Source organism: Cupressus sempervirens, chromosome 1 (genome assembly GCF_028749045.1).
Source record: "Cupressus sempervirens isolate cs-2001-9-10 chromosome 1, ASM2874904v1, whole genome shotgun sequence".
NCBI classification, from domain to species: domain Eukaryota; kingdom Viridiplantae; phylum Streptophyta; class Pinopsida; order Cupressales; family Cupressaceae; genus Cupressus; species Cupressus sempervirens.
This window is the reverse complement of record NC_143118.1, coordinates 314,462,748-314,529,669: the sequence shown is the minus strand read 5'-3', so window position 1 is coordinate 314,529,669 and position 66,922 is coordinate 314,462,748. Positions and strand designations below refer to the sequence as shown.

Genomic DNA, 66,922 nt, shown 5'->3' with positions numbered 1-66,922 from the left:
CCTAATTATATATCCCAAATTAACAGTAAAAACCTTGAATTTAACCTTAAAAATCCTTTCCCCAACCATTAACCAAATTGAACCATTACCCTAGAAGATTGAACCAAGTTAAATGTTGACCTTAAGACTAAACCAAATCACCCTAAACTAGAACTTAATAATATATTGAACACTTTAAAACAAAATTCAAACCTAACTTTTTTGAATTAATGTTGGTTTTTAATCTAAAAGCTCTAACTATAATTCTATATCTAAAACCAAATTTAGCACTTTAAAACTTAATTCAATTTATTAACTCTTGTCCTAATTGAAACATAAGCATGTAAACCTAATCAAACAATACAAACCAAATTGAACCCTAATCCTAAAACTAATTAAAAATTGATATCAAGGTCTCAAAATGATACATCATAAAAAATTAGAAGAGACTTGAATGAATCAGGCATCTAATTAAGTAACCCTCCCTGACCATCAAGAGGTGGAGGTGTCCACATCAGTGCAAGTAGGAGCCCAAACTAGACCCTTGGATGGGTAGCCTAAATGTTTATTACCTTTGCAGAATGGAAGGCCACACAACAAAATATTGCCTTATTCTATAAAAAGAAATATCCACCCCCTAGTGATATATATAGTAAGATCTTTTTCCTAATTTTACTATCAATTTTTTTGTTTAGAAGACGATGATAGTTCAAAATGATTTAGAAGATAGGAATAAAATGAGAACCATCATTCCTAGAATGAAGATGCATTATTCCAAGTGATAAACCCATTTCTATCATAAATCAACTCCTCCATCCAAAAAATTAGTAATGAGAAATCCCTACGTCAAGTAATCAATGGAGGGGTCATAAAATTGATCAAGTGATCAACAGAGGGTTCACAAAATCCCTAGGTCAAGTAATCAATTGATCCTCAAGGGGAGATAAGAATCTCATTAAAAATTAGAGACAGGACACTCCTAAATGCGTATCATACAAAATAATTATTGCCAAGGTCTTAGCCTCTAGACTAGAAGATATCCTACCCAAGATCATTAACCCTACACAAAAGTGTTTTGTTAAGGATATTTATGCATATTGGAGAACTTGATAACCTATTCGAAGACTTTGGATTGAGAAACATTTCTAGGATAGAGTGTAGGCATGCTCAAGTAATTGATTATGAAATTGTCTACAAAAGGGTGGAATGGAGTTTCACTATGATGATGTTGTAAGCCCTCCATCCAATATTAAATGTCAAATGGTGTCCTCTCTTATGATTGGTGTCAAGGTTTTAGTAAAGAAATTAATGGGGTTAGATCATAATTTTTAGGACTCTCTAGATCAATTATGAAAGGGTGTCCTCTTGCATCCTCTTTATTTTTTATTGTTGAACATTGACTCATTACATCATCTAATTAGAGATAACCAGTTTTCTCTAAAAGTTAGAGGATCTACTCTCCAAATAATTAATAAGTATCTAATGTACATAGTTTGTTGATAATATATTTGTATTCTTTTTAAGCTAGAAGAGTGCAACACAAGTCATTTAATGATCAAATTGGACCTCTTTTCTTTGTATCGGGTAGTAAGATTTATGTCTCTACATCTATCTTATTGGGGCTAAATATTGAGTCCCCTACCTTGTGTAGTAAATATGGTATTGGATGGAGATTTCATAATTAAGTGGTTAGGTACCTAGGGATTCCATCTGTAGTAAACCCTAACATATAAATGAAATGTGTCTTTATATCAACAAGAAAATCTTTGAAAAACTCAACAACTGGAACTCTAATTATCTCACTTTGGTTGGTAGAATTCAAGTATGTTAAAAGATTCTCTCCTTGAATATTGGGTGTAAGTTTGTCTTCTTCCTGCTCATTTTATTTAAATCAATTTGGTCTTCTATATAAATCTATTAGGACCATTTTGTGGATAGCCAAGGGATTACTTTGGCAATAAAATGAATAGCCAAAGCTTCATAAGGTAATGAATTATGGATTATGATTAGAATTAGGATTATTATATGGTTAGGGATAGGGTTCACATGTAAATTAGTTCATTACCTAACATGATCTACACTTATAGTTTGTGAGAAGGTTTTCAACTTGGTGCCATACTATATTTTTGAGATCTTCTAAAATTGCTTTTGTAAGAGATGTTTATCTCAATACCTGTATATGTACATAATATGATGGTGCTTCCCTATACATATATACTCAATATACTTTACACATTATATGCAACTTATTATATTTTCACCTTTATATCTTTTCCCCCTTTCTAATGTAAATGCCAAAGGTGAATTTTACATGGTTATTCCAAAATGTGACAAGAAGTCAGAACATACCTTTAGAATTAGTGCCATTGTCTTGTCCCAGTTTTCTTGTAACATCTTGTTTGTGTGCAATGTAATCTAAACTTCTGCTAATAATTCTATCACCTGATCAACAATGGAGAAATTGTTAGCATGTGCTCTATGACATGAGTATTTTCGACACCTTTCTAGAGAATTTTTTTTATTAGCTAACTGCCTTTTGTAGAACTTCATATGACTAGGTTTACAACAATAATGCATGAGTTAAGTTTTAGATTTTGATTCTTTGAAGAATCATGAAGTTTTTCATATCCTTTCTATATAGTAGAGTTGTCCCCTCATTCCCAAAAGCCCCAAAATTCCCCTCATCCCTAGGTGACTTAGTTAATGGGGATGCCTATTTTAAGTGTTGAGATTTGTACTTGTGTCACACAAGGTTTTTCTCTTTGTTCTTCTCCCTATTCTATTATGTTTGTAATATGGTCATATGATTGCATAGAAGGTTGACTCCTTTGAATGCTCTATGACAAGAGCATTTTTGACACCTTTCCAAGAACAATTTTTGATCAGCCAACTGCTTTTTGTAGAATTTCATATGACCTACTTTACAACAATAATGTCATGTGATAGATTTTAAATTCTTTGAAGAATTGTGAAGTTTGTTCTATCCTTTCTATATAGCATAATTGTCTTTGCCTTTGTCCTTGGTATTTAATTTTTTTTCATGTTGGATGTGTCATTGTTGATAGAAAACTACTTATGTTAAAAGTGGATAATAGTTAGGATTCAAACTACAATCATAAATATTTTTTAATCAAATCATAATTCTAGCTCTAAGCTTTCATTAGATAATTGTAACCTTAACTCTCATCTGAGGACCATAATAAATATCTGATACAGGTAAATATAATTTTAACTAAAACCATAATCCTAGGTAAGTTCCCTAACATTAAAGGATCACAATGATTATAATAATCTTAAGCTTAGCCATCATGAAAACTGTTAACATAACAAAATTGTAAACCATAACCTTGTCATAATCTTAACTTTGTTTCATCTTGAGACATGAACATGTATAATCCATAATGAGTTCATACTTAAAAATTTAGTATTTAATGTTTAATTTGACTTAAGTGCTTAACTTTATTTATTTAATTGATATGATTTTAATAAAGATGTGCACATTTATATAGATGTAGTTGATAAATTTTAGATTTAAATTTTATTAAATAGTAATTTTGTAATACATGTATTATGTTGTGATGTATTTTTGATGTGTTTTATGTTTTGTGTTGTTTAACTATATATGCAGATTATATTTGATGGACCCACCACCACCCCCTCCCCCTCCCATACCTGCACCTCTGCCACCTCCATCTCCACCTCCACCTCCACCTCCACCTCCACCTCCACCTCCACCCCCACCCACACCTCCACCACCCACTGCAGATGAGCTCCACAAGACCATGAGGCATGACCTCAACGACCTCATGAGTGATATAGAGGCTATCCAACGTGAGAGGCACCCCCCCTCACCTACTACATCTTGCAGATAGCATGCAAGGCGTGGTTGACTCCATTCATCATTTTGATTTAGACATTGATTCATTTAGATCACGGAGGGAAAGCATGCGTGCCTTCTACTCTGATGGCTTATCATACAGAGAGTTTTATAACCTGCATATAGGTAAAGGAAATTTTCAACATTATTTTGTAAACCCTAAGATGAGTGAACCAATTAGTGAGAAGAAGCCTCACATTTCCATTAGGTGGTGTACACATCCGCGCATAGCAACACATTTTTGGGAGTGGTGGTGGATGGTATTTGACCATCCACCACGCACTAATCATGAGGTGCCCATGTACTTCCTTAGGAATTTATGGGTTGAGTTTGAGTTGGGTTTGAAACCCAACTATTTTGATATGAAATCATTTCAGGGGGTTGGTAAAGGGATGCCTCAGGATAGGCCTAGGGCAAAGCTGAGTGACAGAATGAGAAATCACAGGCAAGCTAAGCCCCTTGTACCTCTTCCTGCACCTGTTGTGCCTGCTCGTCACCATCATCATGCAATTTCATCTACTTTTACCCATTTGAGTGCCCTTTCGGGCAATTTAGTACAGCAGTGGACGCAGGCGGTACATGCTCCTCCACTTGGACATGTTTGTACTAGCTATGGAGGCATATGCACAGGCCCCCAGAGCGATCCTGGTGCAACACATGATGGCCATTATGCTGAGGGTGTAGATTTTGATGATGATGTATACGCTGCCCGTGGTGATGGTAGTGACGAGATAGACATGTCATCATTTGTTGACCTCATGCAGCAGGGAGAGCCTGGAGAGAGTCAAGAGTAGAAAGTAAAATTTTAATTTCAATATAAATATAAAGTGCACATAATTATTTACTTTCTACATATATGTGTAATTGTATTAACTATATTAATTTATATTTTTCAAATAACAGAGGATGGACATGACACTGTTCCTCCTAGGACGTAGTATAGTCTTTTTTTGAGACCTACAGATGTAGGCATCCCTTATACGGTATGCAATTTGAATTACACTATAAAAATGTACATTCAAATTCGAATTTAATAACATGTTCTCATATGTTCTTTTTATTTGGTTTTGTAGGGATTGTCTGCATCTACACATACTGATTTTAGTACAAGTCCTACTCCAGTTACCACTGAGGCAAAGCCTCAAATACATGCGGTATGAACTTTTGACTGAAGACAAATAATTTGTATTATTTTTATGTATGTACATTATTATTAACTTATAATCTGAACAATTTTGACTCACATGTAAATATATTTTATGTTTTTTGATTTTACGAACAGGAGCATGGATATCATACTCATCCACATAGGCCTCGGTATAGTCTATTTTTGACTCCATCTTATGATTATCGTGCTAGCATACCTGTAGACACATCTGTGACATTGGCTACCACTCAAGTATGATATATACATTATATATACATGTTTAATTTATAGTGTATAAAAAATATAGTGTACAAAATATTTACTTTGTAATTATATTCATGTATATTTAAATAATTTTGTCTAAACATTTATGTATCCATAATTTTAGGACTACGTCACCATGAGTGTTGCTAGGAGCACAAGACTTAGCTAGATGGAGGTACCTACATTGTCATTTGAGGTCAGTATTGTGATTTATGTACATAATGTATAGTTCATTATGCTCTAAAATCAAACTAAAAAAATGTATGTATTGTAAATTACAGGACCTCACCACTGTTGCATTTGGTAGTTTTGACAGTGCACCTCCTCCCGTTACTGAGGGACACCCATCTCATGTGGTATAATTTATTTTATTATGTAGTGAATATTTAATTTATTTGCAAGCTATATTTTGAGACCCATTTCAATTAAGCAAGTACATGATGAGACATGCCTCCTGTTACACAGGGTGATACATCTACCTCACAAGGTGTCTGACATGACGAGACGACTCATATTACACATGATGATCCATTTGAGTCCTCTTCGCGTGGAGCAAAGAGGAAATTTGATCAGATAGATTAGGTCTTGTTGGCACCTATAGATTGTGTTTTTATGATGTATGTACACTTTGTGTTAGGATAGTTAAAACTGTATGTTAGACCATGTATTTTTTCACTTCATAGATCATGTTATGATGTATGTTAGACCATGTACTATTTTTTATGATTTCTTATCATGATTGTGTATGTAGTACATATATTACTATGTTTCACCATGTTTTAAGTATATTCAAACCATTTTCTTTATTCTGACATATTTTATTCATGAACATATGACACATTTTGTAAGTATTTATGCAAGATGACCAATAATTTTAACTATCTATAGAGCATTATTAGATAAATATCATATCAAATTTATGCATTGAGATAATTCATACAAATAAAATTGACCTACTCAATTAAAAAATGTATTGATAACGTACCTAACAATGTACCATAAGTGATCTTAATGTGTTGTTTGGTAATGTAAGACTCATTATCACCTAATAAGACCTATCATGTGGTAGTAAACATATGAATACCTATCATAACGTATAACAGACATAATGACTTATTAGGACTACCATATCCCCTTAAGACACACATGTATGGATAACATACCTAACAATGTACATCATAATTGATCTTAATGTGTTGTTTGGTAATGAAAGATATAATCAATACAATGAATACAATGAGTAATGATCTAACATATAATCAATACAATGAGTAATGATCTTTAAATTATCATGTGCAAGTGACTTGTTTTTAATATTACAATCAATAGTAATTTGAAACTTCAAACAAACATTAATTTAAACATGCTTGAATGTAAAAGTAATAGAACAAAATAGGAGGTCATTACTTAAATTGACAATTAATTTATAATAATTTATCAAGTGCACATACCTTTAACTTTCAAATAGAAGTAAACTCTCATTTTTGAAGTAGTTTGTACAACATATTTCACAATATATGTAAGACAATGTCAATGATATATTTATAGTTCACTGAACTCATTTGAAACATAAAATTGGTTAAACGCATCTCTTCAAATGAGGTCCTGTAAAATAAAAATGTAAAACAAAAACACACATGTTAATAAACACATAAATTAATATTCAAGGTATTTGAACTATGTAAATATATATGTGTAATTTGTATGTACTTACTATGTGAAATTGCACAAGATGTTGATGTTCGATCCACTTTAACATTTAAATTTGCATAAATTGTAATTGAGACCTGAATAAGAGGTATATAAGTTCTCTAAATTGGTATTGACAACACAAACATACATGTAATTAAATTATATAAGTACATATATATATAAATAATACAATAATGAAAAACGTACATGTGTTTGATTTAAATGTAGTCATCCCACTATACCATCTGCATCCTCTCTCTTTTGCAATGCATCTATGATTGTCTTGTGCTCATCCATTGAAATTGTCCATAATACCTTATTGGTGGGTCTCCCTTTGTATCTTTCTAATTTGATATTTGTTGCCACAACCAAATGAGAATAGTGTAAAATCTTCTTTTCAGTTTGGTAGTCTTCAAATGCTAGCAAACCATTTCTTCTTGTTAGGTATCTATGTAGCTAGGTGCCAACTACAACAACAAACCTGATTCAATACTCAAAACCATCATCGTCTACTTGATGACATGTCATCTTTTTCTTAGGTTCCACACATCTAGCTAGCCAATACTCAGTCTGTTCATCATTATCACTAGGTGCAATAACATCATAAACATGTCCTACAAGATAAGATAAAGTATAGAAACACTTTAATCACTCGTGTACATATGAAAATTATATAAATTGAAGCATGAGATCACAAAAAAATCTAATTAAATTGTGCATACTAGGTTCTATGAGGTTTGAAATACGATCATAGTCTTCTGATGCAAAATTAACATTCTAGCCTTCATTTACTATATCATCTTCAAAATGCATGTCAGTAAGTGTTAATGATCTGTGTTGCCAATCTTCAATGCATTATATATTCTCACATTCTTCCCATTCACCTACAAGACAAAATTGACAAAAACAAGCAAGCTCCCTAATCCATATAGTCCAAGTGTTAGAATCTGAACTCCTAAATGAATGCCATTTAGCTGAACCACTAATTGTATCACAATCATATCATGAAGGGATATTATTTTCTTCAACTAGGTAGAAGAAACGTTTGATTGTAGAGTTTTGACTTGATCCCGTGTATAAATATTTGTTACACCATTCGACAATCTCATGTGCATTTTTGAATTTAGCTCTTTCCTCAAATTTTAATTGCTCTTTACTAAGGGCTCTCTTTACACATGCACCAACACCATGTCCAGCCTCAAAAAAATTCCACACATGTTGGATGCTAGTTTGCTTATGTGTCCTACTCAACCAATAGAACATTCTAGCATTCTTGAATTGTCCTGTACAATTATCTGACCATATCCAATGTTGTGTCATTTGAATTTGTCTCTCTTTTAAATTATCATAAAAGACCTTGAAACAATATTGGACGAACTCAAATGAATTGATTTTATTATCACTTAAATAAAAATGGTACTCTCTCAATATTTTTTGATCCTCCTCTCTATGATCAGGTGCATGCCTATAAACTATATGAACATAAATTGTTACTTGCACTGAATTGTAATGTTGTGGTTGTACCTCTTCTTGCGGTGCAAGCGTGTAAATCTCTACAAAGTTAACAACTGAAAGTATAGTACCAATTGGAAATGTATTCTTACATATGTGAAATTGTCCATCAAGCCATCTAGAATATTGAGAGTGTTTAACATATTTTGGTATGATCACACTCTTAAACTCATTCATAAATGCATGACAACTAATTTTATCTGTAACTAGATCACACCTTCTTCCAAACTTCCCATCCTTCAATGGATATTCAATAGTTTTGAATCTTCTTACCTCAACTAATTGTTGTCCAAAAGTAGTCAAAGCATTTTCATGCAAGCATTCATCTAACAAAGAAAGATTTCCGCACATATCACATGTACTAGAAAGACATGCATTGAAAAGAAAGTATTGATCATTAGGTGGCTTACAAAACAAACCTGATATGAAATCTTTTATAGTTTGAGGTGGTATTTTTATACCACATTCTTGCAACATTTCTTTACTATGTGTGGTACCACGTATAGATTAAAATACAACATGATGTGATTCTTTCCTTGTTAATCCTTACATACCATGGTTTACACTTTTCAAAAGATCTTTGACTAATGGTAATATTTAATAACTTACCATCTACAAATTTTTTAAACAATTCAGTTTGAGTCATGTCCAAAAGGTGTTTAGGATGTGGATCACATATTTTTGACCCAATTCTCAATTTAAGAACATCTTTTGAATTAGGTGATACTCTTGTATTATCATGCCAAAAATTTTCAATCAAACTTTTGATTTTACTAGTAAGTTTCATATCACATCTCGGGAGTCTACCACTAGAAGTCCATAAAATATTTACTAGATCACATTCAAAGTTAACCCTTCTCTTTACAGATCTTTCTAAAGTCTTACGATTCACATTAAGATATCCACTTATGTTGGTAACCAATCTTTTGTCAGATGTTGATTTGTTAACTAAAGCTGTTGTTATTGATCGTCATGCTGCATTCTTATCTTTAGACCGACTTCTCTTTCTGATAACATCAAAGGCACTAGCAACCGTGGATACAACTTGTTTTAAAGACTCATTTTTATTCTTGGCTTTTGCATACATTCCCAACCTTCTCATTACTTTTTGTATTTTAGACATTTTAATTAGTTGCAACATTAGCTGACATTGAAACCCAAATTTCTTATTATAAAAAAAATGCCTATACAATCTATTAGCATGTGTCCTAATTTGTCTCCATGAAACCAATCCCTCAAGATTATCTAACACATCATTAAGAATATGAAAATTATATTACTTTACTATCATCCTGACATGTTTGTTTAGTAGTTGGTGTTTCTATGTCTACATTCATGCAATTTTTATTTTCAGACACTTTACTATTTTCACTGTTATTTGGGATTTGAATATCATTTTCAAATTTTCTTGGCATTTCTTTTGGGGCAAGCATTTCAATTCGAGTGTTTTGTGCATGATCATTTGACAATTGCTTCTCATGAAGAAAATCTAAATCGTTTAAATCATAACCTGCTTCTAAAAAATCACCAATTTTATCATGAGAGAAAATTTGAAGGTTTGGAGACACACCTGTATTGAACGCATAATTAGAATGTGCACCTGAATTTTCTTGTATTGGGTTCTCTTCTTTGACTTCTTCATCCATCATGGTATATTCAATGTCTTTCCTTTGAAACATTGTTCAAGTCTCCAATTCTCTATCTTCTCTCTCGTTGACATTGTGCTTCATTCTCTTTATTTGCTGCAATTTCCTCATCTGTCAGAACTCTTGCTTTCTTCTTTCTTCGTTGTTTTGATCCCATGTTTGCACCAGTTTTGAATTGGAATAAGTAGCATGCAAATTGTATAAGAGGACAAAAAAATAGAATAAGCGTGACAAAATTTGGTGTTGTAGGTCGAAATTGTTGTTCAATCATTTCAATCATTGAAATTGGGTTGGTGGGGCAGCTTTTGGGACCCAACAGGTACATTAGAAATGGGTACCCAATTTTTTAAAAATCGGGTACCCAATTTTTAAAACAATCGGGTGCTCGATTTTTAAAAAGTTGGTATAACAGTTCAAAGAAATCGAGCACCTGATTCGTGAACTAGAAATCGAGTGCCCGATTTGTGAGACATGAGCGGGAATTTGGCATGGGTCCCGAATTTTGCATGGAGTTTTGCCTTGGGGAAAGGCATGGCATAGGCTTGGTCCCACCAAGCCATGTCTTTTTGCTCCTTTTTTTTCTAAGGCATTTAATCGACAATTTTTGGTATTGTTGTAATTTTTTTATAGTCATTCCTATTGAATTTTTTGACGAGACAAAAACCCATTATAGGTCTTGTTGTTCTGATTTCAAAAATGTAAATTTTATAGTGTTATTAGTTTATTTTCTATTTTTCCATTATTTATTAATCAAAACTATCTCCTAAACATTAAAAAGTGACATTCACTAAAACTTTAATAACTTTTTTATTTTATAATTTTTCTTAAATTAATCTATATGTCATCAATCTACATACAATTCTTTTGATGTTAAAAAAAAAAAAATTGAAAAAAGTAAGATTTTGATCAAATTATGTGGTCCGTACATGAGAGGTTTTAAAATTTACCTTTATAGCCAATTAATAATTAATAATAAAAAAATTATTCAATAAAAAATTAAGAAAAAATATTGTCATCAATCTTAGGTGTATTAGGTAACTTCATTTAAAAGGATTTGCAAAAATTCATTAATTTGTGTCAAATTATGGTGTCTGTACACGAGCATGGTATGGTCCTGAAACAGGCATTTTGAAAAAGTGGTTTTTAAAGATCCATACCAAAAAAATAATCTATCATATGGGTGCACAAATAAATTACATATTCATAAACTAGATTTTGAACACTAAAAATTTTATTTCTGGAGTTTTTTAATATTCAATCTCTAAATACCTCAAAGTTTGACATCAATTGACAAAAAATTTCAAAAACAAGAAAAACACTTCCACTTTTTGGCCAAAAGTGAGACCCAACTTCTTGCACTGACCCAAAGCTAGAGTTCTTGCATTAGGAAGAAGGGTTGGGGATAATGAAAATGGTAATATAAATAGCAATAAAGATGGTTCTAGTTCAATATATTTGTATGCTATAAGGATCAGATAACATTTGTATGATCATTCTAATTTGTATTCTAGTTTTTGTCATTGTAGTGATAACAAAATCTCTATATTAAAACTTATCATATAATTATTAAATATATTTAGATTTTAATGAACATTCAAAATTTTATTTCTTTCAACTCATAAAATTTATTTTAAGTTTTCAATTGATTATTTGAATACATATAAATATAATTGAAAATTTAAAGCTTAAAAATAACACTAAATTATTACTATTTTAAAAACCAAAATATTACTTTGTTTATCCATTTATTCAAAAAATAAATATATCAACTTACTAATTGATTTATTAAGTCCTTTAAAAAAAAAAAAAACTAGTGTATGTGTAACGCCCCACCATGTGACCCAAAAGAAGTTAACCTAAAGTTTTACTAAGTTTTCCAAACATTTTTTTGTAATAACTTAACAACAACAATTATAAAACAACAGAAGCAATAGCATACATTCATACATAAACAACACATAAACAGGTTACAACTCTTAAGGGTCCCATGATGATGAATCACATTTAATTTTAATTAACATTAAATCCAATATATAATAAATCCACATCAAATAATAATATACAATTTTGAATCCATTTAAACAATATACAATCATCTCGAATGCCACTTGGCAACAATCATAATGCATAATCATCCGTTGTAGAAGTCACAGGGTATGAGAGGCTAAAATAATATACATCATGAAATATATTACAACATCTCTTAAGATATATGAAATCAAATACAATACACTTAGAATATAACCATCCAACATAAATATAAGATCAGATAAAGAAATATCTGTAGAGACACGTCCAATGGTTAGATCTCAATGGTATAAGAAAAAGAACCACCACCCGACCTCATGGAGCCCAAAAAGGTCCACTCCCACCATGCTAAGGAGATAAACTCAAGTTCCAAATGGATAACAAACTCAAAAGTCAAAACCAACATCTAGGTTCAAGGAATCACTTGAAAGCAAACTATCTCAAAGGGTACCAAGACACAAGTATCAACTAATCCCAAAGGCAACATAACATGGAGGAAATCTACTATATAAGTGGGCAAGTGTCATCGCATGAGCCAACTCTAAGGTTACCCTGACAGTCCCTCTAGACTTCGGCCCCCTAGTGTCTCTATTCAGCATCAGTGTCCTTTTGTATAGACAAAGCATACTAATGAGTCAGCTCTAAGATTACCTAGCTACTCTTTTAATCCTCCAACCCCTTAGTGACTTTCTGTAGTACCAATATCTTATTAATTCATTTTAAACCCATTTAATAAAATGTTATCACTTATTAAAATAACCTACAATGGGTTACCCGGGAAGCCTCTTTAGGGCTCTAGCCTCCATTGCAAGTCACTTCCCAACATGACATATAGATAACCTACCTTAAGCTCAATAAAGCAAAAAGATCTCAAAAGACCACATACTATACATCAGTTCTTAAATAAGCAATTAACAAGTACTAAAAATCACTAATCAAAATCATAGATTTCACCAATATAATCATCCTAACAGGACTGATCCAAAATCAAGTACACATAAACCAAATCCATGTCATTACATGACATCACCAAAAAAAATCATGCAAACACCTCAATCCTATACAAGTGAGTGAAAGGCAATCCAAATACAATTGATCGAAGACTCAAAGGTTATATTAGATAGGTCACACCATTCACCTTAGTATTCACACAAGAAAACTAGAAAGCAATAACAATCAATAGATCAAAATACCTCATAGAGCATACGAGACACATTACCATGGTTGAGTATAAGATATTGTGATCAAAACATCATCACGAAATCACAGAACAAAACTCCAAAGCCTTTGGTAAACATCCCAACTGGCCAAAGCTAAGTCAAACTCGAAAACCCCAACACATGTAAATCACACATCACATAAAGTGTATACAAAAGAGAATTTCATAATTCATTAGGTTTTAAAAATCCTAAAGTTCAATATTTACTAAATGTTTTCAGATTCTCATTTTCATTTTCAAACACAAGATTCGATGTTCAAAACTAGGGTTCCAGTTTTCATTTCCAAGTATTACTATTTCTAGAATTTTCAATCTCAAATAGGGTTCACATTTCCATTTCCAAATATTACAGATTCGCTAAAGTTTTCAAATCCACACAAGTGGCAACACTTCAACAAAACATAACATGTTGTTTAAACATAGTTTTCATAGTTCAATTCGTTATCGAAACATAAGAGTTAAGTGATCATACACATCATAGTTTTCATCTTTTTAATGTATGTTCATTACTAAGGTTTTCAAATAAGAAAATTTCCCTAGCAATATAAATCATTTTCATATAAAATCGAATCATCAAGCATAACCCAAGTTTATTAAAGATAACCATTAATTCTCCCAATTAATTTCTTTGAATTTCAATTTACTTTATAATTATATTTCAATAATAAAGTAATAAATCAAAATTTCAAATTATCAAATTCAAATTTTTAACAATACTTATTAAAAATTATTAATAATAATAGTTATCAATTATTAGTATAATAATTTTAAATTTATTAAACTTTGGAAAAACTTTCCCAAAAAGGAAACCTGCTAAAAACATAAACTTCCGAAAATAGAAATGCGCTAAAAATATAAACTTTCCAAAAATGGAAACCTACTAAAAACATAAACTTTCCAAAATAGAAACTTGCTAAAAATAGAAAGTTCCAACAATAGAAACTTGCTAAAAATAGAAACTTTCCAAAAATGGAAACTTGCTACAAACATAAACTTTTCAAAAATAGAAATTTGCTAAAAGTATAAACTTTCCAAAAATGGAAACTTACTAAAAACAAAAACTTCACAAAAATAGAAACCTGCTAAGATAGAAAGTTTCCAAAAAAAAAAGAAACTTACTAAAAAGGGAAACTTTCAAAAAATGGGAACTTACTAAAAATGAAAACTCACTAAAAATGTAAACTTCCTAAAAATGAAAACTTACTAAAAGTGAAAACTTTCCAAAAATGGAAACTTTCCAAAAATAGAAACTTACTAAAAATGGAAACTTTTCAAACCCTCATCCCATTTTCTAATCAATCAGACAAAGATTTCAAAGCTATAATCATTCACAAATGTTTCCAAAACAAAGAACAATAAATCTATTACAAGGTTTTAGATTAAATCATAAACAATTCTATAACAAAAATTCAATTTTCTCAAATAAGGGTTTCAATTAGATTACTTCGCTCAAAGACATATTAAGAACAAGGCAGAGAAGATTTCAACACAAGGGTTTTTTAAGCACATTTAAAATTAGGGAAAACAAATTTATCTAGACACGAAGAGGATAGGAATTCAAAGAACGAAAATTCACTGTACAATGAAACCACAAGATCCTACCTAGATCTGATGCTAAAACGGTAATCACACGAAGCATGCAAAACAATCTCCTTTCTCTATAAACTTACTTCTTCGAAAATTGCTCCTCCAAAACCTATGTAATTGCAAAATGAGCTCTAGATCTCTAATAAAGAGTTCTCCTTTAATTTGGGGCTCTGATTGTGCAATCATGCGAGAGAACTCGCTAATCAATTTCTTTTATTTATCTTGCTATGTTTTACATCTTCATGCACACCTTTAGCAATTTAAAATATCTTTATTAAATTAATTTGTTTTCTCACTTTATTTAATTTTTGAAGCATTTTTAATAATATATTTATTAATTTAATTAATAACATTATTTAGTGTTTATTATTAAAATAAAACTCTTAAATAATTATCATTAAATTAAATAAATATAACTACACCACAATTAGAATTATAACTTTATCTTTAAATTTCATTCTTTTATTTAATTAATTCACAAGACATTTTTAATATAATATTTATTAATTTAACTAATAATGTTAGAGAGAGATTATTATAAAAACAAAACTCCTAAATAATTATCATTAAATTAAATAAATATAGATACGTCAAAAATATGATAAAGAGAGATACGTCAAAAATTATTAAATAATATAATTTAATAATTATCATTAAATTAAATTATGATATAATGTTTAAGAGAGAGATTATTATAAAAAAAAAACTTCTAAATAATTATCGTTAAATTAAATAAATATAGATACGTCAAAAATAGAACTTTAATAAAATCTTTAAATTTAATTATTTATTTAATTAATTTCAAATTAATTAAATATAATTAAATATCAATTTTTTTTATAAAAATTTCTATTAAATTAAATCATTAAATTATCTTATAATTTGATTTAATTATAATAGAAAATCATCACAGACCCACAAAACCAAAATTGACAACTTAACTAAAGATAAAGAACATAATCAAATTCAAAAGTTAAAATCATGAATTCACGTCACTTGATGAATTTGGAAAGGTGAAACTAACTTAGATACTTGTCCTATTTTCTAGGACAATTGGCTTAGGTTTTATGATTTGGACTCAAGAGTTGTCTCCCCACTTATACCATTGAAATACTGCAATAGGGTACACTCATCTTGGCAATTCAGGGAAGTCGATACTCGATACTTACAATCTGCATAAAATTTATGCATGTACAAACACAATATTCTAAACTAAACAAGCAATGGGAAAAAGTGGTGCACCATGTAGATCCCGACTAGCAAGTGATAATGACTCCCTTCCTTAACCACATTAGAAATGTCATACATTAAAAAAACATACATGCACACCATAGACATGCAAGTATGGGGTAAGTATCCATAGAAATCACATAAAAAACATTCATCTAACTAACATCATTCAATAACGAAAAGTCACTAAATGCACATATATATCATCATTGAAACAATCATGAAATAACTGAAATAACTAGTACTAAAGTAACTCAACACATATTACTAACTATGAAATACAATTAATCAATTATGGTAATCCACCATCGCTAATCATAAAACATAATAATAGAACAAGCCTAAAAGAATCTGGTCAAAACAAATTAGAAATGTCAACTAGGGGTAGGCATTATAGTATGCCATAAAATAATTTGTAATTTTTGATTTTAGAGTATTTATTTTTCAACTATTCTGAATTAAAAAACCATTTGATCTTTTTCAAAAAAATATCTCACACTATGATTTGGGTCATAATCCAGAAAACCCCACAAGGCTATAGATAAGGAAAATTGTCATACTAATGTTTATATTTTCAAGCATTTGGACAACTTGCAAATAGTATTTATAAACCCTAGTAGTTTCTAGAGAATACTTTAGAAAAAATTTTATCTACAGAGTGCACAGTTATAAAATATAGATTATATAATTTGAAAATTGGCATGAGTAGATAAAAAATAATTTTTCAAAAGAGGGCTTTGCTAATGGTTTTTGGCAAATCTCAAAAAGATGATGGAGTTGATTTAGTTGCATAAATGGAAGGGAAAGAGAGAAAACAAGCAACCCATATCTCTGAAGAAAATAAAAACATAGTTCACAAACACCACATAAAATAGCAATTGTAACCATGAAAATGAATTTCAAATATCCACAACTATCAAAATTTTCAATCACAATCATCTAGTTTTAGTTTCAAAGAAGGTATCTATAAATAGAAGGAAAACACGCCTCAATAATCTTACAGAGACTTGGCAGGGGCTAGACTTAAAAATCTTGCTTAAAAAGAAAGAATCTCATCGACAAAATCTTGAAATCCTAATCGAAGCTTTGCAGTGAAATCTCTAATTGCTAACCTAATGTAACATTTTCTTGCAGTGGAATTAGCTCAGTGATCTCTATCAAATGGTGTGAAGTGCAGTTTGAGTGAAGAAATTGTAGAAGATTGTGCCCTTGTGAAGCTTATCGAAAAAATACATCACCTTTTAATTTTCTTATTTTCTATTTGGGAAAATATGGATAAATATCCAACCAATGAGAAAATCAGAATTATATACTATAATTGATTTTTAAAATTGAACCTTAAGAACTTTGAAATAAGTCATTAGTTTTTTGCATAAATAAATTAATAGGGGGGTCTAATGGGAACATTAGTTCTTTGGCTTGTATAAGGTTGGGACTAACGACTAAAATAAACATATGTGAAACTAGTGATCTCAAGGAAAACATCTTTAATTTTAACTTTATAAATAACTTTAGCACACCATTAAATCTATATTTGACATGGCATTTTCTTCTTCACACCCACTATTCATTGATGTACAAACTTTCGTCTAATATAGTTTGCAATCAGTTTTTTGAATTTTATAATTAATAGCTTATTGACTTCAACAAATCTTGATAACCATTTTTCAAACAAGGACTCACTTACAAAAACTTACTTTTACACTTCTTTTCGATAAAATAATTCTCTATCAATAATTTCTCAAACATTTACAAAATATATCGTTCAAATAAATATATCCTCTTTGGTGCCACTTGTGAGTAGAGATACATGCTAAAACTAAAACATAGGAATGAGTATGATGAGATACTACACAATAAACTTCTTTTTTATTTTCTTGGTAAAAAAAATTCACATGTGGCCCATTTACAAAGGAATATGGATATTTCTAGAATTAAGCAATTTAAATTGACATAAATTGGAGATGATTATTTAGAAACACATACACATGTCTAGAATAAAATTAAAATTAAAATGAACATGACAAAACTAAAAGAAATTGAAAGAATATTCTAGTATTGATTCGATTGAACTTGTTCATGAAAGGAAACTTTATGTTTGAAAAGATCTCTTAGCCTTGTTCTTTACATTTATCTTGCTTACAATCAATATTCTTTTTCTCTAATCTATATTATATAATATACTTAGAGACCTCCATTGTAGTAACCAACTTTTGAACACCACAATTCCATGCTAATTATTTTAATCTATTTCTATATTTCCTTAAGGTCAATAGAGGTCATCTCCAAAATATATTGTCCTCCTCAAAGATTAAATTAGCCTAAATGAAATTCACCTCTTGTTCTACTATAGCCCATTTGCCACACATCTCTACTAAAAGCTCTTTATAGAAGCCCAAACTGTCTCATCAACTACCTTTGAAGGTCAAAGTGCAATCTTGATCTTAAATTGTTTCCTATTCTATTGATCAATTCTTTAATCATTTTCATCTAAATAATAAATTAATAAATATAAATATTAAAAGTAAAAATATAATTAAATATAATATAAAAATAGCCTTTATAATCAAATATTATATAAATATAACATTTCAATAATTAAATAACTCCTTTTTAATTATCTATTGAACTTTCACAAAACTCATATATATATATATATATATATATATATATATATATATATATATATATATATATATATATATATATATATATATATATATAAACTCATCTAGTAGACCAATAGCCACCAATGGTAATACCCACTAGATCAAAAAAGCTGAGACTTTAATGATACTAATATGAATGATATATGTATATATCTATTGAATCAATAAGATAAATATTGTAATAATCAAAAAATAATAATAATTTAACAAATAAGAAATATGTATGAAATACCAAGCTGAAATTGTCATTTCTTACTACTTTTGACTAATCAAATTAATAACTATAAGCATTGAAATCACACAAAAAGACAACAAAAAAAAAAAAAGCTTGTTAAAATATATAGAAATTTAGAATACATAAACTATAAAGCTACTTTACCCTTCATCTAATGAGCCTGATTAAAGCAATTAGATACCTCGTTTGTAGGAGGAATAACGCTTTAGTTTTATACTACACTACATGATAGTCAATTATTACATTGTACAAAAGTTTAACATTGCACGGTCTTGAGAAGCGGAGAGACAGAGGTTGTAGAGTGATAGCTAAACATGGTTACAGCAGCAGGAGGGCCAAGAGTGGGACTTGTGAGTCCTACCATCATCAGATTTGAACTTGCAAAGCCCAGAGAGCAAATCATGGGAGACATCATCACCTGAACGCACGAGGTTTAGGAGCCTACAACGCTCTGCTACACACCACACCTTCTCAACAATATCATCCACAAAACAAGACACACCGCACAGCCGGTGGAATCTCGCCCTCGTAACAACAAAATGTAACGACTGACGTATAAATGCGAGGATGCCACACGAAGTAATTGCAATGAGACTTCCAAGAACAACCCAAGAGAAGGTCTTTAACCTTACGTGCCAGCATGGCGTAGACTGCGGCCATAAACCCATAAGAGGTGAAGCCAAAGCTACAACAAACAACCAAACTATTGACAGTCATGAACAACATCTTGTGCCCTGTGGTGAGCTCTGAGCTCATCTCCCACATGATACAAACAAAGAGGGCGAGAAAGAAGGCTACGCAGTAAAAAATGATGAAGAGCTTAAAAGAAACGAGGGGTATAAGAAGAGGAGTCCCTTGATCATCGTGTAGATGACTAGGGTTAGGAGCAGGGCTCCCTTCATTCTCTGTTGCGGGACTCTCCGAATTGAAACTGCCAGGGACAGTGAAGGCAGCGGCACATGTCATGGCAGCTAATAGCGCCGCCACGACTAGTTCTGCATTGCGCCTGTCTTCGTAGGCTTTGTTTACCATCTGCCTTGCTTTCATGTACTTTTTATGGCTCACCTTTGGTGCACAGTACATGAATCGTTTGGACTTACCTCTAAAATCTCCAAGCCTTCTTATTGTCCTGAAAGATTCATGGTACTCCGTGACCTCTTTTGCTATTTCAAACGGTGTCTTGCCCTCGCTGTTGCGAACAAGCTTGTTCACCCCGCGAACCTTCAGCAGCAAGATTGCCATCTACACAGCAAAAAGAAAAAGAAAGAGGGACAATTAGTTGTCTGATTATTTCTTATTTTTGATGTATTAGATAGCAGAGACTGACCCTGTAGTACAGAAGAAGGTAGTTACTTCGATTATCTAACCAATACATACCAATACATTTTCTATACATAAAAACAAATTAGGGTTACTTGTAAATACTTCATACAATTACGACTTATAAAATAAAATAAAGAGGGTGGTAAGAAATCATCAAGATTAAGTGTTCTAAACATCTTACATGCTCGAATTTGTTCCTTGCTGCAATGTGCAAAGGCGTGTCTCCTTGTCGTACAATTGGCTGGTCATCTTGGGTATCTGCTGTGTCATTCGAATTTTTTTCTTCAGCCCTCTTTTTGTTCCTCAAAGGACTTTGTAAAGGCTTGACTCCTCCATCGCCAGATGTATTTTGGGGACTTTTCTCCTCTTGAAGGTGCTGATCTTCTCCATCAATTGGAGTAGAATTTGTGGATAGCTGGTACGGTTCATTGATGAGTTTTGACAAGTGTACCTCTCTTTTAAATAGATATTCAACAAGTTCGACATGGTTAAGCTCCACCATGCAGTGCAGGGCGTTTGGAGTGCGAGTTACTAAAAGCCCTACGGCTTCTCGAACACTCAAACTCACTGCCAATTTTAGTGGAGTTTCTCCCTCGTTATTGCCAATATCACACAAACTGGGATACAATTCAACCAAAATTTCCACCATCTTTTGGCAATCTTCCCTTACAGCTAAATGTAAAGCCGTCTCTCCTTTTTCATCAATATTTCTTGAAGGAGGTGGATAGAGTGGATCAAAGACAAACACAAAGACATCAAGTTGTGCTACAACACTTCATACTCATTAACATATCTGAAATCTATTACAAATTCATAGAATGCTACAACATTTCATCCACTCATGATCCACAATGAGAAACTCAAAATGGGCTCTATTGATCCACCATGATCAGATAAACATCTGATACTCAAATCTTTACAAAATGCCTCTATTTATAGAGGTCTGAGAACTCTCTAGAGTATCAAACACATGTATTGCATGACATATAATATTAATATATATCAATTAATATATGCAACTACTGGTAGTTGAAGATTGATTCTGAAATGACCTTGGGTGGCTGTATGTGGCTGTTTGTCTGTGGCTGTGGATGGCTCTGCGGCTGTGGATGGTGGGAGAAATTAATACTGCCAGCACTCCCCCTTAATTTCTTCCACTAATGCTACTGCATTTATATTGTTTTCCCTCATTATAATTACTTTGGGTTTTACGGCTTACCCCTAACCAATGCAATTCTGAAGTGGTTCCAAGCTCACCACAAACTCCACAAATATCACACAGATGGTTTCAAGATCACCATAAACTTTGCACTCCAATGGTTTACAAACCAAGCATTCATTGGTTTTACTGACCATGAATCATCACTACAAGGAAACTATCATCACTCTGGGCCTTTCTCTTTTGTATCTGCATCAAACTAATTATTGAGTCCATATAAAAAGAAATCCATCTACCGAGATACATGGGTGCCCAGCCGCTGTACTCGCCAATTCTATAGGAATCCTTTTCAGATACATGGTTCATCAATACATTCAGTCAAACTCTAGGGTGTTGGGTACAACCGATAATGCACCCCTTACAATAGATTATTAACAAGCAATTCTCATTCAATCTTCATCACTTGATTGGGGGATATCAATTCAGCAATCTACTATTACATGACCACATTTGATATGACAAAGCCTTAAACATTTTCTCATTCAGATTCCAACACTTAAACTCCAAATCAGCACATACAGAGACCTTTGCACTATGAAAACAAGCTTTAGCACACCATCTCACCTTTTATTACGCCTAAGATAACTAAATTAACTTTAACAACTAATGCATAACAGTTGACACACATATTTCAAACACAAACATAATAAAAATTTCCATGATCAATATCTTCCATGTCATGTATATGCATTCTTTGGCACTCCTGCTTGCACAAAGATGCTCCACATGCTTCTAATCTATGAATGAGAGCGTCACACAACACTAACTCAAACACACTTCAACTTTGGCTTTCTTCTTTTCATAACTTCTTTGTTTCTCATAGCAATCTCTTGACTTGTTCTTCTCTTTATTCTTGCAGAAGATAACTTCAAATGCCATTGTTTGTTGGGCTACGTTGCCACAACACTCTTCATCGATTTTAAACTTCTTGAGCTCTCCACGATCTCTAGGATCATATTCCATTAGCTCTAATACCACTTGAAGGAGGTGGATAGAGTGGATCAAAGAAAAACACAAAGACATCAAGTTGTGCTACAACACTTCATACTCATTAACATATCTGAAATCTATTACAAATTCATAGAATGCTACAACATTTCATCCACTCATGATCCACAATGAGAAACTCAAAATGGGCTCTACTGATCCACCATGATCAGATAAACATCTGATACTCAAATCAATTAATATATTAATTAATATATCAATATATATCAATTAATATATGCAACTACTGGTAGTTGAAGATTGATTCTGAAATGACCTTGGGCGGTTATATGCGGTTGTTTGTCTGTGGCTGTGGATGGCTCTGCGGCTGTGGATGGTGGGAGAAATTAATACTGCCAACATTTCTTATTTTGCTGATGAAACCTACAAGCCAAACCACATTGTTAAGCAAGACAAACAAAGTAAACATGCTTGTTAATTTAAATAAAAAAGTGTAAGAAGAGATTGACCTGACTGTTCTAGCTTTGGTATTATCTCTTTAAATGAAGGATCAGTCTGTCTGAGCTGGTTTTATTGAAAATTAAAACTATAAAGAAACATGGTGACAACAGATAACAAAATTATTTCATTAATCTGACTGCACACAATGTGTTACAATTTCTCTCTATTTATAGAGACTTCCAACACCTATAGGTTTGTAGAGCTTCCCTGAATTCATGTTGAAAATAAACTAACTTCCTCATACATTGTAGAGGATCTGGTATTATTTTGACAACACTAACAGTCAATGGCTGAAAGTACGACAGACTGGTAATTTTTTTGTAACTAACCAGCCACATGGGTTTGACTACTTCTAACATCCTCCCTTAATTTCTACCACTAAAGACTCTTTCAGTGGGAGAAATTACAATAAGAAATTTAAACATGATAGGTCCCGGCATTAAGCCTTTTGAGGTACCCATTTACAACATAGAAAATTCATTTTTCTTGTTAAGTGGTTTTAGCTTACCACAAACTCTTCGGAAAAAAATGCTTTAGGATCTTTCACCCAAAAAAGTGGTTTTTGTTTACCACAAACCCTTGAGGACTTTTAGGTTTTTCACCTAAATAAGTGGTTTTGGCTTACCACAAACCGTTCAATAGATTTACTTAAACAAGTGGTTTTGGATTACCACAAACCCTTCAAACTTCACAAAACCATCGGTCCAATGATAGGTAAACCAACTCTAAACTTTTCTCTAGCATACTAATATTGAGTCCATATGAAAAATAATCCATCTACCGAGTCACATGGGTACCCAGCCACTATGCTCGCTAGTTCTCTAGGAATATTTTTCAAATACATGGTTCATCAATATAGTAAAAACTTTTGAAGTGTTGGGTACAACCAATAGTACACCTCTTGCTACAACCATCACTATTGTGATCTTCATATTGCAAACATTGACTTCAATGATTAGCCTTTCTTTTCATTTGACAACAACATATCTTCTCTAGCTTGCTCCAACTTGCATTTCCATAACTCCTTTTCTCTATCAGTTTGTTGAGGTTCCCCAATTTCTTTATTTACTAACCTCCATAAAGCCTTCTCTCTTAGAGCATTCTTGACTGCAATCTTCCAATCTGCAAAACCACTTCCATCAAAGATAGGCAAAACTTCATTTGAAGAACCCATGTTAGCAAAAAATTTAGCCTTCAAACAAATCTAGCAATATTCCAGTAGCATAACAGCCATGCAACCAAATATCACTCCAAAAACAAATCAGCCCTACAAACAAACCATTTCCAGCAATATATTTTCCTTCAACAAAACCCTCTAGCAATATTTCTAGCTGAACTTCTAAATGAATCTCTAGCTGAACCTGGCTAAACTAGGCTCTGATACCATATTGAAAAATAGAAAAGAGAAAGAAATTGGTGACAGCAGATAACAAAAATTATTTTATTAATCTGGCTGCACACAATGTGTTACAATTTCTCTCTATTTATAGAGACTTCCAACACCTATAGGTTTGTAGAGCTTCCCTGAATTCATGTTGAAAATAAACTAACTTCCTCATACATTGTAGAGGATCTGGTATTATTTTGACAACACTAACAGTCAATCCTGGAAGTACGACAGACTGGCAATTTTTTTGTAACTAACCAGCCACATGGGTTTGACTACTTCTAACAGGTTTATGGCACCGACTAAATCACCCTTTCCACAGGCTTCTAAGAAAGCTGATTTGCATTCCGATTTGCTCTCCATTTAAAAAAGACAAGTTTCATCACATTGCAGCTTAAGGCTGCTCAATAATTTCAAGGCGGAGAATGGCTTAGATCTTTATTGGCAATTTACTTACTAGCGATCTTGGCTTTTGCTTAGCAAGTGTGAATTCACCTTAGATGAGTAGGGGTTATTTATTTTCCAGAACCGAACAAGGAAGTTCGATTTGGTAGATGCTATCGTATTCTTGTTTCATCATTCTCTACGTCTGTAGCGTTTCATCACCTTAAATTCGTCCAGTCACATCACTGTCATTCACGACTATCACGCACCACATGATGGCACTGACTATGTTATTAGCCGATAGGCTATTATAGCTGGGCATTTCAGTCCAAACCTGTCCGGCTCAAAACAATTAGTTGTTTTTGAAGTGGGTTGTAGTATGGGGTAGATTGCGTATCTTTTAATAAATGCTGTGAATTCACCTTAGATGAGTAGGGGTTATTTATTTTCCAAGACCCAACAAGGAAGTTCGATTTGGCAAATGCTATTATAGGGGAGAGGACCCAGTATTTGAGCGCGTATCAATAGTTGTGACAGTAGTTGTTAACTTAATACTCACACTTGTTGATTGAACATCCAACATTTTTGACAAGATTGTACCAATATATGTGACTTTAAAGTTGTTCTTGTTAATGATAATTACCCATAAGTGAATGAAAAGTGTGATGCCACATCCGCTGCACAACTATGGGGATCTCCAATGCACTATGATTGATCTCACTTTTTTTTGGGCTTGTTTTGGACACTTTGACAAAAAGCATGCTGATGTGGCATCATATTTGATGATATGGCTCTGAAACCTTAGTTATAAGCAAGGGAATTGCCAAGTAAGCTACTACCAAAAAATGAGAGTGATTTGAAATTTTCACATAAGATTTTGAGAAGCGTGAAGTTAGGGTGCACAACTACTAGGTCCTCTCCCTTATTCTTGTTTCATCATTCTCTGCGTTTGTAGCATTTCATCACCTTAAATTTGTCTAGTCACATCACTGTCATTCACAACTATCATGCACCACATGATGGCACTGACTATGTTATTAGTCGATAGGCTATTATAGGTGGACATTTCAGCCCAACCCTGTCCAGCTCAAAATAATTAATTGTTTTTGAAGTGGTTTGTAGTACGAGGTAGATTGTGTATCTTTTAATAAATGCTATAGCATAAAAATCAGATGGACATATCTTTTAATAAATGCTACGAGTGCTCCATCTAATTGCAATCTTTTGATATCTGTCATCAGATCACAATTTAATTTACCAAGATTTGGTTCATCGCCTAGCTTGTGCACAGTGAAAGCATAAAATGAAAAGCGTTCTGAGGTGGAATGCACAAGCACTTCTAATTGGAGAACCAACTTTTTTTTTTCTGACAATGTCCATGGCAGCCCTTCTGCACATCCACTCAACACGTCCAGAAGACAAAACATCCTCTCGAAGGTGCTTTTTTTAGAGCAGGAAGCAATTCAATCAAGGTAGAGACTACCCTACCTCAGTGGCTTTCATTTTATTGCGCCGCCTGTTGGAGGTCCTGCATGGAATAATAGAAACTTGTACGGATTGTCTCTCACAAATTCTTCTTCCTTTAGGGTCCGTTTGGTTCCTGAAATTTTAAAAATCAGGATTTCTACAAACTTTGGTTTAACCAAATCAAAGTTTTGCAAATCTTCATTCTGATTTTTGGGATTTTATTTGAACCATTTGTTTCACTCAGATGCATGTAAAGACACATTTTTATGCGTAAGTTTGAAGGCAAATTTCAAAAAGTAGTCCAATCTATTGTTTTTACACTTTTTAGTAAACATAACCAAAATTTGATTTTCAATTCTTACTTGCTAGTAGGAAGTTGGAAAACTTAGTTTTGAGGCAAAATTGGAAGTCCGGTATGCTAGTAATTCCATTTTGCCAATTTTGAAACAAATGCAAAAAATTTCAAATCCAGATTTTCAAAAAGCCAATTCCTATCGTCTACCAGAACCATCTCTTCGGCTTGAACTGCAAACAATAACCACCCCAAATATTCTCCATCCTTCCCATCGCATAACTACTACAACTCAGACGCGTGCCCTTCTCAACAAAAGTCCTGTATGGTAAAACATCATCTTCGGAGGCAAGTTTAGGGTCAATCAGCGCGGGAGGGTAGAGTCTCATTGACTCATAGAGAGCAGCATGCAGATATTTCATATCCTTCAATTCCTCAAAGCTGAAACTAATTCGTTTTACATCAACTGCTGTGGGTTGCGATCTCTTACCTAAGATGTGTAGGAGTTCGGTGCAAATGGTTTCCTCTACACTCTAATGAGAAGAGAGCAGCCAGAAAAACCATGTGAGAGCAGCAAACGTGGTATCCCTGCCGGCCAACGCAAAGCTCACCACCATCTCATTCAAAAACTTATCCATCGCACCACTAGATTGCTGCCCACTTTCCGACTAATCATCCAGCCCTAATTCATGCAGTGACTTGTTTGAAAGAGTCGTCATGAATCAAGGGAGGCCAGACACGCACTTGTGGCGATGGAATCAAGCGTCTCGGCTAGGAAAGGAAGAGTGAAGAATCTCCAAGGCTTCCTCGCAAGCTACTGTAGAATCATAGCAGCAACCCTCTTATTCATCTCTTTTTGTGGAATGACTTACAATGATAGAGATTGTTCGATGAACGTCGGCGTTATAGACTCCCCGTCTTCAATGATTGCGCTTCCTGATAATGCTGCAATGGATCTTCGGAAGAAAATTACGATTGCTTAAACAAAGGTAACAATCTCCCACCTACGGCTCTATGAGAATGGGTTAATGGCCTTGTTGTACCCTACTCTCATCTTTGATGGGCTTTGCTCTTTTTCTTCCAGGGGAGCACAGCGATTTTTGATGCATAATAGTTGTAAGTGATACCGTCAATATTGATAGTACATCATATATTGTTATATTACATTAATAATATGTTCAATGATACCAGAATGAATAGATTTCATATCCCATGTATAGTTTTTATGTTCAAGGGTTGTAAGTTGTCATTCTTAAAACTCTAAGTCGTGTTTGCAACACATGATGCTTATCTTTTGTTTACATTTTGCCTCCTAATAGTCTAAAATAACAATCATCTTTAACATTTGAATTCGAAGGCAAAGCGCTAGGTGGCATTGAACATTCCCATCCATCGATTTTTACAGTAGGTGAAGACAATGTACTTCATAAAATAGGTGTTACAACATGTTTTTGAATTAAAAGCAGTCAAAACTAGGGTTTGGCCCTTAAACAATCAAATTGGTCAACAACCAGCCCATAACCATCAACCAAAACTACCCCTACTACTTAATAAAACAAAAACAAGGTGTTTTGGAACAACTTGTTAAACCCATCCAACAAAGCATAATATAATGTGATGTTTGCAAAATATGCACAAAAAGTATTTCGTGAAAAGAATTAAAAACATAAAAAAAAATACAATTCGTATTATCTTCCCAACCCATGCGAAGAAGGGAGCCTAAGGTTAGTGTATGGAGAGACACCATTGGATGCTGGGAAGGGTTTTTGTCAGTTGTTGTAGTGGTTGGTAGATTTGTATGCAAAATATGTAAGCTTTGACAAACTACTTTAACTATTAACTATTTGACAAATATCCTCATGGAATGCTTTGATTACTAGCTTAGAATGCCTTCCAAAAAACATTTTTTAAGAAACTCAAATATTTATAAAATTTATTTGATATCGTGAATCTTGGATAGAATGTGTGACTCTCACAAATCCAATTTGAATGCAATCTTGCATATAACCTTGTTATTATTAGACAGTCAGAATTGGAATCATACGATTTTCAAGAAATAAAAGAAGCAACTTGTTTTATTCAAATTTTCGTAATGTGTAACCCCATACTATTTTCTTTTGTATTTAATTCATTTGCTTATGAATTACTTGTGCTCTTTCCCAAAACTAATTGGTAGTCTCTCACATTAATATAGTTGGTATTTTATTTAGATAGATAGATAATATATGTTCCAATCTATTTGTAACACTTCCAATATCATAGATAAAAAAAAATGGGATTATGTTGTTGTGTTCCAATCTATTTTTAAAAACTTACAATATCATACACCCAAAAATTACAAGATTAAAAAATAATGTTACTTAGTTCCAATCTATTTATTTTATATACCAAAAACAAACGTAGACTTAAAAAATGATTCTACTTCATTCCAATCTACTTTAAAAAAAACTTAAAATAACATATACCAAAAATTTAAGCTACTTTACTCTTCGTAATCTTAGCTCCTCTAGAGTGGTTTTTGAACTCCAAAAGCCGAACTCCAAAAGCAACAACAGAAGAAGGATTTTTAATATGAATCTCTAAAAGAAAATAGAAGACAATGCATAGTATACAATAAAATATTTAATATAAAGCTATTCTATTGTATATACAATACTAGCAGATTTTAAAATGTACATAGTATAATGTATACTAGCACATATATGTTAATAATAATTTATATAGTGTAGTTTTGAGGCATACCAATTAGGGATATCTTTATGCTACAAAGCACAAAAGACCAGATAACATTTGATCAATGTGAACCCAAAAGCTCTATAAGATGTAGTAGTATGTACTATGTGTACCAATTCAAGAGTTAAAAGATGAAGTTATACTAGTTCAAGAGCTAAAAGATGTAAGTTACAAGAAAAATGTACTAATGTACACAATATTATGAACTTCAAATAACATGCGTGTTATAAGAACAAAATATTAACATAAATGACATTGAAAATTTCTACTAACACGTGAGAAATAAGAAAAACTTAATAATATATTTTAATATAAATCTTTAATAGCATGAAAGTTATATCCCTCTTTCTATCACTATTTCTCCATCGTGCTTGGTATTAAAGTCTAAGTACCTTTCTATTCATAAATTTTTATTTAATTTTACCCAAAAATTTCTTGTACTTACATGAAAAATGCCCTAAATGGATTGTGTACAATGCACAATATGTAGCATGTTTGCAGTATGCAAAGGTAATATTATATAGATGCACATCTTGAAAAACTAATCTATTCTTTTAATATTATTTCAAGATGTCTTCATAACTACAATGATAATGAAATCTTGGCATGGATACAAAAGTATGGAGGAAAGGGTAATAATATTCTTTAAATAGATCCAGTCTAGTAGTTTTGAAAATTAGCTTGGGACAATGGTATTCTCTAGTAGGGCTAGGGAATTCAGGTGAGCCCATTGTTGTTTTGATTTCCTTATTTTGTCTTAAATAGAGTAATGCAATTGTTGTGCAGATGAAGCTCGACAGTGAGGGGCCCCCATCTTGATCCCTGATGATCACACAATTATGGAAATATTACCATTTCTAGAGACATTGAGCTTGCAAACTTAAGCCTCTTCATCAATAGGAACTCCACTATACAATGGATGGAATTCCCTTTGTACAACCTAATACAACATAGAAGCTTGCAGATTACTACAACATAGGTGAATAGTTCTTTTTAAGTAACTTCCCTAATAATCTAGATGGAAGATCTCCTTGTCAATGCACTATTGTGATCTCCAAAGCATAGTAGGTGCTTAGTAAGATTGTATTCCAAAACTATAAAAACACCAATTAGACATGGAATTTGGATTGGTACTCTTTGTCTATTACAGGTTAAGTTACAAATTTTGAACTTGAAAATATTTTTTCTACTCTCCTCTTCATTATATTGTTCTAAAGACCCATGTGTTGTGAATTAACAAAATATATAACAAATTTAACATCAAGTATAAGCTCAAATATATGTCATGAAGAGATATGTAGTAAAATAATTAATTAATTTTTTCATGCCTATTTACCTTATTGTGGCATTTTATTGCTATAGTTACCTAATCTTCTAAAACAACAAAAACTAACTTACAATATTGCTTCCTCATCTTTAAGCAAGAGCACCTAAAATGGCCATCATTCTTCAATTACTATCTCTCATTTGGTCATAATCTTTTTAATTGTACTAGGCAAAAAATGTGCATGAATAATCATCATCTTTTGTCACTATTGGCATACCCCTTGCTCCTTCGAGTGCATGTGCTAGTTATTAGTCCCAAGGAACTAATGTTTCTAGTGGTCCCTTTTCAATTAATGATATTTAGAAAAGACAAGACAAGGACAATGATAAAGTTGCATTCATTGCACATTGATTGCCAGGAGATAAAGATGAATTAATCATGGGACAAAGTTAGTTGTAAAAGTTGTAGAGGATAGGGAAAGGGTTTTTAGAGAGCCGAAAAATAAACTAAACGTCCTAACTTTTTTCTATCTCTAACTTTTTCAAAAGGGAAGAGCAGGAGGATATCAGCGACACTATGTACTATTATGTGTGAAAATTTGGTGTCATTTGGTTTCAAATAGGTATGTGAGGATGGAATTATCGATTGGTAGGGTTATGTGATAGTAATGTTTCATGTCTTTTACTTTGTTCGAAACATACAATTTCAGGAATATCTTATTTAAAATGCAATATAAATTTAGAAGTATGATACCCAAGTATATACCCATTTTCGTTCATTTGATTTTCGTTTTAGAGATGTTTAATTCAATAGATTGTTCTGCTATAATAGTGCGTAAGGAGTGTGTCAAATTATTAGTCCTTGTTTGTACGATTGAAAACCTATTACAAAACTAGGTGCTCTGCTAAGGCTTTGAAGAAGAGAATTTAGATTCCTTTCTATACCCATTTTGCTCAAGAAATGAAAATTGGTTTCAGTAAGCAAATTTATTTGCATCAACGGTCTATAAGGAGTGGTTTGAAATAATTTATGTTTGCGTCTGGCCACAAAGTTTTAAAGCCTATTATTGGTTTGTCCATGTTAGTGTAGTTAAACATTTGATGAAGCGCATGCCTAAGCTTACTCATTACTTCTCATGAACGATTATAAACATGTTTTTTCCTATAGACTACAAAATGTCACTTTTTTTTCCTTTCTATCAATGGTGATGATATCTTCAATGTTTTCACTTTTAGAGAGCTTTTTGAACTCAATTTGTATTTACTCAGCAAAGAAAGCACCTCAATGTTTGTGACGCCAGGTTCTACAGAGAGTCAAATGAATATATAGTTTGGGACATTTTTAGACCGAAGGTATTATGCTGAAATGAAACTCCTAGAGCCGATGATTCAACTGACAATTTTTCCACAAGTTATCCAATTCATTGATATGTAATAGTTAAATTTTTTATTATATAATTCATAATTTTGTTTACCTAGTTCTGCATTCGTCTGTCTTCATAGGCTTTGTTTACCATCTGCCTTGCTTTCATGTACTTTTTATGGGCCACCTTTGGTGCACAGTACATGAATGGCTTGGTCTTCCCTCTAAAATTTCCAAGCCTTCTTATTGTCCTGAAATATTTTCCTTTGGTGCACAGTACATCAATTTCACAAGCCTAAATAATGCTCCGCAAAAACTATTGCTGAGTGCCAGTTTTTCTCAACACCTTAAGTTTTCGAGTGGCAGGAGAGTGCCGAGTGAGCTCGACAAATGAAGAACAACTCAACACCAATGGATGTCGAGTGAGCTCTATAGTGTGGATGCCAAGTGAACTCGGTAGCTACTGGAGGGTGAAGCTCGGTAGAAGAAGGTACCGAGTAAACCCAGTAGCCACTGCAGAGTGGAGCTCGATAGAAGAAGGTACCGAGTGAACTCGGTAGCCACTGCAGAGATGAAAACTTCAACAAGACTTGACCGAACTAAGATTTATAACGTGAATATTTTCACCATTAAAAACCAGAGAGCTAAATTATGAAGCTTCTAAATAAACTTTTCAAATGCAATGAATAGAAGTAGAAAAACGGATTCAAGTATGCCTGCTTCCTTTCTATTCAACTTTGATTAAATCATTACAAAATATGGGAGCATTCGGCTTCAACCAGTAAACTCTAAAATAACCCAAAAACTTTAAACAACTTCAATACTTAAAAAACTTTAAACTTGTAGCTCTAATGGCTACATACAATAATGCCTAGAGCAATCACTGCTTTACAAGTCGAATCAAATAATAAACTATGAACTTACAGAATGGCACAAAGGAGTATGTGCAACTGTAGTCACATAACAAGCTTCCTTTTGTCTCTGCAACGACTGGATCTATCGATCACTTTCTTTCTACTTTGCTCTGCTCTACAACTTCTCTCTTCTCTGGTCTGCAAAACTTTCTCTTTGACTCATAGAATGAATGAATCAAACATTCCTTTTTGTCTTTGGGAAAATATTTTCCCCCTCTTTTCAAAATTTCAAAAAACTCACTTACCGCATTCATGTTTTTTGTCTGTTCTGCAATCCATCAAGGGTGGTAGGTGGATGTTTGGCTCCAAGGGAAAACATTAATTGCAATTAATATTCCAACACTCCCGCTTTGTCTCGAGCCAAATGAACAAAGATTATTGCTGATCCACATCAACTACACCAAGACACTCTCTTAGGTGTACAAAAGTTTCTATGCCTAATGGCTTTGTGAAAATGTCTGCTAGCTACTACTCAAACTTACAAAATTCTATTTTGATATCTCCATTCTCCACCAACTCTTTGATGAAGTGATATAAGATCTCTATATGTTTGCTTCTCCCGTGGAAGATTGGATTCTTGGACAATGCAATAGATGAGATGTTGTCATAATAAATTGTGGTTCCATTCTCTTGCCTTTCATTCAAATCTGTCAAGATCCTCCTTAACCAAATAGCTTGACATGCTACTGCATTTTCTACTATGTATTCAGCCTCTGCTATAGATTGAGAAAAAATAGGTTGCTTCTTAGATGCCCATGAAATTGCACCTGATCCCATATGGAACATGCATCTAGAAGTACTCTTCCTATCATCTAAACTTCCAGCCCAATCACCATCAGTATAACCCACCAAATTGAAATTATTTGCTGCAGTATACAAAATTTCAAAACCCTTGGTACCATTCACATACCTTAAGATCCTCTTTCCCGCTTGCCAATGGGAATCCTTTGGTGTTTCCATAAATTTGGAAATCAAACTTACTGCATGCATCAAGTCTGGTCGAGTTGCACTCAAATACATCAAACTTCCAACTATACTCTTGTATAGTGTTGGATCCATTCTCTTGCTAGAGTCTTCCTTGCTCAACTTCAAACCTATAGCTGTTGGTGTGGGGTCTGGCTTACTATTCTGCATTTTGAATCTCTCGAAGATTTGCCCTGCATATTTTTCGTGAGAGATGAAAATGCCATCATGCATCTGTTTTACTTCTATGCTTAGAAAGTACTTCAAGAGACCAAGGTTTGTCATCTCAAATTCATTTTTCATGACCTCTTTGAACTCACCAATTAGAGCCTTATCATTATCAGTAAAAATTAAATCATCTACATATAAGACAACAATCAACACATTACCATTTGCTGCCTTGATGTAGACAGTAGGCTCACCATTGCTTTTGCTAAAGCCATTTCTCATCAAATATGAGTCAATCCTACTGTACCATGCCCTTGGAGCTTTCTTGAGCCCATAAAAAGCTCTCTTCAATCTATATACTTTGTTCTCTTCACCTGCAACTTCATAACTAGGTGGTTGCTCCACATAGACTTCTTCCTTGAATACACCATTTAGGAAGGCGGACTTCACATCCATTTGAAATACCTTCCATTTGTGCTGAGCTGCAATTGCTATAACAGTACGCACGGTTTCCATTCTTGCAACTGGGGCATATGTCTCATCATAATCTCTGCCATACTATTGTTTGTAGCCCTTGACTACCAGCCTTGCCTTATGCCTATCAATCTTGCCTTCAACATTGCATTTGATCTTGTAGACCCATTTCACTCCAATCACTTTCTTTTTGGGAGGTAACTCAGTTAGCTCCCATGTCTCATTCCTTTCTATAGCATCTATCTCCTCATCCATGGCCTTACACCATTTCTTCTCCTTAACACTTCTTCAAAATATATTGGATCACTATGAAAAAATAATGCAAAATTAACACTCTCATCATAATCTTCATACCTTTCATCTTAGTATATCTCCCTAAGACTCTTGGTCTTTCTTGGTAATAGGGAGGAGAGTATGGGATCAGAATCTTCACTGTTACTTCGCACTGACACTCGATTATGCCTAGAGGAGTTCGACAATGATTGAGGTTGCTTACTTTTTCTTCTATCTACTCCTTCTTGATGTTCATCAGCATCCTCTTCACTCATAATTGGCACTTTACTTGAGGTGCTCGGTGATTCATCAGTTGGTCCATACCATGACTGATTTTCAAGAAATTCCACATCTCTTGAGAGAATCATCTTATTGTTGAATGGTTCAAACAATCTGTATGCCTTTGATTCTGAGTTGTACCATGTAAAGATGCACTTCACACCTTTGTCATCTAATTTATGCCTTTTCTCTTAAGGCACATGTGTATATGAAATATATCCAAACACCCTTAGGTGTTCAACTATCCATCTTCCTTGTGACCATGCTTCCATTGGAATTCTATCACGAATTGCTTTTGTAGGACACCTATTAATTAGATAAACTGTTGTTGCTATAACCTCTCCCCAAAATTCAGTTGGGAGACCTTTCTCTTTCCTCATGCTCCTTGCCATTTCAATAATGGTCATGTTCTTTCTTTCTGCCACTCCATTCTGTTGTAGTGTATATTTGGCTGTGAGCTCTTTCTTTATGTCATGTTTCTTGCAAAAATTTACAAAAGAATTGGAGGTATACTCCCCTCCTCTATCTGATCTTAAGACCTTGATATAGTGTCCACATTCTCTTTTAGCCTGGGCTTTGAACTCAAGAAACTTATCAAATGCTTCAGATTTAGACTTCAAAAAATAAACCCATGTCCTATGTCTGAAATCATCAATAAATGTCATGAAATAAGTGCTCCCCCCAATGGAAGTAATTTGCATAGGACCGACTAGGTCAACATGCACTAACTCTAATGGATATCTAGCCTTCCTACAATTTATAGAAGTAAAAGGAAGCCTATGTTTCTTACCCAAAATACAAGCCTCACACTTGTTACATGAATTTCTTATTTGTGGCAAACCTTCTACCATTCTTTTATTTGAAAACAAATTTAAACCAGCATAGCCAAGATGACCATAGCTGAGGTGCCATAGCTATGAAGGGTCTTCAATCACACTCCTTAGAGCTGATTGTGTGTGAGGTGTAGCACAAACTTGAGATGAGAAACATGTCTCTATCCTTAAGGGAAACATTCTATTCTTTGTCATTTGAACTGCTGCAAGTAGGTTCTTGTTCCCATCCTTTTCATGAATGACACACCTGTCATTCTCCATCAGCACTTTGTATCCATTTTGAATGAGCTAACCAATGCTCATCAAATTGTGCTTCATACCAAGGGAAAAATACACATTTTGTATTTCCTTCTTGTCACCTTGCTTGGTGCAGACCATAATAGATCATTTGCCCACAACTAGCAGGTTTCCATTGTTACCTATTTTAATCTTAGATTTGAAACTCTTGTCAATGAATGAAAACAAGGTTTCATTACCACTCATATGGTTGCTACATCCACTATCGAGATACCAAACCTCAGGGCTTCCTTTTTCACTAACATTACATATGATGAAGGCAATGGCATTGTTTCCACTTCCCATGTTCACATTAGCTACATTTGCTTGTCCTGACTGATAATTTTGCTTCTTCCAACATTCACTTGCATAATGCCCATATTTATGATAGCAATAGCATTCTACATTACTCCTATTTGAGTTATAGTTTTTCTTATCTCCTCTTGAAGTATTTTGAGAGCTACTTGCTCCATCTGTTCTTCCTGAGGTTTCTACTATAGCATTTCTTTGTTCTCCATTACCTCGGCCTCTGCCTTTGAATTTTTTGCCTAAGTCATTTCTTCCTCTCCCCCTGCCTCTTGGATTTGACTGAGCCTTGAATGATTGCTCTTGGGATGAAGAAGATGTAGATCTATTGATCCTATGCTCATGGGTTTGAAGAATATGCATCAACTCATCCATTGTCTAAAAAGTGAGGTCTTTTGCCTCTTTTATGGTCATGACCAAATTGTCACATTTATGAGGTAAACTCCTCAATATATTTTCCACTATCTTCTACTCTTGATAGTCTTCTCCATTTAACTTCAGTTGGTTAATCACATTAGAGGTCCTTGAATTGAAATCTGCAATTGATTCATTTTTCTTCATCTGAAGGTTCTCAAACTCCCTACTTATATTCTGTAGCTTTACTTTACGAACTTTATTAGTCCCCTTGAAGTTCATCTCAAGGATATCCCATGCTTCATTTGCATAATTTGCTGATGCAATTTTGGAAAAAAACTATCTCTATCATTGTTGCCTTAGTCAAACTTAATGCCTTAACATCCTTCCTCCTTGACTCCCTCAATTGAGTATTTTGGGCATTTGTGAGAGCAACATATTGAGTTGGGTCTGTCACATCATTGAACCCATTAATAACAAACTCCCACAAATCATTAGTAACCATTATGGTTTTCATTTTCTTTGCCCATGTTTCATAATTTTGTCCATTGAAGGGTGGTGGTTGCTGCCATATCTTTCCTGCATCTCCTGCCATATCAAATATCCCAAGAAAAAATTGCCCTAACTCACGTTGGATGTGGGACTTCAAAGCTCTGATACCATGTGAGAAAAATATTACCAACCCTAAAAATCAATTTGACAACCCTAAATAATGCTCAACAAAAACTATTGTCGAGTGCTAGTTTTGCTCGACACCTTAAGGTGCTCGCACCTTAAGGAGCCGAGTGGCAGGAGAGTGTCGAGTGAGCTTGGAAAATGAAGAACAACTCAACACCAATGGATGTCGAGTGAGCTTGTGTAATAGACACTCAGGAATGCCCAAAAGCTGAATCAATTGCTGAAATTATATTAATTCTAAAAATGCTACAATCAAGTACAAAGAGATGTATTCCAAAGGCCAAACCCTAAGGGAATGACATCTAGAATGTTACAACAGAGAATGAACGTTCTCTATTGTCAAAAAAAGAGTGTTATTCACACATCCAAGCTCTTATCAAATGCAAATCATAATCATCCGATACAATAATCCCATGCTCAACAATGAGACTTTCAACCCTATTTATCCTTTTCTTCATCCTTCTGGAACGAACTAAAACATTAATTAATTGCAAGAGCTAGAAGCTTCCTCCTTCCAATAATTAATGCATTCTCTAGAAATACCTCCATAGCAATAATTAATTAAATGACGAGAGGCTTCTGTCCTTCCAATAATTAATACATACCCTAGAAGCTACACCCTTGTAATTAATAATTAAATTAATTAAATACAAAGTCACCTTTAAATTGAATGACTTTATAAGAAATTAATTTAATTTCATCTTATCCTCCACTTAGACTTTGGAAAACGTGAGAGCTAAAAGATGGGATCATTACAAATTCGCCCTCCTTGAAATTGCTTGTCCTCAAGCAATTAAGTAACATAATGAACTCCAACCTCCACCTGGATCCCAATTGAAGTAATGTGTGATATCCATATGGGGGTGAACCCACAATAATGGGTTCCACTTTAGTGGGACGAACAAAAATGAAAACAATTTCAAAATGAGAAATTGAGTTTACCATATGTTCGAGCGAACACACTTATTGTGTTCGTGCGAACTTTTTTTTTAATCATGTTCATGCGAACATATTTCGTATGTTTGCGCGAACATATGTGATATATATGTTCACGCAAACATGATTTGCATGTTCACGCGAACAATGTAAACGTGTTCGCACAAATGCCATGTTCGCACGAACATGCAAAATCACAAAAATTTTAACCTTTTTTTCTTTTTCTTTTTTTTGCTCTTTTGACTGCCATAATTGTAGGAGAATGATCTCCTACTGTAAAATAAAAAATGTCAAAATGTGCTTCTCGGAGCAAGCTTTCCAACGACTATAATTTTATTACATAATTTAATCATTAATACTTTCAAATATGAGTTTAACTCATTATAGGTTCATTACCGATTGAACATCAAGCGACTTTGACACCTCGAAAAAATTAGTAAATTAGGTCAAATCTTTTTTGAAAAATATGGAGGCACTGGCTTATTGAGATACCTTTCTATTCAAAAAAAAAAAAATGGTTTATGATAAATTGACTTCAAATTATCTGTGTCAAACGGAACGTATGTCTGAATTACAGTTCATGTCACTTCAAAACTTCATAAACTATACAATATTCAACAAAAATAAATCAAACCAAATGCAGAAACTAGATATTGATAATGCAAATCCAACATAGAAAGAATTACTTCATTATCATTTCTAGAAAAAAAGTTATGTGTGTCAAATGGACTGTCACTTTTTAAAATATTGAATTTTATTATGTACCACTTTTTGGAGGAGATAAAAAAAATTGACATAAATAAATCTTTTTTTTAGATTAAAAAATATGGTTACAAAGTAGGAACAAAGTACTCAAAATCACTAGTTTATGTCATCTTGAAATTATTTATAGTTTTGGAGATATAGTCACTTGAACGTGACGTTTGTTGCAAAAATATTGATTTCAGAGTCAAAATTGGTCAAAAAGTGGAACCCATTATTGTGGGATCACCCATGGACATTAAACAAACTGCAAATGATCAGCCTCAACCATCAAATTGTCATAAGACAGTGTTGTATCTATGTTGAACATAGTACTATCCCAAGAGTGAACATTAACACTTTGTTGATTGATACTATAATATGACTCTGTCACTATATTGCTCACCTCATTAGTAATAACAAGTGTACTATCATCAGAGCACACATCTACAACTGCATGCTTACTGCCAAACTCCTCGTTGGATGGTTCAACTGACATAGAAGTGGTTGTTGATATGACATTTCTCTTGCATTCTCCTAATTCCACTATTGCTACATCATCATCCCCTAAGAAGGCTTCATATGTGGTCTCTTGACTTTGCACGCATGTCTCTACTAACTCTGTTGAAATGCCCACATCACCAACATCATAGTTGGCTAGCTCTATAAGTGTCTCGATCCCACCTGAGGAATCAACTACCTTCTACTCTAGAGCAACATACAAATTGTCAATGTTGATGCCCGTCTATCTAGCCATTAGCTACAACATCATATCCATTCGCCTATTTTGCTCCTGTTGCATCATATTCTACTCCCATTGCATTCATTGCCCCTCCTCTAATGTACCTAGAAACCTGAATATGGCATTTTCTTGGTTGAAACTTGTATTTCTATCATTTTGGTCACCCATGTTGTTGTCTTGTTCAAAGAATGTCTCCTTTGTGTCTGTATGATTGGATTGTATGTCCCTCTGCACAAACAAACTATCCCATACGTTAAGCAAGTCCGAACTCCTACTTTGTCTTGCTCTGGTATTGCAAAAATTATAAAGCCCTTGTTGCATGCTCAAACATAAATGTTTAAGATATCCATAGGATGGTAGGACTTATAGCTCTGATACAACTGTAATGGACACTCAGGAATGTCCAAAAGCTGAACCAAGGCTGAAATTATATTAATGCTGAAAATGTTGCAATCAATTATAAAGAGATGTATTCCAAAGGCCAAACTCTAAGGGAATGATGTCTAGAATGTTACAACAGAGAATGAATGTCCTCTATTGCTAAAAAAGGAGTGTTATTCACACATCCAAGCTCTTACCAAATGCAAATCATAATCATCCAATACAATAATCCTATGCTCAACAATGAGACTTTCAGCCCTATTTATCCTTTTCTTCATCCTTCTGGAAGGAACTAAAAAATTAATTAATTGCAAGAGCTAGAAGCTTCCTCCTTCCAATAATTAATGCATTCTCTAGAAATCCCTCCCTAGCAATAATTAATCAAATGATGAGAGGCTTTTGTCCTTCCAATAATTAATACATAACCTAGAAGCTACTCCCTTGTAATTAATAATTAAATTAATTAAATAAAAAGTCACCTTTAAATTGAATGACTTTATAAGAAATTAATTTAATTTCTTCTTATCCTCCATTTAGACTTTGGAGAACATGAGAGCTAAAAGATGAGATCATTACAACTTGGTAGTGTGGATGCTGAGTGAACTTGGTAGCTACTGGAGGGTGGAGCTCGATAGAAGAAGGTACCGAGTGAACTCGGTAGTCACTGCAGAGTGGAGCTCGGTAGAAGAAGGTATCGAGTGAACTCGGTAGCCACTGCAGAGATAAAAACTTCAACAAGACTTGACCGAGTGAAGATTTATAACGTGAATATTTTCACCATTAAAAATCAAAGAGCCAAAGTATGAAGCTTCTAAATAAACTTTTCAAATGCAATGAATAGAAGTAGAATAATGGATTCAAGTATAATTTCTTACTTTCTATTCAACTTTTCTTAAATTATTACAAAATTTGGGAGCATTTGACTTCAACTAGAAAATCCTAAAATAACCGTAAAACTTTAAACAATTTCAATACTTCAAAAAATTTAAACTTGCAGCTCTAATGACTGCATATAATAATGCCTAGAGCAATCACTGCTTCACAGGTCGAATCAAATAATAAACTACAAACTTAAAAAATGACACAAAAAAGTACGTGCAACTACATTCACATAACAAGCTTCCTTCTGTCTCTGCAATGACTAGATCTGCTAATCACTTTCTTTCTACTTAGCTCTACACTGCAACTTCTCTCTTCTTTGCTTTGTAGAACTTTCTCTCTCTGTCTCATAGAATGAATGAATCAAACATTCCTTTTTGTCTTTGGCAAAAAATTTTTCCCCTCTTTTTAGAATTTCAAAAAACTCACCTATCGCAGTCATGTTTTCTATCTATTCTGCAATCTGTTAGGGGTGGTAGGTGGGTGTTTGGCTCTAGGAGCAAACGTTAACTGCAATTAATATTACAACACTCCGTGACCTCTTTTGCTATTTCAAACGTTGTCTTCCCCTCGCTGTTGCGAACAAGCTTGTTTACCCCATGAACCTTCAGCAACAAATTCACCATCTACATAGAAAAATGAAAAAGAAAGAGGGACAATTAGTTATTTGATCATTTCTTGTTTTTGATAAGAGTTAAAAGAAGGGACTGACTGGATAGTACAGAAAGTAGATACTCCTATTATCTAACCAATACATTTTCTATACATCAAAAAAAAGTTAAAGTTATTTGTAAGTACTTTATACAATTACTAGACTTATAAAATAAAATAAAGAGGGTGGTAAGTGTTAGTTTTGTTAGCTTGGACAGATGTTTGTCCATATGTTATTATTTAGTATCTAATTGTTTTTGCTAACAAATTAATTAGAGCAAGGACAATTATTTATTAAATAATTGACTTCTTTCAGAAGCAACTAGAAACCAATTTTGTTAGGGTTGGTAAGTTGTTTTATATCTCCACCGTCGATTGTAAATCAGTCTCCGCCATTGGTTTACCAACGAGAGTAGCATAAAAGGGGGTCTAGGGGGCATTTGGAGAACAAGAAGTTTGGAGAAACATTTGCAGTGTTAGCAAGGGCGAAGTGTTAGCACGGGAATAGTAGTGGAGAATATCAGTGGGATAAATTAGGAGGTTGTCGGAGTTTTGCTAGTGAGAGGCAAGGAATTTTGTATCTCTTGATTTGCTGAAGTTTAATATAATTCCTCATCTGTAGATTGGTTTTCCCTTAGGAGTTTTTCTAGGGACAATTTGTCCAAAAATATTGTGTTCATTGTGTTGTGCATTTCTTTTCGTATTTTATAAGTGAAGTTGTAGTTGTGTTATTTTTCGATATTAGCTGAGAATTTGTTTTCAGTAGTTTAATAATTGTTTATGATAGGAGATTAATAATCAGTGACTGCAATAGTTATATTTTTCACATGGTATCAGAGCATTGTTAAGGGTAGAAGAGTTTTTCCCTAGGAAAGAAATTTTGATCTCTTTAGATTTATTATTGCTTTAAACCCTTGAGATGGCTTCAGCTGGTTTGAGAGATCAGGATAGATTGGATGGTGCCTCAAATTTTGGTGTCTGGAAGGCCAAAATTTCCTTATTGTTGGAAGAGAATGGTATCAAGGATTATGCTACCAGTGTTGTACCTGTACCAACGGATGCAACACAACTTGCAACATATAGGAAGGATGATGCCAAAGCGAGGAGGATTATCCTTGATGGTGTCAAGGATCATATTGTTCCACATATCACAGAGCTAGATACAGCGAAGATGTGGGATGCCATTCTGAATCTATACCAGAATGCTACCACCAACAGGAAGTTGATTCTCAGAGAAAAGCTAAAGAATAACCGGATGAATCAAGAAGAAGACGTCACAAGTTACTTCACCAAGCTCAGACTTGTCAAGGATGAGTTAGCAACTATTGGAGATAGCCCTAGTGATGACGAGCTAGTGAGAATAGCCCTAAATGGGTTTACTAAACAATGGAGTGTCTTTGTTCAAGTTGTCAGTGGACGAGATACTTTACCGAGTTGGGATTGACTATGGATTGATTTCACTCAAGAGGAGTTTAGACTAAGTCTTGTCAATCGGGCCAACAAGAGTCAGAAAAATGAGGTGGAATAAGAGAATGTTGCCCTAGCGAGTAAAGGGAAAGCAAAGAAGGGATCTAGCAAAGGATCAAATTCACAAAGTGAAAAGAAGAAGAAGGACCTTTCTAAGGTCAAGTGCTTTGGATGTCATGAGTTTGGCCACTATGTCAGTGATTGCCCAGAGAGGAAGAAGGGTAAGAAGCAAGTGGTAGCTTCAGCAAATGTAGAAGAACTCTCCAGTAGAATGGAAGATGAGTTTGCACTCATAGCTTGTATGGTTAGCTCAACCTCATAGTGTGTTTGGTATATAGATAGTGGGGCGACATTTCATATGACAGGAGTTAGAGAGTACTTCTCCAATTACAAGGAGGAGGACACCAACATCCAGATTTCTATGAGAAACTTGTCCAAACCCAACCCTATTGGGAAAGGGACTGTTCAGTTTTAGAGGGAGAATAGAAAGATAATTCCACTTCATGATGTGTTATATGTGCCAGGCTTAGGTATGAATTTGATTTCTGTATCTGTTCTTTAGAATAGGGGGTATAATGTACTCTTTAGAGGGACAATTGTGTTGATTAAGCACAAGGATTGGAAATCACCCATAACTATTGGAGTTACGAGTGGTTGCCTTTATAGATTGCAGTTTGATACTCCTAAGGCAGGTATGTGCAGGATCATGGTGTGCCAAAAAGTGGCAATCTGAAAACTCTATAGTTTTGAAATATCTCAAAACATTTCAAAATCTATTCTAACTTCTTTCCCAGCCACCCTAATACTAAATGAAAACAATTAATATATTTATAAAGTCTACTATATCTTTTGATACCAAACCTATATGATCAACTTTAAAAACATCCTTAAAATGTACTTTTGGCTTATTTTTATGTGATTTCTACTTCAAACATGTAGCTGGTGAATTTTTTTCACCAAAATTTGATGAAATGAAAAGGGTTTCTTAAGAATGTTCTTATCTTTTCATAAATGTTAAGTTCATCAAACTATGAATTTACTAAGTAATTATTACTTATTTTCTAATGGAGTTATGTATAAAGTGTTGACTGATACACTACTTGGAAAACAACTATAACTTTCAAATGGTACAACATTTTTTTAAATCCAAAAGATACATCACATTCTATGTTTCTTCTACTATAAGGGAAAAAAATGAAAAATTGAATTTTATAGAGTTTTGAATTAGTTAAGGTGGTCAGACATGAGATTTTTTTTATTCCAAAAATACTAAAGTCAAAAATTATTTATTAATTATTTATTTAGAATAAAAATACCCAAAAATATGTGTCACATCTAGGCATGAGTCTACTACTTATATCTAAAATATTATTTAAAAATATTATCATTTGATTTTGATTAAGGTGGTTAGACATAAATCTACTTCTTATTTTTGTTCTAAATTTTTTGTAATATTGCATTAAAATTCAATTTTGTTTTTTTTTTTTTTGAGATAAGTCTTAGTAGTTTAGAAACTAGATTCAATTTTCTAGAGATTCTTTTCTCTCAACTTTTTGATATAAAGTTAATAACAAGTAAAAAATTGCACGTCAAGTTGACATAACCCTGATTTTTTGATTTTTTATTGCCACTTAAGAGCATAGTTTGGTTGACTATGATCCTGCACATACCCAGGCACTTATGACTAACAGTAATCCTAAAGATCTTAGAGAGCTATGGCATAGGAGGATGGGCCATATTCATCATGAAGCACTTAGATTGCTTCGTGAGACAGTGACAGGTGTTATAGAGTTGAGCACAAAGCATGACGATGTATGTAAGGGATGTGTATTGGAGAAGTTTGTGAAAGCATCTTTTCCAAGGAGTGACACCAGATCTAAGGGTGTTCTTGATGTAGTACATTCAGATGTTTGTGGACCAATGTCAATAAAATCTCTTAGAGGATATGAGTACTATGTTACTTTATTGATGATTTCTCTAGAAAGACTTGGATATACTTCTTGAAGACTAAGGATGAAGTTTTTAGTCGATTCCAAGAGTTCAAGGCTCTTGTGGAGAACTCGACAGGAAAGAAGATAAAGGTTCTTCAGTCAGACAATGGAGGTGAGTACAAAGGAAATGTCTTCTAGGAGTTCTGCACCAGAGAAGGAATCAAGAGAGAATCGACTGTTCCTTACAATCCACAGCAGAATGGAGTTGCTGAGAGGAAGAACCATTCTATATCAGAGGCGGCAAGAGCTATGCTACATGTCTAGGACATGCCCCGTTACTTATGGGCAGAGGCATGTAATATAACAGTCTACATTCAGAATAGAGTTCCACACAAGGTGCTAGGGAAGATGACACCAGAGGAGGCTTTCACAGGGAAGAAGCTAGATGTTAGTCACTTCAGGATATTCGAGAGTTTGGCATATTGCCATATTCCTGGAGATACACGTACAAAGTTAGATCAGATTGTAGAGAGTGGGTACTTTGTTGGGTACAATGAGACCTCAAAGGCATATAGGATTTTCATTTTGGGGACTAAAAGAATTATTGTTAGACGGGATATCAAGTTCATGGAGGACAAGGCATTTAGGAGATCCAGAGATTTGCCAGCAGATGATCAAAGTGAGCAGCCAACAGAAGCTCCAAGACTAAGTCAAGGGCACCAAAGCTCAAGTACAGTTACCAGTATGAGTGTAGACTCAGGTAGTGAAGATTCATAGAGTATGGAACAATAGGTGCAACAAGAAATGCATCTAGAAGACTTAGAGGTTGACATTTCATCCTCTACAGTTGGCAGCGGGAACCATGTGGTTCCAGATACACAAAGGGATACTCAGGAATTTGTGGGAGCTCCTAAGAAGAGTACTAGACAGCGAAGACAACCAGCCAAGTTCAATGACTATGTGGCATTAGTTAGTCAGTTGGTAGATAGTGAGCCTTCTAGCTATTAGGAAGCTGTAGAACATCAAGTATGGCTAGATGCTATGGTTGAGGAATATTCTTCAATAATGCAGAATGATGTGTGGGAGGTAGTACCTAGACCAACAGATAGGACTGCAGTTGGACCACGTTGGATCTATAAGATAAAACACGGTGCAGATGGTAGCATTGAGAAATACAAGGCGAGGTTCATGGAAAAGGGGTTCTCTCAGAAGGAGGGAATAGACTAGATGAGGAGACATTTGCTCTAGTTGTCAGGTATACTTCTATACGAGCTGTAATCTCACTTGCAGCATAGATGGGATGGCAAATCCATCAAATGGATGTCAAGACAACATTCTTTAATGGTGAGTTGAAGGAGGAGGTATACATAGAACAACCATAAGGCTTTGTAGTACATAGCAAAGAGACCCATGTGTGTAGATTGAAGAAAGCATTGTACAGACTCAAGCAGGCTCCTAGAGCGTGGTATGCGTGCATTAATAGATACTTGTAGAAAATGGGCTTTGTGAAGAGTGAAGCAGATGCTAACCTCTACTACTTGATGGTTGAGGGTGAGATTCTCATTCTTGTTCTTTATGTGGATGACCTATTTCTTATAGGTTCACTAGGGCTCATAGTGGATTGCAAGAGGAACCTTGCAGAAGAGTTCGAGATGAAGGATTTAGGACTTATGCACTACTTTCTAGGCATGGAAGTGTGGCAGACAAATGGGGAGATTTTCCTTGGTCAAGGGAAATATTGCATTGAAATCTTGAAGAAATTTGGGATGGAGGATTGCAAAGCCATGTCTACACCTATGATCATGAATTAGAGGAAGGTAGATACAACTAAGGAGAAAGATGTAGATCCCACTTTATATAGACAGTTGATTGGTTCGCTTATGTATTTGGTCAACACTAGACCAGATATAGCATTTGCAGTAAACTCTCTTAGTTAGTTCATGGTTGAACCAAAGAGAATGCATTGGATAGCGGCTAAGCATGTGCTACGTTACTTGTGTGGTACAGTCGAGTATGGGATCAGATATGTTTGAGGTGAAGGTATCAGGTTGATAGGCTATACTGATGCAGATTGGGCAGGAAGTACAATAGAAAAAAGGAGCACTTTCGAGTGTTGTTTTAGTTTGGGATTAGGAGTTGTATCTTGGTTCAGTAGGAAGCAGAAGTTTGTGGCTCTAAGTTCAGCAAAAGTACAATACATAACAGCTAGCATGGCAACATGTGAAGCTATATGGGATCGAAAGTTGTTAGTAGCCTTGTTTGGTCAGAAGGTTGAGACTACTGTGATACATTGTGACAATCAGAGTTGCATCAAGTTGTCTGAGAATCCAGTGTTTCATGATAGGTCTAAACATATAGATATCAGATATCACTTTATCAGAGATTGTGTACAAAGGGGAGTTGTTCAGCTACAATACATACCTACAGAGGAGCAGGTAGCAGACATTTTGACTAAGGCATTCGGGAAGGCAAAATTTATCTTCTTCAGAGATAAGTTAGGTGTCCTGTAGAACAACTTCCTCGCTAAGAGGGAGTGTTAGTTTTGTTAGCTTGGACAACTGTTTGTCCATATGCTATTATTTAGTATCTAATTGTTTTTGCTAACAAATTGGTTAGAGCAACGACAAGACTTCTTTTAGAAGCAACTAGAAACCAATTTTGTTAGGGTTGGTAAGTTGTTTTATATCTCCACCGTCGATTGTAAATCAATCTCGACCGTTGGTTTACCAACGAGAGTAGTATAAAAGGGGGTCTAGGGGGCATTTGGAGAACAAGAAGTTTGGAGAAACATTTGCAGTGTTAGCAAACAGTCTTGCAGTGTTAGCAAGGGTGCAGTGTTAGCGCGGGAATAACAGTGGAGAATATCAACGAGATAAATTAGGAGGTTGTTGGAGTTCTGCCAGTGAGAGGCAAATAATTTTGTATCTCTTGATTTGCTAAAGTTTAATATAATTCCTCATCTGTAGAATTGGTTATCCCTTAGGAGTTTTTTTAGGAACAATTTGTTCGAAAATATTGTGTTCATTGTGTTGTGCATTTCTTTCCGTATTTTATAAGTGAAGTTGCAGTTGTGTTATTTTTTGATATTAGCTAAGAATTTGTTTTCAGCAGTTTAATAATCGTGTATGATAGAAAATTAATAATCAGTGACTGCAATAATTAGATTTTTCACAATAAGAAATCATCAAGCGTTAAGTGTTCTAAACATCTTACATGCTTGAATTTGTTCCTTGCTGCAATGTGCAAAGGCGTGTCTCCTTGTACAATTGGCTGGTCATCTCGGGTATCTGCTGTGTCATTCGATTTTTTTTCTTCAGCCCTCTTTTTATTCCTCAAAGGACTTTGTGAAGGCTTAACTCCTCCATCACGTATTTTGGGGACTATTCTCCTCTCGAAGGTGCTGATCTTCAGGCGTGTCTCCTTGTACAATTGGCTGGTCATCTCGGGTATCTGCTGTGTCATTCAAATTTTTTTTCTTCAGCCCTCTTTTTATTCCTCAAAGGACTTTGTGAAGGCTTGACTCCTCCATCACGTATTTTGGGGACTATTCTCCTCTTGAAGGTGCTGATCTTCTCCATCAATTGGAGTAGAATTTGTGGACAGCTGGTACGGTTCATTGATGAGTTTTGACAAGTCTACCTCTCTCTTAAATAGATATTCAACAAGTTCGACTTGGTTAAGCTCCACGATGCAGTGGAGGGCGTTTGGAGTGCGAGTTACTAAAAGCCCTACGGCTTCTCTAACACTCAAACTCACTGCCAATTTTAGTGGAGTTTCTCCCTCGTTATTGCCAATATCGCACAAATTGTGATCCAATTCAACCAAAATTGCCACCATCTTTTGGCAATCTTCCCTTACAGCTAAATGTAGAGCCGTCTCTCCTTTTTCATCAGTATTTCTTATTTTGCTGATGAAACCTGCAGGCCAAACCACATCGTTAAGCAAGAGAAACAAAGTAAACATGCCTGTTAATTTAAATAAAATAGTGTAAGAAGAGATTGACCTGACTGTTCTAGCTTTGGTACTATCTCTTTCAATGAAGGATCAGTCTGTCTGAGCTAGTTTATGGCACCAACTAAATCACCCTTTTCACAGTTTTCAAAGAAAGCCGATTTGTATTCCGATTTGCTCTACATTTAAAAAAGACTAGTTTCGTCACGTTGCAGCTTAAGGCTGCTCAATAATTTCAAGGCGGAGAATGGCTTAGATCTTTATTGGCAATTTACTTACTAGCGATCTTTGCTCTTACCTAGGAAGTGTGAATTCACCTTAGATGAGTAGGGGTTATTTATTTTCCAGAACCCAACAAGGAAGTTCGATTTGGCAGATGCTATCGTATTCTTGTTTCATCAATCTCTATGCCTGTAGCGTTTGGCAACGTCTATACAGCCACGAAAATGCACTTCCATACGAAGGAGAGGACTTAGTCAATTTTTTTAAAAGTTAGTAAAAGCAATGTAAAGGAAGTGCATTTTCGTGGCTGTATAGCCACGGGCGTAGCGTTTCATCACCTTGAATTCGTCCAGTCACATCACTGTCATTCACGAGTATCACGCACCACATGATGGCACTGACTATGTTATTATTAGTCCCAGGGAACTAATGTTTCTGGTGGTCCCTTTTCAACTAATGATATTTAGAAAAGACAAGACAAGGACAATGATCAAGTTACATTCATTGCACATTGATTGCTAGAGGATAAAGATGAATTAATTATGGGGCAAAGTTACTTGTAAATGTTGTGGAGGATAGGGCAAGGGTTTTTAGAGAGCCGAAAAAGAAGCTAGGAGAGAGGACCCAGTACTTGAGCACATTCCAATAGTTGCGACAGTAGTTGTTAACTTAATATCCATATTTATTGATTTAATATCCAACATTTTTGACAAGATTGTACCAACAGATTTGACTTTAAAGTTGTTTTTGTTAATGATGATTAGCCATAAGTGAATGAAAAGTGTCCCTTTTTCCAAAAAACAACCAATAGTGTTATGCCACGTCAGCGGCACAAGTATGGGGGTCTCCAATGCACTATGATTGGTCTCACTTTTTTTTGGGCTGTTTTGGACACTTTAACAAAAAGCATGCTGATGTGGCATCATATTTGATGATGTGGCTTTGAAACTTTAGTTATAAGAAGGGGACTTGCCAAGTAAACTACTATTAAAAAATGATAGTGATTTGAAATTTTCACATAGGATTTTGAGAAGCGTGAAGTTAGGGTGCACAACTACTGGGTCCTCTCCCCTAAATTTCCTAAGTTTTTTCTATCTCTAACTTTTTCAAAAAGGAAGAGCAGGAGGATATCAGTGACACTATGTAGTATAATGTGCAAAAATTTGGTGTCATTTGGTTTCAAATAGGTATATGAGGATGGAATTATCGGTTGCTAGGGTTATGTGATAGTAATGTTTCATGTCTTTTACTTTGTTCGAAACCTACAATTTTGAGAATATCTTCTTTAAAACGCAATATAAATTTAGAAGTATGATACCCAAGCATATACCCATTTTCATTCATTTGATTTCTACTTTAGAGATGTTTAATTCAATAGATTGTTCTGCTATAATAGCGCATAAGGAGTGTTTATAATTATTAGTCCCTGTTTGTACAATTGAAAACCTATTACAAAACTAGGTGCATCGCTAAGGCTTTGAAGAAGAGAAATTGAATTCCTTTCTATATATCCATTTTGCTGAAGAAATGAAAATTGGTTTCGGTAAGCAAATTTATCTGCAGCAACGGTCTTTAAAGAGTGGTTTGAAATAATTTATGTTTGTGTCTAGCCACAAAGTTTTAAAGCCTATTATTGGTTTGTCCATGTTAGTGTAGTTAAACATTTGATGATGCGCATGCCTAAGCTTACTCATTACTTCTCATGAACGATTATAAACATGTCTTTTTCTATAGACTGCAAAATGTCACTTTTTCTTTCCTTTCTATCAATGGCGATGATATCTTCAATGTTTGCACTTTTAGAGAGCTTTTTGAACTCAACTTGCATTTACTCAGCCAAGAAAGCACCTCAATGTTTGTGACGTCGGGTTTTGTAAAGAGTCAAATGAATATATAGTTTGGGGCATTTTTAGACCAAAGGTATTATGCTGAAATGAAACTCTTAGAGTCGACGATTCAACTGACAATTTTTCCACAGGTTATCCAATTTATTGATATGTAACAATTGATTTTTAATTATATAAGTCATAATTGTTTACCTATATTTTTTGTCAAATATATTCATATTTGACCGCCTATGTTGAATATGGTGCCTTTCATTGTATGCATTGACAGAATCATCTTATTACTCTGATTTGAAGTTATAGGCAAAAGCCTAAAATAAGATATAGATATCAACAAAGATTCTACAATATACTCTTGTAACCCACATGGATAAAAAACTTAAAATGAAGCTCTGATTAATGATTTCTGATAGCAAGTCAAAACCCCAAAGCCATCTTAAATCAAACATGTTCAAATAAGTATCAAAAACAAATTCTAAAAATGTGAAGAAACATGCATAGTAGAGCATTGAACTTGAAATTCAAAAAAAATCTTTCATTTTCAGCCCACTCTTCTCTCATAGCATTACAAAGTTCTAGCTGCCATCATGCCTCCTTCTAAACATCTCACTTCTACATATTGTAGGAACAACCAACAAATGCAACAACAATAACTTACAAGGACAAAGGAACTGCCCTCAAATCCAACTGAAATATATTAGACAAACAATACCATTTTGCTCACTTCTGTGCCATTAAAATATACCTGCAAGCTTGTCTATTTGACATAGTCATAAAGCCATATCTGTAGCCAACAAAAAGTAGATTGTACATATGAACTTGTGTACAACTACCACTGCATAACAATATTTTGTTTCCATAGTTTTTGAAGACATGACATCATTTTCACATAAACAAATTTGAAAATTGCATCTCTGAGTAATATCTATTTCTAAAGATTTGATTCATGTTCTTTTCTCAAATATGCTAGTTTGTTTCTAGTGCTTAGTTTTATATATGTTACAATGTATATAATAATAATGCCTTTCTAACAATTTTGCATATTATTTTCCAAACTCTTTGTTTTAAAATTTAAAAAATTATGTTCTAATAGATGCCAACTCTAATTACCACTTTCAAATTTTAGTGGGCTTTGTCAACGCTTCAAGGCAGGGACTCTAGCTCTCTACAAGAGCTCTTGTTATATATAATTCTATGTTGCTTTGGGTTGTGGGAATGATTTCTTTGGTAATAATAATTATTTTACAAATTATCTATTTGGGAAAAAACTATTTGTTTCCATTAAATGATGGTCGGTAAATATTTTTAAGTTTATTTTCTAAAGCCTTAACTTTTTTTTTAATATAAATGGTGTTACACAAAGCAATTAGTCTTAAATCATCTATCTCCTCATAATTGCATTATTAAGTAAGTGTTGTTAAACACATGTAGAATAGTACAGATATAGGAGTACCTTTTGTTTCCTCCCATTAGTTTACTCTTGAATTATGTTAAACAAAATTATATTAAAGCCATCAACCCCAAGGATTTATCTAAGTGTATTTGAAATACAACTTCCTTAATTTTTGTTTGTGAAATTTTTCTATTTCATCATTGGTTGTCATTATGAGTTACTAGTCTAGCAATTGAGGATAGTGATGTTTCTTTATCATTGAGATTAGACACATCCAAATTATTTACCATATTATAGTAAAAAATCATAAAGTCTTTTGCTAGTTCTTTTGAGTTTTCTACAATATTTCCTACTAGATTTTTATCTTAATTATCATATCAATTGTTCATTAATATTTAGTACTACTGTGAAATAATTTTTTTTTTTTCTCTTTCTCAAGTAGTCATATTTTCCTTGATTTTTTTTTCCAAAAGGTTTCCTCTTTTTTTCTTTTGAGATATCTTCATGTTTAGCCAGTGCCTCTTTCTGTTTGTGCCGACTTTCTTCATTCATGCCATGCCTTATTACTTCTTTACTTAAATTTTTAATATCTCATTCAACATTTATTTTCTAATCATATATGTTTTTTGATATGCTCCCTATTCTATTAAATTAGTATATGATTATTATGGAACTTAAGTTTACAAGTACATAAGAAAATTTTAGATTCTTAAAAAGTTTCTTCTCTCCACCAATTTTTTGACAAGCTCATAAAACAATATATTGGAACCTCATATTTTAAAATATAAAAAGGTTTTGACTTGTTTACTCAATTAGGAGTGATGAGATTCAACATTGGTTAAAATTTCTGATGCAAGTGTGTAGTTAATTGTACTTTAATATCCATTAAATAAAAATCTATACAGTCTTTATGCTTTTTGAATAAAACCTTACTTCTATCACTCCAACTAAATAATCCATTTCCTATTTTTAAGTCTATTATATTATTATTGTTTTCCATTGTTGAAATTTCTTCTAGGGATTAAGAGATATTGTTAGAGCCTCCCTCTTTTTAACTACAATCTAGGAACACATTAAAATCTCCCCTCATAATGAGTGGTCTTGGTTATTTTTATTAATGTGTCTTTATAAATTTAGTCATACATCTTTTTTATCTTGTGCATTTGTGGGACTATAAATTTTTCTAATACAAAAATTCAAATGACTACTTATGCTCCTAATAATACTAGTCATCAAATTTTATTTTGTAATTTACATTTTGAGGGTCCCATGAAATGACAAGGCCACCTAATGCACCATTAGACTCTACTCAGTTTGACTTCCATAGGCCAACTTTTGAGTGATTTTTTTGTTTCTTCTTTTCTTAATTTAGTTTCTTGTAATAATATGATGTCTAAATTAAAAAGTTTTGTGTTGTGTTTTAATAGTCTCTACCTAATAGTGAAATTTATGCTCCTAGCATTCCATGTAGTAATCTTCATTGATCCATTGGAAGTTCATGTTGACAATGTTAGCATAATACATTGTTAAGGATAAATAACATACATGATTTGATACGTGTTACTAAGGTTCTTGATAATTGTAAATATAATGATAAATCTTTTTGGGTTGTAAAATGTGAGCTAAATATTTAACATACCTCTTGAATTAGGTGACTTGTCCAAGCTTGGAAGCCTCAAAAATTTAAAATTATTTTTTTGTGCTTTTAGTCCTTTTGAAATCTATGGTAACCTCATACTTCCTCCAACATGTGCCATAAATCATCAATAGTAAAGCCCCCAAAAAATTACCATTAAATATCTAGTAGCTCTACCCTTGTATATGGAAAAGGTTTCGCATGGGCATGACTATGATACCATGTAGGTGGTAAATAAATCATGGATAACCAAAAAAGGAAAACATGTCTTCCATAAGAGAGTTTGTAATATATAATATTTCTTGATTATTCCACTATAATAAGATTTATTGAATATTGAGATATATACTATTGCATCTCATTTTTATTTAGGATAAAATGGGTTTTATGGGGACTCAAAAGTTTCCAATATATAGAAGTTACAAAGGATTTCATAATAAAGCCTAAAAAATATATAGAGAGAGAGAGAAAATTAGCATCCTCACTACCTAAACCCAAGTACCTATAGCCAACAATAACATTTATAGTTGGTTTTCAAAGGAACCCAAAACTATTTACAAGAGAGTTCTAAATTAAAAAAATAAAAGATTACAGACCTAGTTTTTGGCAAGGGAGACAAAACCCTCATCCAACTTAAAGGGAAAAACTAAGGTTTTCCTTTACCTCTCTTCTTCTCAGAGCATAGCTTTATTTTTAAATGAGGGGAAGACTTCTTATGGTATATTCCAATAACTCAATTGCACCCCTCCTCAACCAAATAAATCTCCTCATATGAATCCAAAAAAATAAATTCAGCTAAAACATACCTAACAACCAAAAGCTAGCTAGAAATAGGCCAAGCACCACAGGAAATAATTGCATCAAAATTAACATTGGCATAAACTCTAACACCACTAGCCTTTCCTAGCAAAGGATAACCCATATGAGTAGAAGGTATAATGAAGGAATCATCTAAAGATTGAAGACTAACTACGACAGTATGGTATCTAAGAGATTTACTAGAAGACCTTGGTGGAAAAGAACCAACACCAAAGCCAATAGCAGCAACATCCATACCAGCCACATCACTATCCATAATAATACTAGTACCATCCATCAGAGTAACAAAAATACAATAGGCAAAAAAAAATTCAACGGTCTTAATAGCGAAGAATCTTGAACACTCACCATTTCACCAAAAAGAATCCTTTTTAGGGTTAACCCTCTATAAGCCACATTGAAGCTCCAACTACCTGGTAGCAGAGCATTTTCTACATCTAAATGCAATACCTTCATAGTTCAAAGTTTGAATCCAACTACCTTTAGGAAGCTTCAATTTGAACTTTTCATGTAATCCCTTAGAGGTATCTACATCCACAAGGATTCTTGCATAAGCAGAAGCATAGTATTTGATGACTCATCATCAACCATTAAGAAATCACATATAGATTCTTGTATAGCTTCCAATAGAATTAGGTAAGAAAGCCTCAACCAAATCAAAAACTTTGTAAAAGATTCAAAAGAAAGGAAAAATTAGGGTGCCACAATTTTACCATCAGTGGGTGATCATGATTGGACCAAGTGAAATAAAAAGTGTAGAGGATCTTCTTTCGATCAACAACATTATCAAACCTAGAGATAAAAAGCCCTTTTCCATGGGAAAAATATGGATAAAATTTGCTAAATTGGGTTCCCACACTAAATAAATACACTAATCCAAATCGAGAAGACTTGGTCATAGGCTTTGGAAGAGACAAAAGGTAACATGATCAAAATTATTAGAGGAAGCATCTCTGATTTCTTTCACCACATCCTCCTCAAAAGGGATGAATACAGGGTTAGAAATAGGAAATGGATCCTTCACCTTTGAACCTAGTCCACCACAGGGAAGAGGAATTGGCAACACTTCCATGACCTTGGCAGTAAATTATAGAGAACCAATAGATTGAGGTGCCCTAGAAACCAAGAAAAAACTAGTAGATGGGGAAAAACTAGACACACTTCCAATAAAATCCATATTGCTAGTGTAGGCCATAGTCCCATTGCTAGAACCAACAACACTACTGCCAAAACTACCAATAATACCGTTAGAAACCCTATGGGAGGAACAAATACAAACATAATAGTAGCAATTAGTAAAATCCTAAAACTAGCACCTAGACTAGCACAAATGGTCATGCCACAATGGATACCAACCACACATGATCTAGTAACAACAACAGTAGGAAATAAAACCGTAGTGCCAACACCTGAGAAAGTGCCTATGCCAATACCCAAACCTATTAGAGTAAAGCTAGCAATTACATTGCCAGATGATAGAACCCTAGCACTAGTCCATACAGAAACACCAACACTAATGCTAACACCCAAACCAGTCGTATTAGTTCTAGCCATAATAAAAAATAATAATAAAACCTTATTACCAACACCCGTGATCACCCCAACACTAGTTCCAATGCACATGCCAATACCCAAACCATTCAAAGAAAAGCCAACAACAACACCAACAATTGGTAGAAACTTAGTATTAACACCCATGTTAACACTAGCATTAATACTCACACAAGGAAAAACCTTAGTGCCAGTAACTATGCCAACACTAGCCCCAACACTAGAAGCCATGCTAACCCTAGTATCCAATAACATTGTGGATAATTTCTTTTTGTTAAGCTATCAAATTTATGTTACAAATATCCAAGAGATATTTCTTATAAATGCAAAGTGAGATGTGGTATGACAAATGGTAATGTGACAAAAAAAATTATAAAGAAATATAATAAATATCTAGCAATTTGAAAGTAAATGAGGTTAACATGGAAAAATTATTACAAATTTTGAAAATATTTCCTAGGGTTGGTCTTAGTTAAGTTAACATGTAAATATCTCCCTTAATTAGGTAATTACAATGTACAAATCCTGGACTAGGTACTAAATTTTATTCATTCTAACTAACATGAGGATTTACAAATGGGCCCTTATTACATCTAAAGAATTAGATGGTTTGGCTATATGAAACTTATCTCCAACGAATAAAACTAGGTACTATTGAGGACTAAGTTAATATGCTTACATGGGTTATTTAAAAGAAAGCATCTTAGACACATGTATTTACTACATAAGAACATCATATTACATAGAAACATTTGAAATCTTTGAAGGAACTTGTAACACTAAAATTTATAGATGAAGTAGGTGATGGATGAATCTTGGTACAAACATAACCTTTATGACTTGCTATATCAATTTAACTCACCACTCATCCCATGATATACTTACATAGACTACATGGGGTATATACGCATGAATAGGAGGATCAATAATAGTGTTGATATTAGTCATGTATGTAAGTTTTCAAAGAAAATATCATGAATTATCTCCATAAAATTGCTTAATAATTTTGTAATTGTCCATGTAATGAAATGAAACTGTGTACTAAATGAAATGCAAAATATTCTTGAAAATATGCTTAGTCACATTTTTTTGACATTACAACCTTCCCATAATCACTTCACTTAGAAACAAGTATTAAAATATTAAAAAAATTCTATCAAATGCATTGATTCTTAACCTTGAACATGTAAAATACATAAAAAATTAACTAAACAGTAACAACATATTAAAAAATCTATGTACAATTGAAATATTATTGTAATAAAGATCTTTATTTAGATTATACTATTTAATATCAATTCATTATTACATACAAGCTTGACATATAATGAAACATAACTTTAATGACTTTTCAAAGGATAAAGTATTTAAAGTAAAAGTTATAGAATTCTAGTAGAGTTTTAACCAAATTAGAAAAAGATAATTGAAGAAATATGTAGTCACATTAGAAAGGATATGAAAACAAACATTGAAAAATGGTACTGAAAAATTAATGATTGTATAACACATCACAGTCCTCAAAAGAAGTAGGTATGCACCTAAAGTTATTTATTTTCACCACTAATTCATATCTTGTACGATGATCAAATTCTCTCTTTAAGAAGACTACGGTAAAAAATAGACCCCATGAAGTTATGCTTGCAAAATCGATATTTGCAAGGGTTAATAGTGGGCTTCTAAGCAAGAGAAGGATGACATCATCTCTATGATGTTTAAAAATCTTATGGAAAGAATATAGGGACATTTTTAATATTAAAATCTCCTTATATTTCATAAGGATTTGTTGGCTGGCTAGCGACGGGTCTCATGTACTACTTTGAAAAGGCAACGTCTATACAACCATGATAATGCACTTCCTTACGAAGGAGAGGACTTAGAATTTTTTTTAGAAAGTTAGAAAAAACAATGTAAAGGGAGTGCATTTTCGTGGCTGTATAGCCACGGGGCTCTGAAATTACTTTCATTTTGCATGTCGAATTAATGGGCCAGTTGAAGGATACATCTTCTACAATTTTTCTACATTCAATGGACTAAAGAGCGACTGGGATAAGATTGGCTGGCACTAGCTGTAGCCATGCCTCACCTTCCTTGCAGTACCGTGCCTGCATAGCCATGAGGATACCCATCAGTGCCCATGTATGCACTGTCTGACAGTACTTACAACTGATACAACATGTTTTATTTTTTTCCCATACTCAACTCTCAATTTTAAATTTGCCGGTGCCTTCTTTTTAAGTTTTAACTTTCAATTTTTAATACACCCTCTATCAAATATTTTACCCATATCAAATCCCAAGTACTAATAATTATTTATTTTAATATTTCAAATAAAAATATGATTTGTTAATAAGTATTAAAAATTGAACCTTCTTTTTAAGTTTAACTTTCAATTTTTAATACACCCTCTATCAAATATTTTTCCCATATCAAATCCCAAGTACTAATAATTATTTATTTTAATATTTAAAATAAAAATATGATTTGTTAATAAGTATTAAAAATTGAAGCTTTTAATATTTTTTTTTAAATAAATAAATATTTGAAATGATATATTCAATTGCTAAAATTTTGTATTTATTCATATACATACTTTTTTTAATCTCTAATAATTTAAATTGGATTTTCTTCATATATATTATTTTTTTAATTTGCAAATAAAGTTTGGTTAATAAAATAATTATAATGAAGTATTAAAATAACTTCATATCTGTAAAAAATAAATCTTATAAAATGTAAAAAAACATATTAACTATTAAAAATAATTTTAAATGTATAAATCTTACATAATTTAATAGTCAAAGTCATTTTAATTAATCAAAGATAAACAACTATAGTTTTAATTTTAATTGAATAATTTACAAAATATATAAAATTAAAAATAAAAATTAAAAAATGACTATATTTAAAAATGTAATTTACTTTAAAAATAAAAATATTTTAATTTATAATTTTTTTAAATGATAGAATTTAAAATATAATTAAAAATTATATTTTCATAATAACTATTAGTTTATTCTTTTCAAAATTTCAACTATTAAAGTCAAATTTGGTCAATGAGTTTGACTCAAAATCACAACAAACTTAGTATTGCTTAATTAATAGAATTGTTAATTATCTATATTACATTTTAAATAACTATCTCGCTTCTTAAAAAAAAGGTGTCACTTAAAATTTTGTTAATAAGTTCATATGTTGTCTATACTTAATTTTGAAACCAAGAAGAAAGACAAAGTATAAGAAAAAATGAACTAAACAAAAGTTGTCAAATTAAAAAAAGTTACTTATATGAATAATACACTCTTTGAAAATTATTTAATTTAAATAATTTATTTAATAAGAAACTTTTATTTCACTTAAATTTAATTTGACATAATATTAAAAATGTATAATATCTTAAAAAATAAGCTAAATTTATATATTTAATAATAATAAAAATTTCAATATAGATTTTCATAAAGGAGTCTTGTAAATATTCTAATAGTTAATATGTTTTTAATATTTTGTAAGACTTTAAAAAAAAAATGAAGTTATTTTAATATTTCATTATAATTGTTTTATTAACTAAATTTTATTTGTGAATTAAAAATATTATATATATGAATAAAACCCAATTTAATTTGTTAGAGATTAGAAAAAATATGTATATGAATAAATAAATGTTTGAATTATGAATAAATGCAAAATTTTAACAATTGAATTTATTTATTTAACAAAATAATATTAAAAACTTCAATTTTAATACTTATTAAAAAATCATATTTTTATTTTAAATGTTAAAATAAATAATTATTAGTACTTAGGATTTGATATGGGAAAATTATTTAATAGAGGGTGTATTAAAAATTTAAAGTTAACTTAAAAAGAAGGCGCCTGCTAATTTAAAATTGAGAGTTGAGTAGAAAAAAAAATAAAACATGTTGTGTTAGTTGTAAGTACTATCAGACAACACATACATTGGCATTGACAGTTATCCTAGCAATGTAGACATGGTACTGCAGGGAAGGTGAGGCATGGCTACTGACGGTGCAAATAAGTTGCACCATAGCCGGTGCCAGATTGGCTTGATCAGATTGAGAGTGACCAGATTGTAAATTTTCTCTTAGCTAATACTAGCCTTAGAATGATTATGGTAGGGTAATAACGTGCCCTAACGTGTGTGTGTGTGTGTGTGTGTGTGTGTGTGTGTGTGTGTGTGTGTAATGGATCAATTCAAGGGTGCATCTTTCACGAGCTCTTCTTTCGCATCAGAGCATCGTGGAATGCATAAAGTTTGTTTCTCTCATGATGTGACAATATCTTGACCAGACAAAATTGGTGTTCCTTTATAAAGGACCTCCAAATTTGAAAGTCAAATATGAACATGAATGAAATAGAATAATAGTTAAAAAATTAAAAAAATAGGAGAAATTCAAATATGGACTATGATATTAAGTTGAAAGGCACAAGAGAACTAGAGGAGAAATCCAAATCTGGGCTATGATATCATGTTAAAAATCATGCAAAGGAGAAACTAGAGGAGAAATCCAAATATGAACTTTGCAAATTATAGAACCAATCCATTAAAATTATAAGAAAATACTTAATAAATGTTATTTTCACTATAGCCTAGAGTTGATTGGAGTATTGATGATAAACAATTGGAATTGATGGTGGAAGGTATGGGTGGTCTATATTGAACATATTAAAAAATTTCTCCATGGTCTTTGTTGACCATTTGATCTGTGCCCACAATTTGTTGATAATTAATTGACAATTCTCATAATATTGATGGCGAAGAAAAAGATATTCATTGTTCACTTGTAAGTCATGATGAATCACTTTTTCTATGAGAGATAAGAATAGTGGGTAGGATGCGGATGGGACATACATTCAGCATTTGGTATGTTCGCTACTCTATAGGATGTTTAATAAATAGTTATAAAATATTTCAATGCACCTGTTTAAGTAGATAATTGTGGTATACAAGTTTTAAAGTGTAATAAAAGGATAGTTTTGAATAATTTGTTATTTTAGTAGAAATCATAGAACTTTAGAGATCTTCAATTAATTTGCATGACAAACAAATTCTAAAACTCTAATATTTTGATGATTTTTTTTTTAAAAATAAAAATTTGAAGTATAATTTGTTTTTTCTTATTAGTTGGAGACAATTTTGTTGAGATTCTTTTTCAATACAAAAAGAATAACAAAAGAAGGGGCAGAAAGAACAATGAATTAATTGATTGTATTGTGAGGGTTTTATGTTATGCTCGAATATTCTTTGTTTATTGAAATTTTGTTTTCCCTTTATCATTATCAAGATTATGGATGAATTTTATTGGCAAAGTTTCCTTGGTACAAAAGTCACATAAGAGTTCTAAGGTTTCAAATTCATTGAGAAGTTTATCGATGCTTCTTCATTTCTTATAAGCAGGGTGTTGTAGATCAATTTACTTGACTCAAATATCAACATGTCAACATTGAAATGTAGAGAAGGGGTTGCCCTTCTTCAAAAGACAATTTCATCTTCTCTCAAGATTGCTAGTAATAGCCAATATTATACTCGGAGTATAAATCTATGTCTTTTCTTTAATATCAAATTTAAGATGAAGTTACAACCTTAATATTCTTTTTAAAAAATTGCCCATTTCTACTTTAGGGCACTTTAAGATTTCTCCAAAGCCATAACCGTAGGCCTACATATTTCATGTCTTGTTTAAAAGGCCTCATTTTTCCATACATATCTACCACAATAGTTTTGTTGAAAATGATTTTATAGGGAAAAAGTAATTGACTTAAAAGCAAGATCCAATGTCAGAAGAGTCATCATAATGTAGGAATCTAGTCTCTCCTCTCTTTTTGTAGTCATGCCTTCCTAATGATACGAAACCAACTATGATGCAACATATTTGCACCGGTTGAATGCGATCCCTGTATACATACATAGACATACATCATTCTTTACCATATCATTCAAATCATATTAATAGGGCACATTTAATGAGTTATCGAGGAAAACAAATGTGTAAAGTGTAGATTGTTGATTTAAAGATAAATTTATAATTAAAAAAAATGATTAGTGAGTTGCGTTAATGGGAAATCAAATATTATCAATATTATTTAATATAGAAATTATCAAAATTAAGTTATAGTAATTTAATATGTTTTATTAATTATTTAAATAAATTTATAATTTTATATGATTTTAAAGTTTAAAATCATATTTTCATAATTTTTAAGTTTAAATTTTATTAGATAGATTGTAAATCTAATGATAAGTTCAATTATATTTAATTATTCAAATTAAAGAAGAGCTTTGTAAAGGTCTAGCCTAATGTCAAATTTTAGTAAAATGTACAAGGAAATCAACCTTAAAATCGATAAAAATATTGGTATAAGCTTTTTCACTACATTCATTTTCCTAGTTTTCATTTCAATTCTAAACATAATGATATAATGTGCATTTTTTATAGTAAGAACTTCAAACTAGTACATGAGCACTGAGAGTACCTTGTGCATACTAGAGTTTTGAAGAGGAGTTTTGAAGAATTTCAATATCCTAGTATGAAAATCCTCATTGAATTTTGGTGTTCTATTTTTTTTGTTTTTAAATAAAGCGTATTTTCTTTTTTCCATTAATATCATTCGAAACTATTGCTACTAAATCCAATTGCTCCATTTGGAAATTCAAAAAAATTTAACCAATGAAAAATAATATAAAAGCAATATATCTCTATAAAAGTCTGTTTTGAATGTTGTAAAAAGTTAGGATTTCAAAATATATAAATAAAAAATTGTCTTAAAATAAAATTGTGAACTATTTTGAAATCTTAACTTTCTAGAACATTCAAATAAAAAAAATAAGAAACTCTAGAACAAGGATATATTGTTTTTGGCTTATTTATTGTTAATTACATTATATATTTTTTGAAAAGTAAATGAAAAAAATAAATAAATTGTGAACAAATTCAAACTAAAAGTTCTAAAGGAACCAAATATTACAAATGTGCAAACTAATAGTAAAAGGTTGAGGCCAAAACATAAGTCTCTGCCTATATATGTAGGTGGGTCTAATAATTTTTAAATAAATATATGTAAGCTAGTTTTTTTTTAATAAAAATATTATACATAAATCTATAATAATGTTTTCATGTAATTCATTAAAATCTACTTGATTTTTACAATGTTTTACTTAATAAACATTGAAATTGTAAATAATTTAATTTAATTTTGTGAGTTTAAATAGTTGCCCAATCTTTATAACATTCTAATATTTTCTTTTGTACAATTCAATCCATTTAATTATAAATATATTTATAAATATATTTATTATTTTTTAGATTATAGATTTATAAATTATTAATAAATTATTTATAAATAAATTATTATTGTATGATAATTTATCATGATTCCTTATTAGTTACTACATTGAATTATGTTCTTATTCTTAAAATAAATAATAAATTATCTAGGAGTTATATTTTTATTCAACTACAATTCAATGACCAAAATAAATAAAACAATAAAAAAAACTTAAAAATAATTAAGTTATATTCAATTGAAAAAATAATATAAAATGATAATATAAAAAATATAATAATATGTTATTATTAAAATAGTAAAATTATATTATCTAAAATATAATGAAAGAATAAATACTTTTAAAATATTCAATTTAACTAAAAAAGAGTTAGATAACAAATACAAATTAAATTTATTTAAATTAAAGAACAGATCAAAATTTGAATTATATTAATTGCTAAAACAATCTATCCAATGGACTTCATGCTATGACACTATTTATTTTTTCTAACAACACATTTATGCAAGTTGATTTGATAGACACGAAACAATGTTATGTCTATGACTATGCATATGGGGGAATGACATCGGCTTGATGAAAATGTGTTTCACTATAGCCAGTGCCCTAATCATACATACCCATCCCATTCTTTGTGCAGTCAAATCGCTAGTTGGGATACCAAGTATATAACTATTAGCTATTAATCAAATCAGAAGACCGGCAAATTGAACAACTATCATTTTATCTTTCTAATTGCTCTTAACCATTAGGTTATGGTATTTTATAAATCAACACTAAGTTCAAAGACTTGTCACTTTATTTTCTATTATTTTTGGGGAATCCATATTATTAGGATAAATAATAGATACTATAATATATAAAATAGTACTCTCTAGTTGAAAATTAATTTTCAAATGAGACGATGTATACTTTTTTGAAAATCAAATTAATTATTATACATGATTCTATGTTTTTGAAGTATTAGATAATAGCCAAAAAGATAGGTGGTTGGCCCCAAAGTACAAAAAGGATGAAGAATCAATTGGAGGTTACCTCCCAATCATCTAACTAATACCAACTTTATAGTTCACAAAATAAGGGCCAATTTTGCTTGCATAATGGAATATGGCCTTCTATTTTGGCCAAAGATAGGGAGGTGGGCCAATGAATCTAATCTAACTAGAGAGGACTTGAGAAGCTTGATCCTTGTGCTTGGCTAAGGAACCTTGCTTTGTGAGGAGAAAGAATGCAAATAACCACCCCAATGTCTGCTACTTAGTTGGCCACTACAGCCCCCCTGCATATATGTAGTCTCGCTTTAGATAAAAGAAGTAGATTGTAGGAAGTTCGAAAAGGGAGTCATATGGAATCATGAGTTTGCATGAAAAGTCACTGGGCTAGAATTCTTAGTCATGTGATGCTTAGGCAATCTGACAAAACACTTGGCCTAGTCCAGTCTGCATCCATGTTATCTTGGCATGGTACACCCCTGATCTAATACTCCATTTCTAGAGCCAAGTTAACAATACTATTAGTCCTCAAACTAATATGTAGAAAAGACTATAAAATAAACTAGAAACACCTAAACAAATCACTGCTATTAGTCCCATTAATCGACCTAAGCACAAAAAGTAAAACCCCGTGGGGTACCAAGTTCATAGGCATGAGCATAAAAGCAATAAAAATAAACACCAGACCTAGGGCTAGTTACCCTCTTCCTACTGATGGTTGTCCTCCTTTTCCTCATGCATGTCCTTCTCCACATCCTCCACTATCACCTTAACCGGTTTGTCTAGGATGGTCTTTAGCCAACCCTCCACCAAATACCTGTAGATGGATCAGATTGTCTCATTAACCTTGCCTAGGTCCTTCTCCTCTTTATTCACCTGGTAAAAGTAAATGGTTGTGGCTACGAAGTGCATGACCTTGGTGGAAAACTCAATCAAAGTGTCAAATTTTTGGCAAATACTAGTTTAATAATTTGCCAGGTCCCTCATAGATTGGTCAAGCCTTTCTAGTCCCACCTTACTATGGCCATGCTTGACGTTCTTCCCAACACCTTTTGGGGTATCTTTCCTTGGGGATGTGATATCATTCCCCCAACTTCTAGTTGGGGTAGCCTTGAGAGTGTCAGAGATATGGGAAGGGCTAAGAGAGGCAGGGCAGGCTTAGTGTCCTAAATCAGTCTCTTCTTTCTTATAGGTTTGACATCACTTTCAGAAGAATCAGAGGTGGATTCATGCTTGGGGGGGACTTAGACTTTTCCAACTGGAGATGCTTACTAGTTCTCCTGGTACTTTGTGTAGCCTTCCCAATGTATGAATCTGAATCTTTGAGGATAATCTTAATGTTAAGATCAATTTTGACCTCAAGGAAAAAAGTTTTCTTGAATTTCTTGTGGGTAGGGCCAAGGCTAGGCTCCAAGGAGACTTGGGGGTGATAGAAGCTAGAGGGTTAACCAAGAGTGGTGAATTTTGGGCTAGAAGTTGGATATACATTTTTTTCATGAGACCTTGATGGATAAGGTAGAAATTTTTACCCTCCACATGTTTCATCCTAACCTTATAAATACAATCTTCCAATGAATGCAACAATAGAAATGGGAAGGAAATGTGATCCAGATTCCTGAAGTGATTCAAAATAGGGAAATGGTAAGCATAAAGTACCTAGAAGTGGTCCTTTAGGGTGATATACTACATAATCACATAGAAGATGACATCCCAAGGCTTAGGAAGGGTTTCCCATGAAAACCCACCATGCATTCGCATTGGTTCCTCCTTGAAACTAAAAAATTTCTACAAACTGGCTTCCTCATTAACCTTGGCCTGACTCCGCCAATTATTTCCTACCATAGTAAATTATCTAACCCTTGTAATGGTTTCCTCCGAGATTTCAAATCCCATTCCATTGATAGTTACCTTTTTGTCCTTCCAAGTCTGGAAGAACTGCATCAAGACATTCTCACCATTCTTCACCATACCCTCTATATACGGTAAGAGGCTGCCCTCCT

At 32.9% G+C, this 66,922-nt stretch overlaps 1 pseudogene; it reads right to left on the bottom strand.

The window, feature by feature from the left end:
- Positions 1-19,393: 19,393 nt before the first annotated feature.
- On the bottom strand, positions 19,394-27,244 carry LOC149577372 (uncharacterized; annotated as a pseudogene).
- Between the last annotated feature and the right edge of the window lie 39,678 nt (positions 27,245-66,922).